The sequence below is a fragment of the Polypterus senegalus genome, chromosome 4 (assembly GCF_016835505.1).
Source record: "Polypterus senegalus isolate Bchr_013 chromosome 4, ASM1683550v1, whole genome shotgun sequence".
NCBI lineage: Eukaryota > Metazoa > Chordata > Cladistia > Polypteriformes > Polypteridae > Polypterus > Polypterus senegalus.
This window is the reverse complement of record NC_053157.1, coordinates 42,126,025-42,198,113: the sequence shown is the minus strand read 5'-3', so window position 1 is coordinate 42,198,113 and position 72,089 is coordinate 42,126,025. Positions and strand designations below refer to the sequence as shown.

The 72,089-nt window shown below is 36.3% G+C and overlaps 1 protein-coding gene across 2 annotated transcripts; it reads left to right on the top strand.

Moving 5' to 3' along the window:
- The first annotated feature begins 16,127 nt into the window (after positions 1–16,127).
- On the top strand, positions 16,128–63,971 carry LOC120527292 (ran-binding protein 3-like). 2 transcript variants are annotated; one of them, XM_039750536.1, is made up of 15 exons: positions 16,128–16,694; positions 39,193–39,251; positions 41,787–41,817; positions 42,508–42,588; positions 43,749–43,823; positions 45,172–45,243; positions 49,326–49,492; positions 49,741–49,838; positions 50,291–50,372; positions 51,122–51,230; positions 52,868–52,986; positions 56,402–56,522; positions 58,280–58,422; positions 60,417–60,642; positions 63,563–63,971. In XM_039750536.1, exons 1-15 carry the CDS (start codon positions 16,445–16,447, stop codon positions 63,616–63,618), a joined length of 1,689 nt encoding a protein of 562 aa, XP_039606470.1. In that variant the 5' UTR covers positions 16,128–16,444; the 3' UTR covers positions 63,619–63,971. The 2 variants fall into 2 exon arrangements, with proteins under 2 accessions (XP_039606470.1, XP_039606469.1); XM_039750535.1 differs by having other exon boundaries at positions 52,865–52,986.
- Positions 63,972–72,089: the final 8,118 nt, after the last annotated feature.

Here is a 72,089-nt window from a genome sequence, read left to right as displayed (position 1 = left end):
CCTTTCAGTGTAGAATGACAGCATGCATGTGTATTGCAGGGTGCTGCACTTGCTTTGGGAATGTCGTGTGCTTTAGCAAGGGTTTGAATGGTCAGGAATTGCACTCGTCAAATTGGTGCTGTAAACTGCAATGTGGTGTGCTTTGTAAAGAGCCTTGGGATGTAAGGTGCTCTATGAATGAAGATTCTAACTTTGAAATTTATTTGATTGAAAATAAAGTTCTTGCGTTATTCGTTGTTTGAATACGGCATTTTATGAAAGTCGCTGGATTGAATTAATTTTTTTGATTGATTCATGATAAAGTTTGTGTGCTAATTGTTTGAATAAAGTGAGGCTAAATATCCGCGGACATGGTTGTGAAAAGTGCAGGATATAATTAAGTTGATTGTCTGATTGATAACTAAATTTGCTTATTTGTTTGTAACATGCTACTTACTTACTGTACATAGACGCGGAGTGCATTGTATAACGGGCAATATAAAATGGAGCTCAATTAATTCAAATGTAAAGTTGCATTTATTGGCCAAATAAAGTAGTGTACATAATATTTGAATGCTTTTTGATAGATGCCAAATAAAATTAAAGTTAATTAATTGAAAATAAGCGTTGCTTCCTTCTTTGCTTGTTTGATTGATTAATTGTTCAAATAAGGAACTCTACATAGCAACTGCTTTATTATTATAGGGCGTGCAATACAATGGGTTTAAAGGTCTGAACAAGAAAATATCCCTAAATACTACCCCACACCCCCTTCAGAAAACACCAAGATACCAAAGGCATTCTGTTTTCATTCGAAGTAATTTTAATGGGGATACGTGTAATCACTGCTGCTGCCTTGCAGTAAGGAGACCTGGGTCCTCCCTGGTAGAGTTTGCATGTTCTCCCCGTGTCTGCGTGGGTTTCCTCTGGGTTCTCTGGTTTCCTCCCACAGTCCAAAGCCATGCAGGTTAGGTGCATTGACGATCCTAAATTGTATCTAGTGTGTGCTTGGTGTGTGTGTGTGCCCTGCGGTTGGCTGGCACCTTGCCCCGGATTGGTTCCTGCCTTGCGCCTTGTGTTGGCTGGGATTGGCTCCAGCTGACCCCCGTGACCCTGTGTTAGGATATAGCAGGTTGGATAATGGCTGGATGGATGGATAATGACTGACTGACATAATTAGTAGTTATTAATGAAAATGGCTTGATAAATAATCAATAAAAAAATATTGTTGCTGTGAGTTTATTAATAACGGGGTTCCAACCTGTGCAATTAAAGTGTTACTGTGACGGACTTTGATTTTGTTTGAATGTAAATATTACAGCATTTTCACTAACTACTCAGTATATATATGAGAACATCTTACTCTATTCTGCGATGAACTGGCAACTTGTCCAGGCACTTTATGCTTCTTTACTAGAGTTTGTGCTTCCACATAGAATTATTGTTTGACGAAGAACCATTTTATTCTGGGAATGGTTCTTTGCAACTGAAGTTGGTTCCTTGTGCTTTGAAAACATTTCTAATATTTAGAAAATAATGTAGAGTGCACTATTTAGCAGTACACCACCAGATTAACAAAAACCTGGGCTTATCCTGTGTTATTGTATGCACTGAGAGGTACTTTATGGAACCTTCATGCAGATGGATCTTTTTGTTCCCATATGGCACGCTCTACAGAACCATTGAGTCAAATGCTGCCAGGTAAAAGCTTCAACATCAAGCGACCATGAAGTGGGTTTGAGATTATTTTAATATTGCTTTTATGAGAAGTAATTACTTAATGAAATATCCATTATTTTGCTAAATGTCCTTTGACAAGCTCTGAGAGAACTGAGTTTATCCCAATCCTGCCAAGCACAAAGCTAGCCTTGTTTCTGACAGCATTACTTTGCAGGCCACACTCAGCCTACATACACACCTACATACTGTATAGACAGTCAAGATGAAATAAGTGTATTAGGAAGAAACACAAAATAATACAGTGAGAAAAGTTCTCAGATAGTGAATGAAGCAGTGACAGTGCAAGTCTGCAACATCCCTGGAGCTGTGAGGTAGCAGTGCTAATTACCATGGCACCAAGTGGCACAGGTCTTATAGGCCTCTTGGATTGGATTGTAAATCCATATAAGTAAAATCATAAGCTGTTTGTTTAATCGATAATCACACAAACCATCACAACCAATTTCCATTAAATTTTGCATTTGCCTTGCCATTGGTCCAATTTAAAATATAGGGTATGTTTCATATTAAGGAAAGGAGTCGTAATGGGAAGTGTACAACCTAAAAACCAGTGCCAACACGCAGACTACAATTCCCATCAGGCAGTAGGAGTGCTCTACAGCAAATGGAGGACAATGTCAGTATGCAGAAAGTTTTCTGCCAGTAAAAACTTGATCCTAAGGACCATAGATGCATAAGGCATTTTCCTCTCAACTAATCCGGATAACAGTTTCATTATTTTGCTGGATTACAGCTATTGTCTAAGAGTACATCTTTTTGTCTCATTGTGGGTTGCTTTTAGCCATTTTGAATTACCTAAAGAAGGATTTTCCACATTTATTTATACAGGCCATGCCATGTACTTCAGCTAGTAGTAAAATATACCAGTTCCCTACTGTATTAGAGTACCATAAAGAATAAAGAATTAAAATACAAGAAAATTGAAAGGCTTATTAAATTTGGGTAAAGATGTTCACTACAATTTAAGCCAAGGAACAGATAATAATGCATTATGAAAAACTGTATCACCTACTTTTAAATGAGTATCCTATGGTAAAATAGTGTGCCTTCAGTCTTGACTTGAATATTGCTGAATCATAAGACAACCCACCATACTGTATATTATTTATACAATGTAATGGCATCTCCTGAAGGATTCTGTTGAAATCTAGAATGGGCAAACACCCTCAAGCTGGAAGTCTTAGCAGTTTCTGTGCTTTCCAAGCGAATAACCAACTTCTAAGTACTAGCCCCCCAAAGTGCATCTTATAAAAGGAACCCCTAGACAGGATCTTAATAGGTAAACACATTTCCCTTAAATATATACTATACTGTATACTGTATGTGTTTGTTAGTGTATATATATACTGTGTATACTGATGTGTATATTGAAAGAAAGATTGAGGTAGACATAAAGAGGTTTGGGTCCAAGATGGAAAACCCTGTTTCATTCAGCAGCCATCTGTATGAGAATTAAAAAAAGTCAGAGATGTAGCTATCATCTGCCTCTGGTAACGTTTAAGGCTTCTTCAACCTGAGAAAAGGGCTTCATGGCTGGCAGTTCCATTGACCTCTGAAGCTGCTTCTCAAATGAATGCTGACGTCCGGTGTTTCAGTTCTTTATATATATTGGTCATCCAGAAGGAGTGGGGATTCCATCGCCTTAGGTGGAAGTGACGTCAGTGATCATCAGCAGTTTCCTCCTCCACTCTAAGGACAGTCTTTCCTTTCCTCTGGATTCTTATCTTTTTAGAGCCCATGCAGTGCCTTTTCACATAAATGATTCTCACAACCCACAGTTTTTATCAATTTGAATCAAAAGATGAAAAATGATAAACCATTAAGAAATGTATTTCTAATACCGAAGTGTCGACATTTTCATTGCATGCAAATCCCCCTCTCTCTCCAGCCAACACAGTCAGCATTTGGTTGAACCACCTCTCACGGCTATTATAACAAGCGTTTTTTACGATAAATTTTGTAACAACGTTTAACAGTGTGATCGAGCAAGATGTGTCTGTTTCTTTCAAGATGGTCAGGTTAGTAGGGGAGCGACACTGGATGGTGTTTATGGGTTTGCCACAGATGTTCGACTGAGTTAAAGTTTTGTGTTTTTCAAGTCAAAGTTATTTTTCATAAATCATAGTAATATTTGCCAAATGAAATTGAGCTCCATGGTGATGCATTTTTTAATAAATAAAAAAAAAAAATACCTAGCCTGTTTTTGCATTTTAAAATGTAAGTCATGGGGCAGGGGTTCAAACTTGAAAATAAAAAGCTTTAACACATATACAGTACAATATCTCCACTTTGAAGCAGCAAAGGCTTTGATTTAAGAATATGCGCATTCTATGTTTGTGAGGCAAGCTTGAGACGATAAAAGTAAGCTGGAAGTAATTACTTTTATCAGACTCTTGGTACTATTTATTGGAGGTAAGAATACATTTCCATTTGACATGCAGCATGACCTTCAGTGGGAAACACACACTACTAATGAAACATGTCCTACACAGCCTGACACAACAATTCATCCACTAACAGCTGATTAAAACAGCGTGTTCGAAAGAGACATAACAGAAAGCATAACTTCATCTATATTTTCACATTTAGAGTACTAGAGGCCAATAAACCCACAAGAGTTAATCCAGCTCCACTCTTATTTGTGATTGCAGATCACTTAGGAACTCTAATAACCACCAAAAATGTAAAAAAAATACCATGATTTAATGGGATCCATAGTGGTAGACAGCAATGCCAGTTGGTGTAATGGTGCATGGTGTAGTTTCATTATACAGCTTGACTCCATTAATATGAACAATTCAACCCCTTTGAATGCAGCAAAAGTTTTTAACTTCATTGTTGATCAGGTGCATCTTTTCATAGCAAGTGTGAACCCATCTGAAAATGAGCTGTTTTAACAGAAAAATTAGAAGAGTCCTGAATTCAGCAATGAAGGTGTATTCACACAATCATCAGATTCTAATGCATTTGAACATGTCTGTAGTTAGATGGAATGAACTAGCTGGCAGTGGAGATTTTATCATCTATCACTTAACTAAATCTGCCTAAACTAATTTTAGGGTCACATATAGTGATCCAATGCCTAAATGGAAGATTTGCATCGAAATGTAATAAATTGTGTTTGAATTGTTATTGTTTTCATGATTTCCAATAGAAGGACACACATTAGTTCCACCATAAATTTTGATAATAAGACAGAGTTGGATCATGATAATAGGAATAATTTATTCAGTTATACAAACAGCTGAGTGATTTTCATAGAAGCCTCCGTTTCATGAGTCCCGTTGTCATGACTCAAATCCTGGTTGCTTGGGGTTATGACTTTTGCATCATAAGAGCAACTGGTAAAATTTTGCTATTGATGTACATTCCCCATCCAAGATTGGTGATGACTCTGCTTTGCTTACGCTTCCTTTTAAAAAACAGATCCTTCTGGTTCCTTCTGGTTCCACACTGTCCAGGCATCAACCCCAGAATTAGAAGTGTCTAACCGTTATCATGTCCTGGCGGAGCTGGACGGTGACTCTGATAATTCTGAGGTGGTAGGCAGGGTTGAGGAGCCCCAACGGGCCACCTCAAAACCAGTTCCCAAAAAGAGAGAGGTAGTGATAGTTGGGGACTCAATCATTAGGGGGATTGAAGCGCAGGTGTGCTCCAGAGAGAGAGAGTCTCGTACGGTGTGTTGCCTTCCGGGAGCACAGGTGGGAGACCTCCTGGGAGGGTGGATAGGCTCTTGGCCAGAGCGGGTGGATCCAGTTGTCATTGTCCACGTTGGAACAAATGACATACATAAGGGTAGTCTGTCAGTTCTGCGATCCAAATTCAAAGAGTTAGGTACCAAGCTGAGGAGCAGAACTGACAAGGTAGTCTTCTCCGAAGTTCTGCCTGTGCCACGCCAGTCCAGGTAAGATTGAGGAGATTAGAAGGCTTAACGCGTGGCTCAAATCTTGGTGCAGGGTAGAAGGGTATAGGTTTATGGGGCATTGGGACTCCTTTTGGAACAGATGGGACCTGTTCCGCCGTGACGGGTTACATCTGAACCGGAGGGGCACCAATGTATTGGGGAGGCGTATGTGTAGGCTAGTCGAGGATTGTTTAAACTAGGGAATGGGGGGGCAGGGAGTTTAGGACAGGCCAGATTTAGATCTATACATGGAAGAACAAACAATGGTGTAGAAATAAAAATGCATAGTAATGTAAATTTTAAGCAAACACGTAAAGATAGAAGGATTAACACATTAAAAATAGCTTGCCTTAATGCTAGAAGTATCAAAAATAAGGTAAGTGAGTTGGAGTTGTATGTAGCAGAGCACAATTATGATATTATAGCAATAACGGAAACCTGGCTAAATAACAAAGATGGGGATGAGTGTAACATAGAGGGATACACATTTTTTAGGAAGGATAGACAGAACAGAAAAGGAGGTGGGGTTGCTGTTTATGCCAAACAGGAATTAAATGTAAGTCATCTTCAGTTGGATGATGAGCCCCATCTTAGTGAGGACATGTGGCTTCGCCTGGAAAATATTAGGGAAAAGGTCTCATTTTAGGAGTGTGTTATAGACCACCCAATTCAGACAGTAATTTCAACACACATCTTTTAGTAATATCAAAAGGCAAGTTTACAGGGGATATTATAGTCATGGGGACTTTAATTATCCAAATATTAACTGGGATAACCTTACAGATGGAGGAGCACAAGAGCAGGAGTTTTAGAAGTAATCAGCGACTGTTTTTTAACACAGCATGTTAAAGCACCAACAAGGGGTGAAGCCTATCTGGATTTAGTATTCTGTAATAATCAGGATAGAATTGAGGGTGTAGAGGTGATTGAACCACTAGGGTCAAGTGACCATAATGTAATACAATTCTCAGTATTTTGTAAGAGTACAGATGCAAAGACTAAAATTGTTAAGTTGAACTTTAGTAGGGCTAATTTTGAGCAGATGCGACAAAGTCTAAGTAGGATAGACTGGGATAAGCTTTTAAATGTGGAGACAGTCGAGGAGCAGTGGAACAGGTTTAAAATGTTTTACATGTAATGCAGGACAGATACATACCTAAATTTGGAAGTAATAGGAAACTAAAAAATCTCCACGATGGATTAATAAAGATTTAAAAAGAAGTTGCAAAGGAAAAACTGCTGTATAAGGCATATAAGACTAATGACTGCAAAGAGAACCGTAGCGTATGAGAACATGAGGGCAACCATTAAGAAGGATATCAGAGAGGCTAAAAGACAGTTGGAGAGGAATATAGCAGATAAGGCGAAAGAAGACCCCAAGAGATTCTTTCAGTATTTTAGTAGTAAAAGAACAGTTAAGGAGGAGGTCAAGTTCATCAGGAATAGTAAAGGGAATTAAAAGATACAGACAATGAAATAGCAGATGCCCTAAACTTACATTTTTCTGAGGTGTTTACAAGTGAGCAAGTGGATAACCTGCCAGAGGTAAACACAACTACTAAGGAGGTACTGAGGGATTTGGAAATTGTAGAGGGAGAAGTGCTGCTCAGATTAAATAAGATGAAATCAAACAAATCACCAGGCCCAGATAATATTTATCCTCGTGTTCTTAAGGAGGCTAGTGAGTACATATATAAACCCTTGACACATATTTTTAGGAAGTCACTGTGCACTGGAGAGATTCCAAAGGACTGGAAAATGGCAAATATCATCCCATTATATAAAAAGGGTGACAGGGCAGATCCAAGCAACTATAGGCCAGTAAGCTTAACAAGCATCACAGGAAAATTAATGGAAGGAATTATTAAGGATAAGATTGAGCAACACATGACAAGGACAGGAGTTATTCTGAACAGTCAGCATGGGTTCAGAAGGGGGAGGTCGTGTTTTACTAACATGTTGGAATTCTATGAGGAGGCAACAAAAGGATACGATCAAAGTGGAGCTTATGATATTATTTATCTGGACTTTCAGAAAGCATTTGATAAGGTGCCACATGAGAGGTTGGGCATCAAGTTAAAAGAAGTGGGAATTCAGGGTGATGTTTTTAGATGGGTGCAGAATTGGCTCAGACACAGGAAGCAGAGGGTGATGGTGCGAGGAACCTCATCAGAACTGGCTGATGTTAAGAGTGGTGTTCCACAGGGGTCAGTGCTAGGGCCGCTGCTATTTTTAATATATATAAATGATTTAGATAGGAATATAAGTAACAAGCTGGTTAAGTTTGCAGATGATACCAAGATAGGTGGATTAGCAGATAATTTGGAATCCGTTATATCATTACAGAAGGACTTGGATAGCATACAGGCTTGGGCAGATTTGTGGCAGATGAAATTTAATGTCAGTAAATGTAAAGTATTACACATAGGAAGTAAAAATATTAGGTTTGAATACACAATGGGCGGTCGAAAAATCGAGAGTACACCTTATGAGAAGGATTTAGGAGTCATAGTGGACTCCAAGCTATCAACTTCCAAACAGTGTTCAGAAGCCATTAAGAAGGCTAACAGAATGTTAGGTTATATAGCACGATCTGTGGAGTACAAGTCCAAGGAGGTTATGCTCAACCTTTATAATGCACTGGTGAGGCCTCATCTTGAGTACTGTGTGCAGTTTTGGTCTCCAGGCTACAAAAAGGACATAGCAGCACTAGAAAAGGTCCAGAGAAGAGCGACTAGGCTGATTCCAGGTCTACAGGGGTTGAATTATGAGGAAAGATTAAAAGAGCTGAGCCTTTACAGTTTAAGCAAAAGAAGATTAAGAGGTGACATGATTGAAGTGTTTAAAATTATGAAGGGAATTAGTACAGTGGATCGAGACTTGTATTTTAAAATGAGCTCATCAAGAACACGGGACACAGTTGGAAACTTGTTAAGGGTAAATTTCGCACAAACATTAGGAAGTTTTTCTTTACACAAAGAACGATAGACACTTGGAATAAGTTACCAAGTAGTGTGGTAGACAGTAAGACGTTAGGGACTTTCAAAACTCGACTTGATGTTTTCTTGGAGGAAGCAAGTGGATAGGACTGGCGAGCTTTGTTGGGCTGAATGGCCTGTTCTCGTCTAGATTGTTCTAATTGTTCTAATTGTTCTAATCTTTAAGCCATGTATTTTTTGACTAGGATTTCTTATCTTGTGTTTTTGTTTTGATGATGGTAATTTGACTTTCTATTAAGGCTATATTTTTGACAATGTTTCTGCTTTCAGTCCTAATCATTACAAAGTCCCTCTGTTCTTCTACAGAGAACACCGAATAACACCTTGGACCATGAGCCAACTGCTCAGGGGGTCAGACTCAGTTCTCATCACCCATTAGGAGATCTGCCATTAACGACACACAGTCACTAATGGACTGGTCTCTTGCTCAAACTGTGCTGACTAAATTAAAACCCCACATGGGGACAACACTAGCATGAAGTTGATCTGGACCACATTTTTCAGCATCACAACACTAGGAGTCAAAGTGAAAGGTGCCACTGAGTTGTCACTTTTTCTCATTCAACAAGTTTTTCAGTCTCTCTGCTCACTGGAATTGCCAATAGTGGGTGATACTTCTTAGCTGTGGAATAAACTTCTTACGACCATCTGAACTACTAATCTACTAATCTCGAGGCACATCTTGAAGACACACTTCTTTACACAACATCATGGAACTGTTCAGACTTCCCACCCCACTGCTCTCCTCCCAGACATCTGCAGCTGCACTGAGTCAATCAGTGTGAAGAAGCTGTGATACTGTTTGAATTCTAATGTACATTTAGCCTTGGGAATAAGTATTGTGCATCTTATGCTTTACTTTGAAGTTTGGTGTTCTTTGCTTATTAACTTTTTACTTTCTAGTCACTCATTATACAGTACAGTAATAATCATAATAATAATAAAAAATATCTTTAGTAACATATCACCTATACCAGGGGTGTCCAGCTCTGGTCCTGGTGGGCCTCAGTAGATGAATGTTTTCATTTTAATCCTTTTACTAATCAGCAAGCAGCTTTCACTGCTAATTAACTCTTTTCCATTCATTTTAATATCCCTTTTTTAAGGATTCAGTCCTCTGAATTGATTTGTTTCTTCATTAAATTGCAGCCAAACAGAAATGAGATGTGAAACGAGCCAACAGATGACCAGCTAAATTGGAACGTCAAACTCCAGCCAATTTCACTTCAACCAGTTTCTTAATGAGAAGCCAGTTCTTGCTGTTAATTAAAGCCGTTAATGAATATCGGGACTTGTTGCTGCTCTCATTCTGCCACAGAAGACTATTGATTTTCTTTTTTTTATAAGACCACCGTCAAGATGTTTTGGTGACCTGAACAGACCAACATGACTAAGACCTTCAGCTTTCTTTATTTTCAGGTTAGCTGGTCATGTGGTGGCTTGTTTTGTGTCTCATTATTGTTTGGCTGCTCATTAAGGAAAAAGAAAAAAACTAAGGGTCTGAGTCATGTCAATTAAAACTAAGGCAATACAAGTTAATTAGCAGCAAAAATGGCTCACTAATTAAGAAGATTGTTACAATGAAAACCTGCAGCAACTGCTGCCCACCAGGGAGCTCATGTATAAATATTGCGTACGCACAAAAATGTTGCGTACGAACGTTTCCACACTCAAATCACAATGTATAAAACCTAAACTTGGCGTAAAGCCACGCACATTTCCATGGTAGCCTGTCATACTCAAGTTCTGTGTTCGGTTTTGCAGACTGACGGCACCCAGCGTCAAAGCAGTGTTACTGTTCCTGTGTGGTTTCTCTTTCTTTTTCAGATCCACATCCCTGACGTGGCTTTATAATTACATTGAAATTAACCGCACATTGTCTATTAGTTTAATGTATCTGATTGTAATTAACCTGTAACAATATAATGGTCCACAGAATAGTCAAACTATTCTAAATACAATAGCTGCTTTAGCATTGTTACTCTCACTGCACCTTCTTCTTCTTCTTTCAGCTGCTCCCTTTAGGGGTTACCGCAGCAGATTATCTTTTTCCATATTACTTTCACTGCACCACTCAGAGTATTTATATCACTGTATCTGAGTGTGAATCACAGCTGTACAGCAGCTGATCAGAAAGAGAATTATTGGTATACAGCATCAAGCACACGCTGCCTCGGCCATGCTGTCTATTGAACTGTTCTCATATGGCAAATGCTTCAGAGCCTTTCCTCGCGGTTCAGAAACAGTTTCATCCCAAGAACTGTAAAAATGTAAATTTAGGGTTACTGTAAATATTGTTAAAAATAATATTTAACTAAAATGTACCAAATAGCAGAAAAATACTAATTTCGCTCTATAAAGATTATAGAGAAAATAGCCCCAGGGCACATGGGCAGTACATTAAAAGGGAAGATTACAATCAATCTGCACATGGCAGACTACTTATACAGTCCCTCCCTGTGCAGTATACAATATAATACATTGTGGTCAAATGTCAGTGAGTTTGGCAGAATACACCAAAGATCTGACATTGAGTCTGTCATTGGTAATGAATCATCCATTTCAGTCTCCAGTTCCAAGGTCAAAAGCAATAACTTTATAAAAATGGCAATGGCTCAAGGTCACCATAACATGCCAAGAAGATGAAAACTTAGAAAGGACTGACTTCATTGATTAAAAAGTTGTATGAACAAGAAAAATAGACCTGAAATTACAAGACTGCCAGTTGAAATCCTTCCTTGAAAACTATGTGTTTCCCTGGGCAAGTCACAAAGTCTTCCTGTCCTGCAGCTGTACTGTAAATATGTGCTTATAAAGTGCATTCACTTTAGAAAGGTGATATTTAAACAAAAGTTGCATTTTTGATAAATATAAGACCATAAGATATTTTGCATAAACAGAAGTAGATCATTCAGCTCCTCAGGCTCATATGTTTAGCTAAATTCTCATATCATTTCATCCAGATGTTTTTGTAAGAGTTACTGCTTCTACTACATGACTCAGTTTGTTATAGATTCCCATAACCCTTTGTGCAAATAAGTAGTTCCATTTTAAAATTACTTCCCTATAATTTCATGTCTTGTTCTTACATCTTTACACAATTTACAATATTCAGGACTTAACAGGTGTAATTCCTTTAGCAAAGCAGAACAGGGCCTTTACTTCAGATATACACTTGGTTATAAGCATGCCACTTCTTTTGTACCTTATAGGAAAATGTCATATTTGCCTACAGTATTACTGGTGAAGAAAAACATTATGACCACCTGCATAATATGCTGTTGCTTCTCTATGTGCTACCAAAACAACTCTGACCGACTGAGTCATGGACTCTACAATACCTCTGAAAGTGTCCTGTAGTATCTAACACCAAGAGATTAGCAGCTTCTTCTAAATCCAGTAAATTGTGAGGTGGAGCCGCTGTAGATTGAATTTGTTGCTTCAACACATCCCACAGTTGCTTAATTAGATTAAGATCTGGGGAAATTGGAGGCCAAGGCAACACATTGAGCTCTTCATCATGTTCCTCAAACCATTCATGAACATTCCTGTGTGCAGTGTGGCAGGGAGCATTATCCTGCTGAAAGATGTAACTTCCATCAATAAATACTGTTATCATGAAGGGGTGTACCTGGTCTGCAATGATATTTAGGTAGGTTGTATGTGTCAAATTAACATTCACATGATTGGCCAGACCCAGGGTCTCCCAGCAAAATGTTGCCCACTGCATCACTTCCCCACTTCCCCCCCACTGATCTGTCCTCTTCCCATAATGCATCACGGTACCGTCTCTTTGCCAGGTAAACAACACAAACATACCCAACAGAAAATGGGATTCATTGGACCAGGCGACCTTCATCCATTGATTCAAGGTCCATTCCTGATGCTCATGTGAACAGTGTAGGTGCTTTTGAAGGTGGACTGGATTTAGCATGGGCACTCTAAATTGCAGTTACATTATCCTAGACACACCTAGGTTCAGTGTGTGTCATGATTCATTACTTCTGTAATCATCATTAAAATTATCTATGATTTGTGTTATTATAGCTGTTCTGTTGGTCTGTAACAGATGATAACGCCATTGTTGACCTCTTGCATTGATAAGTCTTGGCTTTCCAACAGCCTGTTCATGTTTTTCTCTCCTCAGACTATTATTGATAGGTACTCACCATGGTTGGCCACAAGCATCCCACAACCTTGAATGTTTCGAAAATGCTCTGAACCAGTTCTCTAGCCATAACAGCTTTGCCTTTATCAAAGTCACTCAGCTATTTGCACCTACAATACAGTATCTTCTGCATTCAACACATTGACTATGAGTACCTAATCTCAGCTTACTGTCTAATATATCCCTGACCTGTGACATGTTCCATTGTTATGAGATAGTCTCATTAACTCCATATGGGAGTGGTCATAAAATTTTGGCAAGTCAATGTCTAGTCTATTCCAGCAAAATATATGGCAGAAATCTCTGTGTTTGCATATAGTATGCTACAAACCTAGCACACAGAATTCTGCATACTACTCTATGATTTTGTCACTCTTCCTTTAATTGAATGGTTATAATGATATTTCAAAATGGACCCCTTTACAAGCAGGCTTTTCTTTGACACTCATTTTCTGAGTGTCTTCTAAGGCTGCTTTCTTGTAGTTAAATTAAATCCTTATCTGTTAGTCACAACCAAAACCTCTTGCCAGATGTGTTACTTTTTAATGAGCTCATGTTCAACGGTAAAACAGTATAAAATGGCAGGCATCACAAAAAGGTGTACATACAGTAGGTCTTAACTGTTCTAATTAAACAATTACATTCTAAACTGCATAGAATGGCATAGTATAAACTGAACCCTGTAGTACTATGTTTACTTAAACACCAGTCAGTCTCACAGTACAGTCAAGCACACACAGACACTCACGCACTCTATGTCTTCCAACAGTTTATTAAATTACTGGAGTTCCCACAGGCAATAACCACTGTAATCACTATGGGCCCCAAACATCAGTCTCAACTCCATAAAAAACAGTTCCAGGTTAAAATAAACATATTTATTAGACAAAGACACCTTCAACAGGCTCTAAAGTCTGCCCAATACTATAGCATGCTATTGTAATACTTTTTCTCCATCTCCTTCTACTCCTCATTGCTGAGTGTTGTCCACCTCCTTTCAACTCTGACTCACCTGTTTTGAGGCAGGGTGGCTCCTTTTATGTGAGGCCCAGTCGTTCTTCCAGCGCCACACTATTGCACCTTGAAAGCACTTTCGGCCACATGAAAGCTGCATGAAGCAGGAAGGCCCCCTGGCAGCACTCACGGACTCCAACAGGGTCACCCCTCCACACTATAAATCCCAGGAACCCTGCAGGTGTCAAAGTTAGAAGCAAGCCAGAGGAATACTGCTTCTTCTCATGCTGTGTGAAAGAATAGTTCTTAATATCCAACCTCCCCCAGTCCATCTGTTATTCGTTTATCCTGACTGGTATAGGAAGTGAGGATCATTCTGGCTGGGTTGCGAATCCACTCCTGTGGTCCTTCCGTTACAGCCTCCCAGCCAGGTAGAGACACATCCTCAACTCTAGTTTGGATGCCAATCCATCCTTTCCACCACTTACAATGCACCTGGGAAGAACATATAATCTCCGAAAGAGAAGCCCTCGACTCACTATCGAAGTGGAGTTCAAGCAGTGTAAAGTGGTTTTAAATGTTGTGCATAACATCAACTTCAAGAAATACCCATGGTATCCACACCTTAAATGTTGTGCTTTTGAAACTCACAGAAAGTTGAGTATTTTTGTTAATTTCAAATAGATGATGCAACACAAATTAAATATTTCATGCTAGTATGTGAGGAAAAAGATGGATGATAAAATACACTCAAGGAGCAAATTATTTGGAACACCTGCTTATCCTTACAATTATTTAAATCGGCCAAAAATGAGGCAGCAGCACAATGTATGTTGGTCAAGAGCTTCAGTTAATTTTCACATTAAACACCTGAATGGGGGAAAAAAATGTGATTTCAGTGATTTCAACCACTATATAATTGTTTGTGTCAGACGTGCTGGTGTGAGTATTCCTGTAATTGCTGATCTCCATTGATTTCCACACACAACAGTGTCTAGAGTTTACTCAGAACAGTGTGAAAAACATCCAGTGAGTGTCAGTTCTGCAGATGGGAAACCCTTATTGATAACAGAGGTCAAAGGGGAATAGCCAGGCTGGTTTGAGCTGACAGAAAGGCTATTGTAACTCAGATAACCACACTGCACAACTGTGGTGAGCAACAAGGCATCAACATGTCAACCCTTGAGGTGGATGAGCTACAACAGCAGAAGACCACGACAGATTCCACTCCTGTCAGCCAAAAACAGAAAGTTGAGGCTTCAGAGGGCAAACCCTCACCAAAACTGGACAAATGAAGATAAAAAAAAGGCCTGGTCTGATCAATCTATATTTCTGTTTACACACACAGATAGTAGGGTTAGAATTAGGCGCCAACATGAACCCACTTTGCCATTCCAGGCTACTGCTGGTGTAATGGTGTGGGTGATGTTTACTTGACGAATCAGTCATCACTTGAATGCCATCAAATACTTTTTCAGTATTGTTGCTGACATTGTACATCTCCTCGTGGCCACAATTTATTAATCTTCTAATAATTACTTCCAGCATGATAACGTGCAGAGCAAAAATTGTCTCATACTGTTTTCATGAACATGACTTTTAAGTTCAGTGTTCATCAGTGGCCTCCTCAGTCACCAAATATGAATCTAATACAGCACCTTGGAGATAGAACAGGAGATAAACGTGCAGAAGACTAATATAAGAAATTGCTTGATGCAATCATGTGAACATGGACCACAATCTCAAAGGAAATTTTCAACATCTTGTGGAATCGATGTCGTGAAAAACAGCGTGTTTTAAGAGCAAAAGGATGCCTTACTCAGTATTAGCTTTGCTTTCTTAATAATTTTCTCAGGGAGTTTATTTCAAAAAATATATCACGTTTATTAAAAAAAAAAATACTTAGAATGTCCTTCTATGTGCTATCCCGTGTCTGAAGTTCATTGAAGATATATCGTATGATGGACAAATATTAAATAAAGGATTAAAGAATTACGAATAATGAAAGCTACCTGTTATGTTTATTTGCCTTTACTAAAAACACATAGCTTATTGTCATTTATTTACAATTTAACCAACAGTTAGTGCTGATTTTTTTATAAGCGGTTCAAGCCAGACAGAAATATTTAGGATTCTCGAAATCCACTTTTAACCTCCTTCATGCAGCTCGTTCAAACAAACACTAGCAGTGATAAATGAGACAACGTGAAACATCTTTTCGGATAGAACTACTTCAAGCCACAGGCACACACTATTAGCTTATCTGGCTACTGACGCCGCCCCACATAAGCAACACCTTTTCCCCGCCCCTCAGTCCCCGCTCCTCCTCCCTCACCCTCCCAACCTCCGGCTCTGCCTGGGCACAGAGTTGCCACGCCTTCTCTAAATCGTAGACTGGTCGTGCAAGCTTCCAGTCTTGCCATTCAGTGCTTTTTTGTCTTCTGTGACAAACTTCGGTTCCCTTAGAGTTTGCCAACTTTGAGTAGAAGTCGGTATTACGTATTAAGCGCAGTGAAATTCAAAAAATAACAGTATATTGCCCGCTATTCAGCTAAATACTGCCTCTAGAAGGAAAATAACGTGTGTGCGGTAGAAGGTTTAGGCTGGTGTGATTCGTGAAGTAAATGTAGTTGTGAACTGCAGCTTCGTCTTTACACTTCGCTGGACTTTGAAGATCACAAAAGTGTACACTTGAGAAGTATGAGAAGTCACCAGTTAACACCAGGAAAGGTAGCCGGTCTTTATTCAGCTATCGTCCCTCTGTCCACGGATCCTGTTTCCCCTCCCATCGCAGAGAAGCTCAGGAGTCCGTCGTACCAGGGCGAAGGCTGGGGAGCCACCGTCCAGGAGGAAATAACTGAAAACTCCATTCACAATCTGCATGGGAGCAGTCCGCACCTCAAACAGCAGCAGCAAGAGTCGTCTCTTGTGATCGCCCGCGTTCCCAAAGGTATGACTTATTAGCACAGTTATTTTGTGGTGCGACTGGAATGTGCTTGTCAGATTATAAACCACATAACCTAAAAACAGTAAATGAAAACGAAGTATGGCCCTGACTGCTTAAAGCTGACAGTACTGTATAACGAGCGACGTAGGCTGCATGTTGTCCTGAGTCCTTTATTAAATTAAAGGGCAAGTGCTGGTCTGGGATGGGTGCAGGAAAACCTTCCGATCTCACCAAACGTCTAGTGAGCGTTCTGACTTGAACTGGAATCTCGAGCTTTGGTAAAACGTCATTTCAGTCTCCTGGTGGGGTGTGCAGGATAAAAGATAATAATAATAGTTTTTTACACTTACGGAAAGAGTGAATGACAAATCAGGATAACAGCTTTCGTTACTCGTATTTTTACTCATCAGCAGTCCGCTCGGATTCCAGCTAAGATAAAATATTCGTTGATGTTATACGTGCAAAAAAATGACACGATTGATAGGAAGATCGAAACAAACAAGTCCCGTTATATGTAGCTAGTAGAATATATTAAAACAAGCTAGGTGTAATACTATAGAAAGAGGGACAACTCGGCATAAAAATGAAATTCTCTCTCCAGGAAAATGGAGAAACGTTTAATTTCAGTATCGGACCTGCAGACATTTAGAAAATCCATTCGAGCAGCGTGGCTGTGTTTCCATTGCCAATGCCCGCCTTCTTTGAGTTGTGATTGGAGAATCCCGGCCGTCATTCTAATGTTTTGAATTTTGATTGGTTGCAAAGGGCTCCACCGGATATAAACGCTTTTTAAACTGGAGATGAGATACTGATTTATAAAGTCCTGTACGTTGCAGTGTGATAGCGATTTGGTAATGCTTTTGCTTAAAAGACTTAACTCAAAAAACACATTTTATACAGCACAGGTTGTGCATAATTAACTGTAACTTAATTGTATACCATTAAATTTGTTTTGCGTCACTGTGTTAGAGAGTGTCCCGAGATGGATTTGTGACCCATCCAGTGATGTTACTGCTTTGCAACTGATAGCAGCATAGCCTCCGCGCCTGGATTAAGTCGATTGGATAATGTATGGACATAATTTTTTATATATAGGAAGAACACTCTTCACAGTTTTCAAAATTCTCATGTAGTATGAAAATAATGATGGATTTAGAGTATTTTGTTGTTTAAGATTTGTAAAACTGTCTTTGGATCTGTATACATTGAGGTGATTTAATTTGCACAAATTATGTTTACATGATTGCATTTGTATTAAATTTTGCTACATTATATGTATTAGAGGTTGTGCAGTTGTTTGTCCTTTGCTTTTGGGTTGGTTCCTGCCTTGTGCCCAATGTTGCTGGGATTAATTTCACATATGCTCACTTTAAGATTTTTCACTGTTTCAATAAACTATATCAAGTTGGCCTATAGTAGTCCAAGGGGAGATGGGTATAAACGGTAAAGGTAACTGCACGCAGCAAACAGCGCTTTGAGATAAGAAAGGCCACTAGCACTGCAGTCATAAACTTAGAGTTGGGAGCTAAACTATGCATCTATTACATTTTCAAAGTTTAAGAGGAAGAAGAAAAATAAAATGTATTCACGTTACGCAACACCCCTCTTTCCAAAGCACTGACAGCCATGCATGAGAAATGAAGGAATACAGTAATCCAAATGTAAATAGCAAAAAGTATTTACGTAGTGGAAAAAAGTGTGCTGTTTTGCCACAATGAAACACATTTGCCTTTCTTTTGTCTGATAAATGGAGCTGTTTTCCCTCCATGTTCCAAGCATACCTTTTATGTGCTGGTTTTCACTGTAGATGTTCTTTTAATCTCTAAATAATATATTGCACTGAATTAAATTACACGCTTACATTGTTCACAATCCCATCAGGAAGAACTTAAAAGACTGCTGTCATTGTAGTTCAATATGATGTGTCAGCCCAAAAGTGAAATGGCCTTTTATTAATGGTAGCAGTGTGAATAATGTGCGCAGAACTGTAGGAGACATACAGTGACAACAGAAATGGTCATTCTATATACATAAACATTTCCTTTTATTTTTTATAGTTGAACAATTTGCTGCACCCACATTCACCCTAGCTGTCCCCTATAGTGACGTCTCACCTGTAAATTGGCAGTAGGCATCACACAAAGCTACAGGTTATTTAATTAAAATCACAGTCATTTCCTTGGATGGTAGATTGTCAAAAGATATTGTAAAACTCCACGAGTACAATCTTCAATGACAAGTAAACAACTGTGAATAACACAGAGTTTTGAAAAGAATTAGATAAAGAGGTATGTAAGAACTAGAATGATGATAGCGGTGGAATTTTTTTTAACATTTAAAAAGTCATCAGTTAATGCCTGCATTTTCAATTGTGAAACCACCCAGATATGACAAGTACTGTATATTTTTAATTGACATTATTTGCTAGAAGTATATTTAACCCAAGTGTTGGGTAGATTGATGGTTTGTAGGGTTGTGCTCTGTGGTTGTTTGGCTGTTGTTTAACATAGTGATTTGGTTTTATTAACATTCAAATAAATGTAAAAATAACAAGGAAAAAAAGAGTTACTGGTTTACCTTAGCTGTGGTTAACTAAAAAAAAGAATGAACAGATTTCCTCCCTAAAGTGTTAGATGCATGGCATTCCTTTTTTAAACAATTTATTACAATGGAAAAAAATAATTTGAATACATCAGACTATATGGTGAATCTGAATTGCATTGTACTACATCTGTCAGTTAATCAAGACTGAATTTTTGGAAGAATACTAGAATTTGGCGTTGATCTGTGCAACCTGCTCCTCTATGTTAACTGCCTGTTTGTCTGAACAAATTACAGTAAATGAAGCAACATAGCTGTAATTTTGTATTTAAAAAAGTGGCTACTTCAAAAGGATTTAAACTCTGCCCATGTACAAGTTCGGACTGTTCAAACTATCCCTGATTGTTCATTTTCAGGTCAGAAATCATTCAGCGGTTTCCAAAAAAGGCCCCTCTATCACAGTTACTTAACACTAGTGACTGCATAGTTTAGCTAATCCCACATATAAATTTCTTTTAGAGGCCTTCAGACCCTCGTTACAAGGCAGTGTGGCTTTGGGGCTAAAGTGTTTCATTCTCCAATTTAATCACAATTATTCTGTTAACTCTGAGCAGATCACTTAAACCTGTCTCGTCACTAATTATAAAAAAATAAATCTTTAAATAGTTTTACTATATTGATGTTTCATATAAACAGTCAATATGAAAACTAAATTGGTTAAATTTTCAAAAAAGTTGAAAAAATTTCCAAAAATGTATTTGTTACTTTGGCAGCATTAAATTGGCCGCATATGAGTGAATGTGATGTTAAGTGGATCAACGTGCCATCTTGGGTTGGTTCCTGTCCTGTGCCCGATGCAGCTGGGATAAGTTTGGTTTGGTTTTTTTTCTGGAAATTGGAAGAAAATATATTGGAATGTAAGTCAGTCACTTATTGTGTAGTAACCTAATGTGATTTTAATAAAATAAAAACTTTGCAAATAGACTAATCATGCGTGTTTTATCCAGTTTAGTTGTACATTTTAGGGAAATAATACACTCAGTTTTAGAAGAATCATCTTCCACTTTGTATTTTTTTTTAAATATCTAAAAAAGTAATAATCATAGAAAAAGAGTGAAAATCATGTTTAGTTTACTCCCAAATTCAAAGTATATCCTGGATTTTGTAATCTGTCAAATTTTAGTGTATATGTCCCCTGGGCCACGAGGGGCAACCACCCTGGATAATGAGGGGACCACAGGGATGGAGCAGGGAGGCCCAAGCCCAATGGGGCCCGTGACCACCGTTAGGGGGCACCCCTGAGCATCGTGGAGCCCGGGAGATCGGCACTTCCGCCACACCTGGGAAGGTGGAGGAAGAACCTTCCAGGGAAGTGCCACTGGAAGAACATCAGCGAGCACCTGGAGCATGTCCTGGTGGCTATAAAGGGGGCTGCCTTCCTACAGTCGGAGAGCTAGCTTCTGGAGCTGGAGGTGGATGAAGCTCCAGCGACAGAAGGAAGAAAGGCGGCCCATGGGCATTGGAGAAGCCCGTGTGTAAGGGTGTTTGGTGCGGGAGCACTGTGTGCTGTCTGGGACTTTTGACATTATTAAACGTGTGCTTTATGAGGTACTGGTGTTTGTCTGATGGTGTTCGGGCGACTTCTCACAATATATATTGGCGGGCAGCCGGGTCCCATACCCAGCCGGGACACCCCTTTGACACTGGATCCGGTGGAACACCCATGGGCTACACCCTACGTTCCCCAGAACCCTTGGTGGCAGCCCCCCTGGGTTGCATTGGGGCCACAATGGTGGAACACTGGTGCTCATCCCTGCTGGGGGAGCTGCATGGCTTAACGAACCTGAAGTAGGTCAATGAGCACCTGGAGCACTTCCGGGGCTGCTATAAAAGGAGCCTGCAGCCACTGGAGTCGGGAGGAGGACGACGAAGCTGCCTGGGAGGAAGAGTAGTGGAGGAAGAAGAGTGTGGTTTGGGGTGATTTATTTTGTGTGTTGTTTTGGGACTGTGTTGGGCCTGTGGGACACAGGGAAGACGTGCCCCACAGCTGAAGAAAAATAAAAGTTCTTTTTGCTTTGTTTTATAGCACCTTTGCCACAATATGTATATTTGTACAACAAAATAATTCATTTGGTAACATTTCTGCTGTTAAACCAATATTAATTGTAAAAGCTACACACTTCAATTATGAAAAATAAGAGCATTAACCTCTAAATTTGACGTGACTTGGTAAACCACATAGAATGGATTGCACATACCTATCCTAGAAAGTAATAGGGGCTGCACGTATTGAATCCAGAAATTCTCAGCATTAGTGACTTTTATTTCTTTTTTTACCTGTAAATGAGTCCTACTACTATATTACACTAGATTCTTACAGTAGGTTAACTTGAAATATGAATTATAATATTCTGAAATGTACTCCATTTTCCTTCCATTGTCCAAAGACCAGCAGGTAGGGTGAATTGCCAACACTAAATTGGCCCTTGTGTGTGTTTGGAGTGTGGGCGGGCGTGCGTGTGTTCGTCCTGGACTAGCACCTTGTCCAGGTTTGTTCCTGCCTCAATTCCTATGCTAGCCGGGGTAGACTCCAGCACCCCCTACGGCCCTGGTCTGGAATGAGAGTGTTAGAAAATGACATTACATATTCTGAAATAATTTAGGGTGTATCGGTATTGTTACTGAAATCACAACAGTGTTTAGTCTCATATCTTTCTCAGATAAGTTACTCCTTAAGATGCAACATCTGTTTTCCAATGACAATGGCACAGTGGTTAGTTGTCTCATACAGCAAGAGACTGGGTTCAGGTTCCAGCCTGATCACTTTCTGTGTGGAGTTTACATGTTTTTCTTGTTTCTAGACGTATTTTTCTCCCATTTCCCAAATGCAAGTGTGCTAGGTTGTTTTGCTGCTTTAATTTGTTCTGGTATGAGTGGGTGTGTGTGCAATGGTCCGGTGCCATGATCATTATTAGTTCTTGCCTGTGGCAGTTGAGATAAACTTCAGTCCAACACAGTCATGAAGTGGACCAAAGTAGGTTTGAAAATTGATTGACATACATTTTTTAGTGAGCTTAAAAAAACCTTGTAATTCATCCCAGTGCTTATAGGAACCTTTTAGAATGAAGTGTTCTAAAGTACAATTAAACCAGTTTTGTGATCTTATTAGCTAGACAAAAACATTCTTAAAAAGACGTAAGTCATAATCCTGGATTCTTTTAAGTGCAGAAAAATAATTTGTCTGATCTAAAAGACTATAGGAATTGCTCATCTAATTTTATATATGGAAACTTTAAGTTCTGGTCTTGGAATGCTGTTAATGATATAATAAAAAGGCACACATATGATTAATTTAGGGTCACTATACAAATAAACATGTTTTTGGGATGTGTGAGGAAACTGTAGTACCTAGAGAACACCCACCCAAATCTATAGAGGAATCAAAATTTCAGACAGCAGTGTTGCTGGACTGGGATCTAAATGCAGGTCCTTGCAGACGACGGGCAATAGCACTAACTACTGATAAGTCATGCCATCCATCCAGCTTTTAACAGCTATTTAAAGAAATGAGATCTCAGTAATCAAGGTTTCTGTAGATTAATACTGAGATCTAGTACTTAAAAGGTTATCATAAGTATAAGTCTCTTACACTGAAAAACTATTTAGATCATTTCATGCTTCCATGTCAGATATACAGAAAATAGTAGCCTAAGTTGATAACATAAACTTTGACCACTAATATATCCCACTTACAAAACAAGGCAACTAATGGTCCCATATAGACAACAAGCTGTCAATTTATGACATATAAAACAACATTATTGACTGTTTAGCTTAACTAACCCTGTATGCGTAAGCACTTCATTAGTTTTATTATGTTAGTCATATGCTGAGATAAATTAGCATGTCTTGTACTGTATGTTTGTATGTTACATACAAACAAAATCACTCAAGCAGGATTCATTTTGGAGTTTTGTTGTTAGTGAAAAGGAATGGGTAAAAAATGGGTTAAAAAAGAAACATGGTGAATTTTTGAGTGATTCCAAACTGTTTCCCCATTTTAACCCTTTATTTTTATGTGACAGTTTTATATATGGGTATTTCTTTGAACCCCTGTCTCAAAGTCTAGCATATCGAAGTCATTGCTTTAGTGTTGCACATACACTGGTAATTGATGTATACTATTTAAGGAAGTAGCCAAATGAGGACCTGTAAGGCATCTGAAGGCATCTGTTTCTCAAACTACAAACTCTGATGCAATTGTGCATCTGAGCCTTTTCTGTGCTTCTTCTTCTTCAAACCTGGTTAGATCCAGATTGCCCTCTTTTAGTAAGACAGCAGTGAATGACTTAGTTTGAAATCCTCAGTTTCAAGACATTCTGTCACCTGGAATAACCTTCACTTCACAACATAACATTTGACTAATGTGTATCTTGACAAAGCTGTTTCATTTTAGCCATTTTAAACCCAGAATTGAACTTTAAAGAATGCTAATACACTGCAACTCAAGGGAAGACAATTTACTTGCTTTATAGAATAATAGCTGTGCTCAATTAAAAAAGGTTTCTCTAATAATCAGTTACCATTTAAAATGATTAAGAATGAGATAAGAGTTTGCTGTAAGGACATTGGAGCAATGCCAGCCAAATAGGGGGCTTTGCATTCATACGTGAATAATAAATTATAAATCAGTCATTTCAAACAATGGTAGCCTTTTGAAAAATAAGTAATGCCTTGGCTGTATTTTAGATTATTTTAAGGGTACCTCGATTAACAAAAAGTAGTCATTTCTATCAAAAGCATGACATTTTGTAGGTGATTCCAAACTTTAGAAAGCTAGTGCAAATAAAGGGGCACTCTAAAAAGTATAATTACATAGGCAAACTATGACTGTTTCAACAGGGCAGAAGATGCTGGAAAATAGATCTAATCCTGTGTGGTTTTTTTTGCAGAAAGATTCTAGTAAAGGCTCATCAGACGGTAAAAATAAAGGAACATTTTGCAAGATTCAGATGGCAAAAATCAGTGGTGCTTTGTTAAATAGCAGGTTGCAGCTACCTGTTTCACAAATGTTAGTCAGTGTACTGTTATTTCTGGATTTCACGTAATTGGGTGTTTCAGTGTATTTTTACATTGGCATTTAGTCCTGAATTTCTTTTATATGGCTGCAAGTAAAAGATAGTATAAATGTGGTCTGGCCTGGGGCTTTTGAAACAAAAAGGTGACCAGAAGCCAGACTAACCTTTGTAGGTGTGAAAGGGTCAAAGATTATGAAGGGTAGTATGGTGTCTTAGTGGCACTTGAGGTCTTGTTTAATTCCAACATTTTGGTGTTCTCTATTTAAAGTATGTTGTTATTATATGCTGTAAATCTAATTTTTTATATATATTGCAATTTATATCAACTCTGGTTCCTACCAAAAACACTTAGAAGAAGTATTAAAACTCAAAACTGACATACTAGTATGATGCACAAATGCAGCAAAAACAAACCTGCGTGGAGGAAAATGTGGTTTCTAATTTGTAGCCTCTCCAAAATTTTGGCTTCAAAATAAGTGACCTGCCACGTAAAAGAACACCACTGGTTTCTGACTTGCATATTTAACACGTTCTTATTGTTTGAATGTATTGTTAGCCAAGACTGGATCTAGGACTAAACCCCGCACCCATATTGCCTGCAGTCAGAGTCACTGACGTTTGAAAGCAATGTATGTATATCAGCACACGTGAAACTCCAAAGGGGTCCCAGGGTATACCTCTCTAACCCTCATCTGCACCCCGACAACTACCCTATTTGATCGAATATATTTTATCAGCACATTTGAAATTCCAAGGGATACTCTTTGACATTTCTGGCTGTACCACTAAGCAAAGCAAGCTAAAACTGGTTCTCCCATTAGTCACCACGCATTGTGGTGTTGTGGTTAAGCCTTTGGACTTCAAACCCTAAGGATGTGGTTTCAAATTTTGCAAATGATACTATAACCATAAGCTAGTCACATCACCTGTCTTTACTTAAATTGGAAAAATAATAAAAATAAGAAAGTAATCAATTGTAGCTTAAATGTTGTAAGTTGCCTAGAATAAAGGCATCAGCCAAATAAGTAAGAATAAAAGATGATGATGCCCAAATGCAGTTATCCATCAACTTGTGACATTTGGCTTATCCTCTGAGCCAGCTAAAGTGACGTTCGCCCTGACCCAGCTCATCCCAGTTTATAAGTGGCTAATGTTTTGTGATATTTTTTTTTGCGAGGCTAACCTCCAGTCATGCTCTAGATGACCAAGATGCACAATGACATGTCCCGACATATATGGTCAATTACAAAAAACACAAAATGAGCAGAAAAATCCTATGTATGCGTTGTGTATAGTAGATTAGAGATCTTTGTTGTCACTTACACTGCAAAGGCATAGCAAAATTCTTGTGCCACATGTGCGCAAGGGGGTAAGGGTTGGGTAGCATATACAGGCAAAAATATACATTAAGACCATATTATTATAAATACAGTAAGTAACTAAGAGTACATGTAGAAGATAAATAAGCACAGTAAATAAGAGTAGAAAAAACTGCAGGAAGACTAGGTAGATGTAAAGGTTAAAATGTACTACACCATAGTTTAAACTGTACTATGTTAGTATCTATTCCTGATTTATATCGTTTATTTAGAGTTGAACATTTTGGGATTAAAGAGACTCGGATTTTTACAAATCGTTCTTATTCAGATCAGCCAGAAGGCATCTGGTAAAACACAGAAACCAAAAAGTTAAGTGAATGAAATACCAGAAGGAAAGTCGAATATATTTTTTAAATGTTGGTTCACTTTTTAGTATTCAAGATCAGTTATATATTTTACGGCGCATATGTATTTTAAATTACCTACAAACGGTGTTGGTAATCACGAAAAAAAAGCAAAATAGCCACTAGCCGTAAGCAACATAATGAAGCTATTGTCAACACCTTTGTCGGATGGACACGCTCACCTTTCCAGTTTAAGCCTGTGGCGACCGACCAGCTTTTATTTCTTAAGATGTGTCTCGATCAGCTGGGTTGGAACTGGCATGCAGTGTTTTGTCAGCTGACGACGGTAATGTTCATTTTATTTCTCAATGACTGCTTTGCATAATATCTTAAGTCAGGTGCATGAAACCGCAACCAAAAAAGCTATCACCTTCCTGAAAGCCGTGCATTCCGGAGTTTTATCACTTTAAAAATAATACAGAACTATGTATGTATGCAGCATTTTGGTATTCCAAGTATATGTCGCACCACACCTAGCTAAATTATAACTGGCATAAAAAATGTCTTGGCTTAGAAAGGCAACATGTTTGAAGAAGTGTACAAGCTATTGTGGAAGTGAACTTTCGAGTAACGCACTGCCAGCCAGCAAGCCACGTAACTCCTCTGCTTCAATAACGTGGGTAGATGTTGCGAGCAGAAGCCAAGAATCCAGACGAACGAGGCGCTCATTGTATTAAAAGAGGAAAAAAAAAGGTTTTAACGATCTGATGAATCCACGTGTTTTTGTTTTGCGCACGTAGTGTCAAGCACAGCCTAAGGGCAGTTGTTTTCATGCCGCTCCCCGACAAGTGCCAGGACTGGCCTCATCCGGCTCAGCCCGGTCTCAGGCGGCACAGCGCAGCTCACGGAACTCAACTTCGCAGTGCTGGGCGGAGCCTGATTTTCAAGTCTGACAAACGGACTGGCCACTTCCCTCAATGGCACGGGACTTCACTTTGACACAGTCTGGCAAGAAACATCTCCTCTGAAAGCGAAAGTCGCACCATGTACTTCAGACACAAGCTAACATATTAATTGTTAAGCGGAAACAAAATTAATCATCAGGGGGTAACACGTGTTTATTTTTAGTTAAGAGCGGAAGCACGGTTGCCCAGTGGTTATCCCCGGTACATCACAGCTCCAAATCCCAGCGTGAGGTTTGCACCTTTTTGTATGCGTGGGCACCTGCTTCTTCTCTGATGGGCTACTCAAAACACTGCAGGTTGGTATTTATTACCCCCGTCACTTGAGGCTTGATTTTTGAAATGGAGCGGTTGATGTTGATATAGTTAAGGGATCCTTGTTCTACTTAAACTGGATTAAAATGCGTCAGTAAAGAGTTGGATGGAAATAGAAAAAGAAAAAAGTTAATACACAAACACGCAATAATAACATTCCATGGTAAAACACAGTAAACATAGTGTACTGTATAATCCTACCTTTTAAATCGTTTCCTAAATAGAATTTTCAGTAAGCATGGCTTTTAGTTCAGGGCTGATCCTGGAAGACCTAATTGGCTATTGGTTTTCCTTCCTGACATTTTCTTAATTAGTGACTAAATTGTATTGTTAATTGACTTTTCTCCATTCATTTTAAATTTTCTTATTTTTAAGACTCAGACCTCTGAATTGTTTCATTTTTCCTTAAATGACAACCAAACAAAAATTAGATGTGAAGTAAACCAAGAGACGAAAAGCTAAATTGGGCCTCAAACTCTAACCAGTTTCTTAAATACAAGTCAATTCTTGTTATTAATTAAACACGTTAATTAATTCCATTGTCTGTTACTGCTCATATTCTACCACACCAGACACTTCCAAAACTGTTTTTCTTCAATCATGTCCAGATGTTTTAGTGACCTGAGCAGATCGATATTACTGAAAAGTTCACACTATTTTCAAATATTGTATGATGGACACAGGTTAGCTGTTATTTACTCATTTTGCATCTTATTTTTGTTTGACTGCTAATTAACAAAAAATAAAGTTTTCTGAGTCCTAAAATGCAAATTGATCAAAATTATAGAAGAGAAGTTAATTACCAGCAAAAACTGGTCACTAATTAAGAAAAGGGTTAGAAATAAAACCTGCAGACACTGCGGCATTCCAGGATCTCAGTTGGAAATCCCAGGTTTACTTAAATAGGTTTTACTTTTATTGACTCCAAGATAGAAATTCACTTACTTCAGCTACTGGCAACTAGTAAGAAAAATCACAGACTACTTAAGTAAAGAACCAGACCTATATACATAATATAGTAATACATATCTAAAATTTATAAAAAATATCAGGCCAATGCCAGTGTGTCTGTTATAACTGGCAAGAGTGAAGATTGGCAATAAGTGAGGAAGCCTTATAAAGTCCAGTGGCTGACAGAAAAAAAAGAGCCCCAGTAGTGCTTCCTAGCACACCATGATATAACAAGCTGGTGACTAAAAGTGCTCGAGGACATTATATCACTGATAGGATGGGCAGAATAAGACCACATTGGCATCTTAATTTTGCCATCCTTCTATCTTCTGAGGCAAGATTCATTAATTTTATTCAATTGTTTGGATTCCTCTGAATTGTTGACTCCCTAGCTGGATACAACTTACCAAAATGGAGTTGTAAAACATCCCAAGCAGCTTATTATACACATTAAAGAATATCTAAAAATAAATTTGATTGACAAAACAATTTTCTAGAATTTATATATAGTTTGTATGTTGAAAAATAATTCTGTTTTTGCTTATTTGTAAAGAGTAGTCCCAGTTTTGAAAGATGATATTTTAAAATGATGAAGCCTTCATTTTCCAAAACATGCTGACAGCTCCTGGCCGCAGTTGGAACTGCACCTCTGATGTTACTCTGAGTAAAGCTATAGGTATGCAAAACCCAATCATGGCCTGTTCACCCCATCAAGCCCATCCATCCAATCTAACTTACTTATTCAGATCAGAAAGTGGGAAGGGCAAACATTAATATTCCATGGTTTGTATATTTTTCCTAGTTGTTTCCCCAGTAATATTCAAAGGGAAGAGGGCACAAACTGCCAACAGAGTTCCTTTACACAACTTTTTTTGGCTGTTTGATGAACTTGTCCAAACTAATACATGTGGAATTTCTCATCTTATATAACTGGGAAAAACATATATCTATTACACTTTCTGACAGCTATGTTTACATTACTTACTCTCAAAAGTGACTCTATTTCTCTTCATTCAGTATTTTTTACACCTACTGTATGTGTATACTTTGTTAAATGCCACTATATTCATTTGTTCATTCACGGGGCAACAGTCTTAGCAACAATGCCCATATGTCCCTTTTCCCAGCTACATTTCCCAATTCATACTGTGGGGTTCTACGGCGTTCCCAGGCCATCTGGGAGATATAATCGTTTCAGCAAGCCCTGGGTATTCCCTATGGTGTTCTCTCACCTGGTCATGCCCATAAAAACTCCACAGGGTTGTGTCCAGGAGGCATCCATATAAGATGACTGAAACACCTCAATGGGCTCTACTCTGAGCCTCTGCCAAATGTCTGTGTACCGCAGCTTATCTTGAAGGGAGAGCCCAGTTACCCAGTGGATAAAGCTCATTTCTGTTACTAGTACCACTAAACCTTCCTGTGAATTTCTTTCACAAAAACGTGCTGTTTAACTGAAATAGGATTTCAGTTAAAATCAAGAAATACCAGGAATTAAAACCTGTACTCACTGCAGCTCTCCAGAGCCAGGATTGTACATCCTTTTTTTATACGGTTCTATTTGCATTATGCTATGTTGTGGTGCTAAGCATTTTGTGGAGAATAATATAATAGCACAGTATTAAACTAATTAACTTTTGAATAAAGCAAACAAAAAATGGTTTATTTAAAATAAGAGCACAGTATGTCTGACACTGAGAAGGTCTTAAAAAAGATAAGAAGTTGGGAATACAGAATATTGTACTGTGAAAACATGAAGAATAATAACACTTACAGAGGCTTAGGTGATATTTTTGTCAGTCAGTGCTGGAGTAATATTTGTAAAATACGAAAATGAAAAAATGAGATGTTTGCCATCACTTTAGTGTTGATAATTTCTTCTGACTCTTTATTTGAATTTATCTTGAAGATCTAAATTTAAGATTCAGATCTTCAGGATAAAGATTTGCAACTTAGCGAAAACAACAGTATTCCAAAAAACGTTTTATAATGCTATTAAAGAACTTAATTGTTCATTGTTTTTTACATTCAGGACTGTAATCATTTTAGCATCATATGGCATTTCTCTTAATTATTTAGAAGTCTGCCATTTCAAAGATTCTCTTAATTATACACATAAACCTAGACACAGAGCATTGCATCTATTTATCCATTTTCATAAGTTTTGTAAATAGTACCAGAACAAGAATCAGTCTACAATGAACACCAGACACTCAGTGGGACAGTTTTGGTTTCCCAGTCGGCCCTCTCCACACCTTTAGTATACAGAAGGAATCTCAGAGAGATTGTGGGAGAAAATGTATATTGCATAAATATTAACACACTGCATTATACAGTGTATCATTTCATTCTCTGTGTATTATTTGTATGTGGTGAAATTGGAGATATTTTACAATCCTAAGCTTTGTTTTGTACACCACATTTGGAATTGATTTTTGATTTTTAAGAAAAAGTTGAAGTATCCAGCTTTGTGTGCATTTTTCAGGATTGCTCTTTACAGTTTAAGACTGACAGCTGGTATTTTATCTCTCAAAAATCATGAGTCATTTTTGTAACAAAAATAGTTTAGAGGCCATCTTCCTTTACATTTAGAGTAGTGGTGTCCAGATGAAATGTAGTTACTGTGTTGTTTGGGGCAAGTCGTAACCTTTAAGCAGACATTCTTTGATTTTTCTAGTTTTTAGGTTTATTTTTATTGTAGCTTTATAGATGGTATGTGGAAACTAATATTGACTTTGGATGGCTACTTTCTGTTTCATTTTTTGTCTTGTTACATCAGGTTTTATCTCCCTGAAACTGGTTTTGAGCTTCCTACAATGATCCTTTTCTCAGGGTTTAGTGTGTACATTGCTGATTGTAAAGTGATTGAAAACCATCATACTTAGGTGAAGGCATCTTTTTATTTTCCTGCATAAAGAGACTTACTAAAGTTAGCTACTGAACTCCATTTTACTGGTACAAAAGCACAATAAAGCATGCTATTGTATCTTATAATGTGTATACTAATTGTACAGTATAGATACATGTTGCTCTGTCATGATACTTGTTAGTAAATGGAAACAGCCAAAGCTGTGTGGATATTGTTAAACTATTAAATCGTTCTTGGTGAAGACATACTTCAACATCTATCTTTTTGACTGCCAATATATCAGGTGCACATAATACAAAAGGTACCAACTAACTTCTTAGGTTTTTTTCTTAATAGAAGAAAAGGAAAAAAAGAAAAAACAGTTATATAACTGTTAGCTGTAACCTCTCACTGTCCTCTAATGGTGGGCTGCTTGGTCACTTACAAACTTTTATTTCAGTGCAGTTTTATCGCTAACATAGAGCTTCACAACAGCATCCTTGAGTGCCTTTTAGGACCGCAGCTAGACATGGAATGGGCATTCTAGTTTTTTGGCTCATTAATAGCTATCTGACAAAGTCACTGATTTCAGCTTTCATTTAAAAATTATTACTATTTGTATCAAAACCAACAGTAGCAAATATAAAAATCATAAAACCTAGGTCCAAAGTCTTCATATCAGCAAGATGCTGAAGATGGTCCTTAGTTACAAATACTATATCTTTAATCAAAATTGAAAACTTTTTTTTTTTTGCCAGAGAAATAACTTCTTTCCAAGTGTTCAGCAGACAGAAAGCTTCATGAAAAGATATTTTTTTCCAGGATAGCAGCTGATCTGAGCCTTTTACAACAGCGTCAGAAAAGCAAAACTGAACTAAATGTTCAATTTCTGCAGCAAGGTAGCAACTGAACTGAGAGAAAACTCTTTTTTTTTAAAGTCTAATATACAGACACATAAAACACCTGCCGTCTCTGTTAGAACAGAGCTTACTATTTCTTAAAGCACACAAAATGTTACTAAATCTTTGTCACAAGCTCAAGCTTATTTTCCCATGGGAATCATACTCTGCTTGAGGATGCAGACAGACTGGCTGTACAAAACATTCAGAGGCCCTGCTTCACTTTCTAACTATTTAAAATACTGTGAATGCTTCTTTTCCTTTCAGTTTTTTTAGAATACATAGCAGTTCTATTTAGTTTAACAAGATTTTTACCCTTTCCAACCTGAAATCTGTCATCTGAAAAGGTTAACGTATATCTCAAACAGTAAGTTTTCTCTGCATGCTCTAGTTTTCTTCCTCATCTCAGAAGCAAATGGGTTAGATGGATTCCCAACTCTAAATTCCCAGTGTGACCTGGTTATCCTTACTGTGAGGCAGCAATGCTACCACTGCACCACCATACCGGCCAATTGCTAACATGTAATAATTGTTGTTTCGAAGTAGATAGTTCAAGGTTCTTGACACACTAAATTAAGAGACCTTTATTCTGCACAAAGTACATCGTCCATGTCTGTGTGAATCACAGAGGTAATGAATTTCAAGCAAGAGATACAAATTTTAAGAAAAATCTGTAAAAACATTTTGACAGACTGCAGGAACAATGTAAAAATAGAATTATTTCTTAGATTAAAATGTATATGTGCAGTCTCTGCATTTGCATTTTTCTTTTAAAAATCAGTGAGTCACGTAACTTTGAGCATTGGTTGTTTAAATTTAAAAAAGGTATTTTCTCTTATGAGCTTTTATTGAACTGGGATATTTTTTTGAGTCAAAAAAGACAATGGATAATTTTAATGAGGAAGTGCTAAGAGAAAAGAAGTGGTCAGGAAACATGCTGAGTTTGTACTGGGTGATCAAATGATTGATTGTGAAATCCCAAATCGCTAGTCAAAAAAGAGTTCAAATTCATACTGTAAAATGTAAAATGTTTTTCAGTTACTCAAAAAACCTATCGCAGAGTAAAATAAATGTTTGCACACTATTCCTCAGGGTCAAAAACCCCAAAATAAATGTAAACCCTATCCAAATCCTATACCAAACTTTCACAGACAATTACCTATTATAACGGACATAACTTAATTTTTCAAGTGATACTGTATGAGCTAAAAGAAAGCATTGTAAGTGTCAGCAAAAACACTTGCTTATTTAAAACACTTTTTAATCTTTTTAATTAGGATTCTTTGTTTGATGCAATTAATACATGATCTCTACAGTGTAGTCCACTGAATGCAGTTTGCCCAGGGATAGGGAAATTCTAAATATGAATTAATTGATCAACAGTATGGTGGTGCAGTGGTTAGGAACTAAAATCTGGAGTTTGAATCCTGTGCCCAGTGGGTTGAATGTTTTCATAATTTACATGTGGGTTTTTTCGCCAGGTGTGCCATTTTTCCTTTACCATTCCAAAGATATGCATGTTTGGTAAATTGACGGCTTTAATCAGTCTCTGTAATGTGGATTGTAAGTTTGTTTGCGTGCATGTTTGGAAACCCTCCCTTGGGTTGCTTCCTGCCTTGCTAACAATGCTCCAGGGATAGGCTTTATCCTCCTGGTGCCCTTAACTCAATAACACAGATCTGAGAATATTATGATATGGTCAGTAGCATTCACTTTGAATATTAAAACCTTATTTGAAAAGTAAGTTGAATGTACTGTCTTTTAAAACATGCTCAGGTGGTTATGTTATTAAGAATAACATGGGCTGTGCTCATCATGCATCAAATTCTTCTTTAATAGAAAGTAATAAAGTGGAGTGTTAGCCTGTTTTTGTGTTTCAGTTTAACAACTTACTAGCTATGCACTCTTTCAACAAAATGAATAAATTTATTTCATTTATTTGTTGAGGTGTGTCAACACATTTATTTGTGCAAAATAAAAAGCCACATTAAATTCATGTTCAGCTGGGAACCTTTCATGTTTCTCTAAATGATAATGTGCACCATATCTGTGACAGATATGCTATTCCAACAGGTTTGATAACAATTCTAAGCCCACATACAGAAACACAGTACAATCAGTTGCAGAGTCTCACAAGCCGTCCTTGAGGTATGGTTTTCAAAGGTTAGTTTAGTTTTAACTGCAGCAAATACATTTTGTGCAAAACAGTGTTCACCACTTTGGTTGCAGAAATAGACCAATTTTGTTATATTTCTATACCCAGCTTCTTCCATTACAAGTGGAAGTTAGTTTTGAGCTTTCTGTCACACAAAAATAAAATCTTATTAATCATAATTATACCACTCTGGTAAAACTTCCTAAAACAATTTTGCCCTAAAAATATATTTTAAACAATAGAGAAAATCCAACATATCCAGGCAACAATCTTGAAACACTGGGCACATATGTGCACCCCCTTCTCTACACTGTGGTGTGGATCTAATGGGACCATACATAGGTTTTATCTGACTTGATTGGTGGTTGAATTTTTGTACATTTTGGTCTACAAAATTATATAAACCTATTCATTGTGGTAACAAGTCAGTCTGGATAAACCATTAAAGGTTCAGATTTTCTCTGCATATTCTGCTTTTCTTCCACATTTCAGAGGCAAACAGGTTAGACAGATTCACATCTCTAAATTACCAGAGTGAACAAGCATAGATGTGCCCTTTGATTGATTGGCATTCTTTCTGTAGTTTTTTTTTCCTGCATTGTCCCAATTGCTATAGGAGAAAGGAAAACTTTGGTTCTTTGCAACCCCATAATGGCTAGAGCCAGTTTGGATAAACATGGGTTGATAACAATAAAAGAAAATTGGAGCATGAAGAGTCCAGTAGAAAAAAAAATCTAGGAAGAAAATGTATGGGTCTGACCTGAAGAGCAGAAAGATCCAAGGTTTTTGTGCAACACTGGAGGTAAGATCGTAATTAACAATATGGTGGAAATCTGGAGTAGACAGAGTAAATTTATGCAATTGAAAAGCGAACATGAAACACTTTGTAAATGGTGGCCAATACACTAATTGAATCCAGGTCTCTGGAGGCGTATGGAAGCAATGACAGGCACTGCATCACTGTGCTACATGGATATGTTGTACAAGCAATATGATTAAATTCTTCATGAAGTACAGTGTTTTTCCTGATTAAGTAGTCACCATAATGAATAGGTTTATATAATTTCATTTGATCTGCACTGTTTGTGTTTTGCAGAATACTTATTTTGTATTATGAACAAAATCTTGTGATTTCCAGTTATAACACTACTACAGTAACATCAACCTTGCTTCAGTGTTCACAGTGATTTTCATTACCATCACTTGCTTCCCAAGCTGATATTTTGAAAAGGTACTAAACACAGTCATTATTTTCAGAGAAGTGGTGTTGACTGGATTGATCTGGTATACAATTGGCAATCAAGCTGGTTGTAGATTTAGTAGTCTTATGAATACAGAGCTCCATTAGGGTTTTTTTTATTGTTAATTTGTTGTTTAATGAATGTAAGCCAAGTCAGATCGCATTCAGGCTCTGCTTAAGCAAGTACTGTCTTGATATTCCTTAACTAATTCATGGGATATTATATCATTTGTTGCATTTCATAAAGTTAAAATAGTAAATGTCTGCATCAATACATTTTTTAAATACTACTTTTTAAAATATTATTACTTTATCAATAGCTTTATTTTGCTTGTTAAGAAAGTGTCATAATCTTCCAAAAGATTAGAATAAAAGCTATTAGCTCTCCAAAGTGCAAACTGCAATTAAAAACGGAACAAATCTTTTGCTTTAACTGCTGCATTGTTCTCTGCATGCAGCACATATGATTACTCTTTAATGACATACAGTTGTGATTGAAAGTTTGTGAACCCTTTAGAATTTTCTATATTTCTGCATAAATATGACCTAAAACATCATCAGATTTTCACTCAAGTCCTAAAAGTATATAAAGAGAAACCAGTTAAACAAATGAGACAAAAATATTACACCTGGTATTTACAGTAATCTTTATTTGTATTAAGTGATATTGCTTATAATGTCTTTTATCATGCCAAATATACAATTTTCAATATTTTTGCCTGTTACAGTGTCTCAAAATCTGTACTTTGTGAACTTTTTTACAATAACATTATTTAAGTGCAAACATGCATAACATTCAAAATCCAAGAACTATGTGTTTTTTAAACTAGAGCAACATAGACCTTTCTGTTCAACTTAACTTAGCTTAAGGAAATCAGGCATATTTAAGTTTGACTTTATTAGTGATGTATCATTGCAGAAAAGTGGTTAGTCATGATGGATGTCTGACACAAATGCTGCATGAAATCATTCTGCATTATATTTGATACACTATAATTTCAAGGCTTGCATTTGAAACACATAGTCAAACATGCCTAATATTCTTTAGCAGCATCATTATGTTCTGCAGGCAGAAGGAATATTCCAGCATGCAGTACACACACAAGTGTAGTTTCTATCAGGTGCAAAGATTTCTAACTGGAGGCCTTTGTTAGGCAATTTATTAGTTCTTCTCAGTTATCTCTGGCATGTATATTCATTTGATAAAACAGTACACAAAATGTGTACGAAGTATTTTTATTATATTAACAACTCTTTTTTATTTGTGAGTTGTTTGCAGTCACAGAATATGTTGGTAAAACACACCAAGTAAATTCTCCAGGTCTATTTTAAAATGATAATTTTTCTTTGAATATGTATTCCTCTGGACAGGGCTTAATGATAAATGACCAGTCTTATTAAATTTTCTAAAGCCATTGAGGCAGCTAACAAAATATATCTCAGTTCTTTGGGTCTATTGTTTTGATCCTCTAATAACCTTTCCACCAGATAGAGAGTTACACATACGTTTTCATCTATACTGTACTTAAAACTCATTTAAAGAAATTGTAAGACATTTCTTCATTCTCTCTTTAGATAGATAGATAGATAGATAGATAGATAGATAGATAGATAGATAGATAGATAGATACTTTATTAATCCCAAGGGGAAATTCACATAATCCACTTTATAAGTATTCTCTGCACAATTTTCAACTTGGCAATTAATTTATAGTTGAGAGACGTTTTTAAACTCTTTTAACAGGTGATATTGGGTGCTTCACACAGTTGCCTTTTTGGAGACTTTGCATTACTGTGATCCTCCTTTACATTATCCCATTTGTAACATAACTTAGAAATTTAATGTGCACATAGAGTAGTGTTCTGAATGGGATGATGAGTAGTAGCACAGAAAATTAGATGCTGAATTTTCTTTTTTTAATATTTAAATTGTATAAAGAATGTTATCAGCTTTAGCCTTCATTTAACATCATAATATTAATCAGTACTAGATAGATAGATAGATACTTTAATCCCCAAGGGGAAATTCACATACTCCAGCAGCAGCATACTGATAAAAACAATATTAATTACAGAGCAATAAAAAAAGCCGTGCAAGATAAAAAATGCAAGGTGTAGAGTGTGAAGCAGGTATAACTATACTAGCCTATGGATATTGAATTTCCTTATGAAGTGTGCCAGCACTAAATGCTAAAGGTTATGCAGACCTGACTTAAGAGATGCACATTGAATAAACAATGACACATAGTTTACTTACCTTTAAATTAATACAAGATTTATGTACAAATTGAAACAGAAACACCAGAATGCTACAGTATTCATTGTTATGTTTAGATTCTGCTTGGGATAGCAGCATTTTGATTAGCACTACTGCTTCATAGCTTCTGATTCTGTGGCTCAGACATGGTCTCTGTGGACTTTGCACAGTATACCTGTGGTAGCATAGGTTTACTGTGGGTACTCAATTTTCCTGCCACATCACCGAGAAATGCAGATTAGGCTGGATAGCGAGTGGGTCTAAATTAGCACTGTGGGTGTGCTCTCCATTGCATTAGTGTGTCATTAAGAGTAGGTCCCTGCCTTGTTCCCTATGTTACCATTTAACCAAGTGTTGGAAAAAGTGGATCTCAAAAATAAATTAATGAATGTCTAGACTCATGACTCACTGTGTGTATCATAGACCCAATAGCACTTGGGAGCGTATCTAAACTTGGTTTCTTAAGCATTCATGTAAGAAAAGCACTATATAAGAATGCACTGAACCAAACTGAGCTGAATGTGTCTAATTAAGTGCATATGACAATAATGAGCCTATAAACCTATACGTACAGTATGTAAACAAGTAGATGTATTCTGACCTAATAAAGAATTAGCATCACATACTCAGAATCAGAAATATAATAAAATGGAGGCAGATTAATGACATATCACTTGCAATGTCCCTACTTTTTCTAGTAATGCATCTGCTGAGACATAAGGCTGTTAACACCTTGAAAAGTGCATTTGAATGTGCCCCAGTTGTCACATCTGTGTCACAACAGCCAGTGTTGATCTACTGATAAAATGTATGTAATGCTGTTGGAATTTTTAATATCAGAATCACTTATTTTGCAAATAAACACTAGTGATGTGCTTGTGTTATAATCAATGCATAGAAAAGTAAATGAAAATCGTGTATATCTATAGTTATATAATGCATATTAGAATTACAAGTTGATATGCATTCCAGCTGGTATGTTCATGATGTTTTACCGTGCTTTGTCCTAGAGATTCTCCAAGCAGATTATAATTGTTAGAACTAATGGCTGAACACACTTTCCAATATACTGCAATAACGTATTGCAATGGCACATATCCCTAAACTAGATAATCTGACTCACACATCTCTAGACAGTGAATTAAAACTGGATTACCCAGTGAAAATGCATACAGACTTGGAGTCAGTATGTGAAATCTGCTTAGGCAGTGACCAGACTGGGAATTGAACTCGGGTCTTTAGAGATACTGTGTTAAGCAGCAGTACAGGCCATTCTCACACCAATAATTTGGAATAGCCAAGCCTTCTGAGTAATTTTTTGATTTCCATTATTATTTTGACTATTATTATGTGTACTACATAAAGGGAAATCAAGTTAAATGTTCTTGCATAAAGCTTCTCTGTCCACCTTTGTCAGGAATGTTCTGCAATGATGAACAACAGCTTGTCACTGTAGGGCATGTGACTAGATCTAGTGGGTTCATATTTATGGGTGAACCTAGAATGGAGTGGCAGCAGCTAACTCTGATGGTATTCTTGTCTATATATACACAAAGATGGTGCACTTACATCTGCACTACTTTGTTTTACAGAGAAACCAACGATTGCTCCTCCAGTGTTTATTTTCCAGAAGGCAGAACGACCTCTGAAGGTAACTAACAATTCTTTTTCTTTTTAGCTTGTTTTTCACAGTAATAAATCAAATAAACATAAACTGGATTTATAATTGAGGTGCATATTATTTCTGTATTGCAAAATCTTAATTTTATTTGGCCTCTGTATGTTGAATGCTGATTCACAATGCTTCATATATATCATATAAATTAATTGTTCACACATTTTTTAAGTTAAATCACACTTTGAATTAATGACACAGGGGATATTAAACAACCAGTCATTAGTTCAAGCCTTTGGTCAGTAAGCCACGTGACAAACAGATATTCCTTCTTGAGTTAGGATTCACTATATCAAAGCCCCTTAATGCTGCTATGAAAACAAATAGCCAAAACTAAAATAATGTTGTCCTGATTACTGCAGTTGTCATGCAGAGCTTTGGAGAGTTTCCATGTTTCGGAAAAATATTATCTTGATTGATTTTTAAACTTTCCTTTTTGTTTGTTTATTTACATTTTAGTTGAGAATCACAGTTGTACAGTATGTGAATTAAACTAGTTTACCGATTTTTATAGGCCAGTCACAACAGCATGAGGGGAAATAGGTTTTATAGCCTGTATTCTGCATTGCTTTTTAAAAACAAAGACACTTTATAGTTTTGGATGGGAGATATGCATCCAATCAGCCTAAAAACAATTAAAGCATTTTTTTTATTCAGTTTCTTTTCGATGTTAAATAAATATTAGCAGTGAATTCAGATGGCCTCTTTTGGGAGAACAGAAACAAAGGAGTCTGGGGCCTTAGAAGACAAGAAGATAAATACCAACCAACTAATAAAGTGTATTCTTTTAAAACTTTTACTAACCTGCAATATGCCATATATACAGTATATTAAATATGGTAAAAACAGCCAAAAAATGCCTCCCAAAAAAGTTCCAAATATGAAGAAAGCCAGCACAGGTCTGATATCACTGATGTTATTTGTAGAGTAAGAGCAACAGCAGAGCAATAAAGTGGATATCATCAGGTAACAAAGCACATACACTCTTGACAGAAGCTAATATTGAAGACATAAAGTACGCACAAAACAGTTACCAACTGGGATGTGTTATAGCTTAAATGAGACATAACTAATAGAAGCAAAAATTGATACAAATAGTAATGATTTAAAAGAAAGCAATCAATAAAATAGTATGACAGTAGTGAAACGAGTCTAACAAAATGAGTTTTTAATGAGTGGGTTTAAAGAAGATTCTGTTGTGGAGAAATGTCTAATAAACAAGGAATTATAAGCGGAAGTGGCAGCACTAGATTAGCACACGACAGGGAAAGAGAAAGGGTTCGTTAGTGGCAAGAAAGAGTTTTTGGTCCTAAGTGACCCTTATTCAGCGTTAGATTTTTTCGGCTAGACATACCATAGTTTTTGGTGATGATAAAATCTGCATAGTGCAATGAGATAAAGAAAGTTTTTTCTTTTAACAATACAGACTATAGTTGGAATCTACATAAGATGGCATTAGGTAGCTTAGGTCAAAACACTACTTAGAATTTTTTTTTTTTTTGTTGAAATATCATGATGAATTTTGATTAATCATTTGCAACATTAGGGACCATCTTTCATTTGTACCAAAATTAATTTAAACCAAAAGCAAATACTGAGCACTGTCCTTCCTAGGTACATCAGAAGGAAGTTCAAATTTGATTTTGGACCAGAAGATGAAACTTGTTCAAAAAGCAGCTGAAATTAACAGTGGAAAGTAAAATTAAACCAAATAATGAAGTCAAAACACTATGCCCAAATTGTAGTAGAAAAAAACAACGCAAAATGAACTAAAGTGGAAATTCTTAAAGAAGCAAACACAAAAAGTATACATGGAATGTATAACATGATGGAATCCATTAAAAAATAAAATGGAATTAGAAAAACTGTTAATGCTTTCTTACTAAATTTAACGCAACTTCAAAGCAGTATATAAATATTATAATTGGAATCGACTGGAAAAATAAAAAAAAATTAGAAAAAATCCAGAATAATGAGAAAACCATCTATAATGAATCCAAATCATAACAAGCATACTGTTAATGTCCCTCTTACTTATATTCACATTATAATAGAGTGGCAATCGCACTATAACTTGTTTATTACAGGTGCATAATGTTCCATTCTGTTCTTTTTTGTCATTTAAATTTTTCTTGTTATTTCAGTTAGTTAAAAAATAATTGTCTTGCATGGAAAACTATTATAGTCATTATAAATCTTGTACATAAAAATCAATACTGTCAGAACATGGTAAAGGATCACTATGAACTACATACTGTACGCTGTTAAGGAGGAAATTGTCATTTTTTAGAAGAGAATCAAACAAAGCATGAAACATAATGAAAAATAAGTCATCACACATGTGCCTAACCCTTCAATTTCTTCATAATCGATATTTATTTATTAGAAGACATAAGAGACATCAAGTTTATCTTCCTGCTCTAGCTTATGCGGGAAAATAAGAGCTGAGATGTAGACCTTTTTGACAACTGACAAGAACATTTCATTTTTTTTTTTTCATTTGCTTTGCAGAGATCGGCTGAAAATTCAAGGCTGGAAAATGGTAGGTACATTCCTGGCAAATAGAATTTGTTTTAGTCTACTTCTTCATTGTAAAGGGCATAGTTGCTTATTAAAACTTAAGTGTGTTCTGCTGTAGTTCTGTTGTTTGAATATTAGCTCTGATCATTTATGGTATGAATAAAAAAATAATGCAATCCTTATTTTATCAGCAAGGAAACAGTGATATTGCAGCATTCATTTCTATGGAAAAATTAGCACTCTTCAGAGGCAATGTTTTAACTTAGCCTTGCCATTTGGTCGCTGTTTAGCCCTTTATTTTCAATCTTCTTATTTTTACATGATGTAGTTTGTGCTTAGTGTTGCTGAAAGAGTATATCCGTGTGCCGGATTAATTGGTTGAGTAAATGATATTTGTTAATACAGTTACTCAAATACTGTTAATGAATCAGTGAATTGTCACTCCTAAACATTTTATTAAATATTAAATTGTAGAAAGAGATGCTTGTTTTCAAACCTAAACTTAAAAAACATATTTAATAGCAGTTGTTTACAAAAACACTCTTGTGAAAAGTCTGTCATTCCATCAATTGAAGACGAGTAGTGCCAACATCCTAATAATATTCATTGGTAGAGTTAAATTAACCTGGTGTACTTATGTTGTAAACTCTGTATGAATCTGTGTATAATGCAGTCATTTTCAAAATCATTGTCTTCTTTTTTTCATCCTCAGCTGGGTTAGGAGCAATTTTGGAAAAACGTGGACGGTCATCTTCATTTACATTCTCTGGTTCAGGATGTCAGTCCCAAGCAGGTAATGTTTTGATTAGTTTTAAATGAAATTTCACAGTACAGTACCATACAAATATGTCAATGAAGTTTTACAAATAAACTAACAGTGTCATCTGCAGGGTTTTTTCAGTTTTTCTGAGCACATAATAAAATAATAGCATTTTTGCTTCAGTTCTCTCATTTTTCTAGAGTATTGCTAATTCATTAAATGTATTTATAGTTATATTATCATTTTGATTATTATTTATTTTTTGTTTTCAAATTAATTTTCTCATCACTAATCATCCACACAAACACCTATTTTCTGGTCATACTTTAGAGGATCACCAGAAGCTATAGCTAATTAAGGCTACATTAGTCACAAAAAAGAAGCAACCAACCTAGGACAGAACATCAGATGGTCTCAGGGCACACACATCCATATCATTCACACCAGTGAAGTTTATAATCATTCATTTATGTAACACAAACGCCTAGTATACATGTATCCACTTACTGATCCTGGTTAATCCAATTTTACTTTGACAGAGAGTCAGAAACTACTATATTGGCAGCAATGACACTAACTCTGAAAGAGTCTCGCCTGTCCTCTCAAGATATCCTCATTTATGCACCTACATTCATTCACATTTGGACAATATATACTCCATTCTTAAGCTAAATAAATGTCTCAAGGATGTTAAAGGAGAACCAAGAATATGCAGAGTAATAATGTGGAAATAATAATAAAGAAATAATGTTTAGACTCCACACTATCAATGAACAGGCTGACACTTGAAACTAATACTCTTGAACTGTGGGGTAACGATGCTATGCTGCACAATGCTACCCATTGGTTATTCAGTCATTCCTTCAGTACTGTTTTCAAAAGACCTTCTTTTAAAAAAAAACATAATTTAAAATGGTAATTGAAGCATAAAATTAACACTTGCAAGCGGTATGCAAAAGGCATCTGGAAAAAAACATCAAAAAAGGTCTATAAAACTGTTATAGTAATAAAATGGTCCTTGAAAGTAAAAATGTCGCCCAGAAATAAAAATCATGTAGAGCAATGTTCAGCAGCTCTAGGTAGTGTCAACTAGACCCCGTCAGGAGGAACATTAGGAACATGAAATGCTCTGTAAATATGATGAAAATGTAGTTTTTGAAGAATTGTTCAATGTGTCTCTTTATCCACATTAGATTCTTCCAGCAGAGATAAACGAGTGAGATCATCATCATTTAACTGCACTGCAACCAGCTTCCCTCCTCAACCAGGTAAGTCTATTTAATTTTTCCAACCAGTACCATAGTAGTATGCAAAATAAAACAATAACAAATAAATTCTAAACAACTTTTAGACAAATAAAAATAAAGCTATCTTTATTTTTTCTATCCTTCATCCCTAATCTGTAAACCACAATCTGTGTACAATCTCATTGCAGTTTTTTTTCTCAAACCACAGACTTGAAATTTGATGCACAGCTACTTCACAATATGTTAGGTTTTTAACATATATCTTTAGGCTGTCTACCCACCACCCCTCCATACACACTCCCATACCCACCGTGGCTTGTGGTCAGTGTGAATGGCAAGAAATACTATAGTATGTTCTCTCAACAGACACACTGCCACACAGACTGTGATGGTAGTATGATGGATGGAAGACTTGCACATAATCCAAAGAAAAAAAAACTGGGTCCAAATTCCACCCATTATATTTAGATTTTTTTTAAATCAAACATTTCCATCACTTGTTGTAAAATCCTCAAGCATCACTAAGTTGGGATTTAATCTCTGCATTTATTGATTGCAATTTTGCGTTTTCACTAAAAGGAAAAACTAAGACTATTGTATGTAAAGAAGCTTTCCAGTACTTTCAAAAAGCTAAATTTCCCTCATGGACAGATAAAATTGTATCTATCTACTAACCATAGTAATGTAATAAATGCACTAGTAACAGACCCTCTACATCTAACACCTAACAATAGCATTTGCATCTTTAGATGTGCCTGGTTTGAGTGAGGCTTGTGTGTGATTATGACATGACATAGACTGGTTCTACTTCTGGGCCTGATTTTTGTTTTATGCCTAGTATTGCCTGATTGGTCTCTGGGCCTCAGAAAATTAATATATAATCTTAGACTATAATGGAGCATAATATGTGACCAAGACATTTTTGAAAAGCAAAGCTTAATTCATTTGAACAATATGGCACAGTATAGATTTTGCAAATAAGACTTGCTCTGATGTTTAAAAACTGACTGGTGTGTGAGCTATCCAAAATCAAAGATGAGAATATTGTTTTGTTTGGGATTTACAACTAATGAATTGGTGTAACACTTAAAAGTCTGCAAATCTGTTAACTTTTTAACCTAAGATTCCAACAAGTATTGTTTTAATTTATTTGTCTTTTGTCTTTATTGTATCAGATTCTTTCTCCATAAATGTACAGTACATTATTCATTACACTGAACTAAACTATGCTGCAGTTAACATTACATGCATTCTTTTTAGGTCATACAGAAAAAACACACCCATGAAAGGTTATAGCAATATAATAATATTATGATTGTGTAGTATCATTAGGATTGCATTTTATTGTTGTTTTTATTTTATTTTGCAGCACCCCGAAACAATGTATTCATGCCATCAAGTCTTTCTATGATAAATACAGAAAGAGGGAATTTTACACCAGGTACGTCCACCACAGTTACTCTGGTCTTATAATTAATATATAATTTTACAAGCCTTGAAAGGAAACAAATGCTACGTACCATCTGCCATCTAGTGGACAATTAGTGGCAATGTGCTGCATGTCAACATGCAATGCTTGAATTTCACTGTACATGTGCTTTTGTGATTTGCATTTATTTTATCTACAATTTCAGAGTAACAGTTGCCTTTTATATACGGGCTGTTCCTGGAATTTACTGGCTTGTCATCTGTTAATAACAAGTATGTTCGGAGATTTTTCAGATGAGGACGACAAAGTTCTAAACTTATAAACTGATGTTTTATTTAAGCGTGATTTCTGCCCTCCTCATGATACTAGCAGGACAGACTATAGCTCCAGGCAGCCCTCAAATTAGAGATATATTGGTAGAATGATAAAGAAAGCTAAATCAACACATTTTGAATTTATGTTTGTGTCTGCATGTGTGTGGCTCAGCATTCTGTTACAGGCTGGCCCTAGTCTTGCCTTACATTTGCATTTATAACCTCTTGTCTTTCAGACATTAAAAAACTATTAAATTGTTCTTGCAGCGATAGCTTACTTTGTTGTAGTTCATCCAGTTTTTTTTCCCACAGTTGAGTATTTGTTATGTTTGATATCAGGGTGTTTCCAAGCATTTCCTATTGTCTGTTAGTCCTGAATACTTGTTCCTTTTTTAGTTTGATGTATTGTTTCAGTTAAATTTTTTTTAGGTGCACTTGCACAACTTTACAGCTGTAATGGAGCAGCAGATGCATCATTTGCACAGACAAATATACAAATTAGGTCAAATATTAAGTAAAACACAATTAAAAAGAGTAATTTCAATCTGCATTTACATGTGATTTAATGGCCTAGTTATTCACAGAAACCTAATTTCTAAAATGCCATGTAAACCCTTATTCCGGTTAGAGAAACTGAGTTATTGGTCTCAGAGGAAAAACTGCTTTACATAGGACTGCAACTAATGATTATTTTGGTAGTCGACTAATCGTTCAATTTATTTTTCGATTAATCACGATGATTTCATGCCTACGACCTGTGATTGTACATCCTGTTCTGGGCTCCAGTGCATGTCCTACCTCATCTGCTCTCACGTCTGTCAACCTGTGAATGTCATCCTGATGTCTCTGCATTAACACGATTAAAATGAATAACAATCAAATTAAAATAACCAGTGAAACATATGAATTTGAAAATAATCAGCTGTTTTAATATTAGTGTGACCATCACAATAAAAAAGAAATAGAATAAACAATACAAACTAAAGTGCACATAGTCTTTAAACAAAAAAAGTGCATTTAACTTAACCAAAAAATACATTGTTAAAACTGAATTGTTTTTCATATTTTAGTAATAAATGACAGAATGTAGACATAAACTATATAAAATGTAAAGCCTGAAGTGCAAAGATCAAATAAACACTTTCACAAAAGGTTCAAGGATGATACAATAGCTTCCGTGGTACAGCGGTAGAAATTGCTGACTTATAATCAAGAGTCTCCCGGTTTGATCCTGACTGCCTTGTATATTTACCCTTTTGAGTAGTGAGTTGCTCTTATTGTTAATATTATACAATAAACACATACATTTGATTTGCATCTGTAACAGCCACTGTATTAAATGTACAGTACTTGTAAAAGTTACCGTTGTTTTTTTGTTTTTTTTTTCACTTTTATTCTCTCAGTCACGATCACAATACATACTACCGTCCCCCCAGGGATCTGACGCTGTTACTTTTAATCTGAAACTGGGAATAACTGTAGATGTGAGTGGTGTTTTGAGACAATCGAACTGGAAATTCTCTGATCTTGATGGATAAAAGCTGACACACAAACACTGGCGAATCTGCCTTATTTGTATCTCATTGTCACTTGATTTTTTTTATTCAATTTTATTGAGTGTTCCCACTTACGCTGAATTAGTATATGCCTTAAGGCCCGTGATGTCAAAGCCGCACTGACAAAAAAACAGAGACAAAGGTATATATGATATTTGTAATTATTCATTTTATGACCTTATAGTACATTTCGGGAAAACATTCCGGCACGGATGCAACATTATTCATATTCATTTGCGTACCTTCTTGCTGTTGTAATCAATGACCGCATTTTTTTTTTTCCCGATCTTGCCCAGTCTTCACAGGACTCCAGGACATGCAGAGAAAAAAATGTTCCTCTGCAAGTTGAGCCATGAACACTCTTTTTTTCTCAGTGGACCGCGTACATGCCTTGCACAGTACATGTGATTTGATCGCTGCCAGGTCAACTTGTTATAGCACAAGCAACTGGCCACCTGCATGCTGCTGCTAGCACTGAGAAAGTTCACGCCTTCTGGTGTCAGCGCGCAGCACCGGGGAAAAAACAAGAAAGAGACAAATATATGTGACATTTTGAAGAAATCATTGTATGACCTGAATAGTACCAGAAAACATCATCGCACTAATGCAATATTATATGAAAACGCACAGATTGGGTGTAAATGTGTTACTTGTAAAAGTTAGCTTTTTTTACTTTTATTTTCTCAGTCTCGTTCATGCTCTCCCTCCCCTCCTGATCTGACCCTAGCTAACTAACTAACTAACAGTGCTAGCATAAATTCTCAAGAGACGGCGGCATCACATCTCCAGGATGCTTTCGTTTCAGATGCTAATGCATCGCGATGGTGCTGCCATGAAACGAAAGCTCCTCTTTACATAATCTGCATTCAGCTTTTTTTTCGTTATCTGTAAAGTGCTCCCACACTTTAGAAAGTTTCTGTCTCAATTTTATTCCATCTCCTTCCCCCTACTCTATCCAACTCGCCATTGCAACCACATTTATTTACCTCTACATTCTTCTTCTCCTCAGTCATTCTTCTTCGTTGGTAGGACTGTGTGCAGTCTTGGCAAACAATAACAAACGATACTGCCCCAAGACGTTTGTGTAGTGCATTGCAGTTACAAAAACCATTGTGGTTCTTTGTGACTGGAGCCTCTATTGAAGGTTCTGTTGCGTCGACAATAAAAAAATCCACGTCAACGATTTTTTGTAGTCAACGTCGTCGATTACGTCGACTAATTGTTGCAGCCCTACTTTACAGAGGTAGATTTCTCCATAAGTAACCCCATTATTTGGACATATAAATCCTTAATTGGGTTATAGCTAAGATTTTTGTAGCTTGTCAGTGTCTATTGCACTGCTCAGTTCCGCATACTGAGATGTAGCCTCAGGTAGAAGTGTCTACAAGATAAATTTACAAATGCTCAGGCGAATACATTATTCCCTCATATTTCAGAAAATAGTAAATTTATGTTAATGAGCTTAACTTAGCTCAGCAGCACAATCTCAGGAGAAGTAAGGCAACATATTAAAAGTAATGTACGTTAAGCAGTCTGATTACTTTTTAATGTAACGAATAACCAAATGTAATGCTTATTTTATTGAAATAAAAATATACCTGTGTTGTTCATATCCCATAAACACTGTGAGTAAGGCAAGAAGCAAACGTACCAGTGCACTGCTGCATTACAGGGCTCAGTTGCACAGCCAATCAGAAGAGTGTGCTGCTTACAATCCAGTAACAGAAAAATATTAATAAGGCATCAGTTTAGTTTTCATCCAGCTATTTGCTGTAGATATGTTAAAACATTGTGAACGAGTGTTGCAGCAACCAGCATTAATAATACAAATCATTGGCAGCTCAGGTTGGGGATGTAAAAAGGAGATGGATGTAAGTTATCTACTACAGCACACGAAGTACAAGAATATTATCAAAGGCTTCATGCTTGTTTGGGATTAACAGTTTATTTAGTTTGGAGTGTTTGCAAAAGGCGGTTTTTAAGAAACGAGTCTTCTGCCATACCTGGATTACTCACCTTATCCTGTTTTGTGTATGCATGCAAATGCACTGATTGCATGGTATATGAGGATATCATGATGGAGCATGTCGGTGACATATTATGAATTAAAGACGGATTAGTTAATTACCTAGGTGATAGCATGCATTTTGTATGGTAGTTTTCTAATATGGTTAAAGAAGAGACTTCTTCAATGAAATAGCCTAACACCTCTTTGGTGTTTTAGAATCAGTACCTGCTCCATCAAATGGTAAGAAGAATGTGATCAGACCTGCCACCCTTCCTGCTCCCCAACCACAAAGTATCACATTTCCTGCTGCCAATGAAGCAGCCCCTGGAAGCAGCATTGGTGCTAGCTGTCTACCCCAGAGAGATGAAAAAGGACACCAGAAGGTAACACTTTTGAACTTTGAAACCTTTTGTTGTGTCAGATTAACTGTTGTATGGTACTATTGCTCCTCTTTCATTTTAAATGGCTTTCTAGTCATTGTATGGTGGACTGATTCTATGTAAGAGTTATTGAGGCTGAAACTGACTGATAAATTATTTTGTCATGATATTGTCTCATTATGCAGCTCAGGTACTTGTGTAGTTGTTTTATGTTTAATATTTACTTCATAATTTGTGTTTCCTGCCAACAGGTGACACTGGAGACTGTGTGCTTACAAGCAAACTATGATGCAAATAGAGAATCAGCCTGCAGCCCCTTTCTCCACTTGTCCACAAAGGAAATATCAAGGTAAATAAGGACTAAACTCATTAGTTGGCTCTGATATATTTACCATCACTTAAGCAGATGGGTGATATCATGGTACAATGGGCTAGCACTGCTGCTGTACAGGTTCAGTGGCCCGTTCATTTGAGGCACAATCATTTGTGTAGGTAAGCTTAACATGAAGTTATTTGGACTCTTGCTCTGTTTAGGAATATGTTCTACCTAGCAATCTTTTCCTCCCATGTTGGCGTCAATCTGCTGATGACCCTCTACTGAGCATTTGAGTATGAGTATACCATGTGTTGGACTTGCACTGGAACTGCCTCCTGCCTCAGTACCTAGAATTTGGAATAGCTTATGTGCCACCCAATGAACCTGCTTTAGTATTAACGGGTTAAGACAATTAATACATTTGTAGTAGACATCTTTAGGTTTATTTTCTAAGCTAATATTTAAAATATGGAAACATTTTGCAGGAAGTGCTTGGATCAGGAAATGTCTGGAAGAGAAGCCAACCTTGAATTTGTATTTGGAGAAAATATGAGTGAAAGAGTTTTGGTAAGTGTGTTTTGGACTTGTATCATTTTATACTGTATATGTTTGGCATACATTGTTTGGAGTTCATATTGGCCCCGCTCTATAGGTTACCGGGAAAATAGTGTAGTTTTCACATATCTACTGTTTGTTCTTTGATGAATATAACATATTTTTACCTTTTCTTAACCACAATCCACACACATTATATTATAAAGAACTCTGAGTGCCATCATGGTTGATGTCTAATTTGAATTGATGCTGCCAACTTAGTATTGAAATAAGTGGGTTCACATAATTAATAAATTAATTATATTTTAAATTGTAATTGTGTATGTTTCATCAAGCTCATTCTTTTTCAATTTCTGTAAACTTCACAAATAAATAAAAACTGTAAAATACTTCAGGAACTTGTAAAGATAAATTCTGGCCATAAGGAGTTAAGTAAGAGCTTGCACTGCAGCATATTTGTCGCTCTGTCTCCACTGTCTGATGTAGCTCTGCCTAACCCCAACGTGGAATCCGGTTACACCCTCCTTTGGGAAGTAATACTGTGAAAATACCCCTTTAGCTAAAGTTCATCCTAAGGAATGCAAGCAATGCCTGATATTTCCTATTTTAAGGTACAGTGTAATAAAACATTGTTTAAATTAAAGAGATGACACAGTGATACTTTTCCCACTTTTTCCCTTTTTTGATAAACCAAATCTACCAAAAGAATAATTCAAAGTCCATAATAACAGTTGGGAAAATATTCTTTCTTCATTTTTCAGAGTCCAGTCAAACCATCATTCTCTGAAGACAGCGAAAGTGATGACTCATCTGATGAAGAGACAACATCCTCCGGAACAGAATCCTCATGTTCTGAAACTTATTGCAAAAGTAATTATTATTTTAATTCTGGTTTTTATTAGAACCACACGCCATATAATCATTATTTAGTTATCTTTACTGTTTAAGAAGACAGATTTTATATTACCAGGTCATCAAAAAACATGGTTAGGATATGAACCATTGTGAATTTCCTCCAGGATCTTGCAGTATGTAAAAGGCAAAGTAAGCTTCATCAAAAGTGAAGAGTGGACAGGGAAGAAAAGTAATAATCAAACACAAAGAGGTTCTTTAATCAGCAATGACCTGACACTTGAATGATTATTCCAGTCATATGTCAGATGATCCCAGCAGCTTTGACTTTCTGTTCCTTTTATAATAATAGTCTAGCCTCAGCTAATCACGTAGGTTGTAAATTCAGACAATTCATAATATCTGTTTCCTCTGCTTACACTATTTTTACCCTTCAAACATGCAAGGTTTTCTGAAGTTGGTTATCTTCTTCTTCACCTCAGTGCTCATCTCTCAGGAAAGGCTTATTTCTATTTTTGATGTCTGGTAGGGACCATTTGGTATTTCAATAAACACTGCAGCCATCACCAGAAAATGTGAGTTGGGAAGATGAGATCAATAAATTAAATGAATATATTTTTAATATTAATAAAATATATTAATTGGTGGTGTCAATTTCAAGCTGTAACTAGTAAATTGAGAAATCAGCTACACATAATTTTTTTTGTAATGAGTTGTCTTTCCACACTAGTCTAGTTCGAAAGTTGTAAACCATGTGCATGTCCAATGCTATGCCTTTTTTCCCTAAAATGTAGATAGAAAGCAAAAAAATTCCCCAATCACCCTTTTACATATTTTAAATGAATATTTTAAATTTCAAGATTTATTGGCAGTGGGCGATTTGAGAAATTGCTACATAGATATAGGCAATGGGTATGTGAACGGACAGTGTGTAACACATCACTAGCAGCTGCCTTCTTGGCTTATAGCCATTTGCTTTTCTTTGCATCTACCATTTTTTAACAAACAAATCTAGGATGTTGACCCACTTTTACTGTATTGCCATTTTCTGTATTACCTTTTATTATAGTTCACCTTTGTCAGGCTACCTTGATATACTTTTTGGTGTACCTGACATAATACTGATGTAATGATTTTTAATGTACATTTGAAGGCAGCACAGGTTTGTGGTGGTTAGTGCTGCTAACCTCACAACTCTGGAGACCTGGTAATATGGAGTTTAGATTTCCTTTAGATATTGCTGTGTCTTTTCACATTGCATATTCAGTTCAGAACCTGAATAGGGGTGTATTACTTTAAATGTATCGTTTGATTTCTCTTAAACTATAAGATTTTACATTTATGTCATTGCTGATTAAAATTATTTTTATAGAGGAATAAAAAACACTATATAAAGTAGAAATTAATAGATTTTTTTTCATTCATTCATTCAAGTAAGAAAAGGTGAAGTGGGTCTTTTGATTTTGATTTCAAATTTGACAAAAAAAAAAAAGAAGCAGTACAAAATTGGACACTTTAGGACAAGAATCCAAGTGCTATATAACTTTGTCTATCAGAATGCTTCAGCATGACACCTAATAAGTCACAATATATGTAAGAGATTGATATTATGCAAGACAGTGGACTAACAGTGCTGTCTTTTTCTTTATTAGCAGTAAAACATCGGACATTAAGAGAGTCTGCTGCTGCATACACCGCTGCTTCAAGTCAGAGGTGTCTTCTAGAGGAAGTAGATGTATTCACTGGAGAGGAAGATGAAAGTAATGTCCTGCAGGTACTGCAATGCACATTAATCCATTTCCTTTGTATTATAAAACAATGAATTCTGTGTGATACTTATAATTGACCCTATAGCATAGATTAACCAAACAGTAAGAAGGTATTTTTAGTTTCCAGTACAGGCCTGAACAAGCTATGGCATACATTGTGTCTATAATGGTGGTAATAACTAAACAAATACTTGCACACATATGGTCTGTTGTCAAAAACAAACAAACTCGGGCCCCTTAACAGTAATACAATAGTTTTTTGCCCGAGAAACTTATTTTTTTAACAAAAAGTATGGTTTGTGTCTCACTGAAAAAACAGGATAGTGTTCATTTCTGACTGATATTACTTCAGAAGTTCACACTTGCAGTTCTTAGATGCCCTTATTTCTGAGTCAACAGTTATGTTTGTTAAAGTGTTGGATGCTAACATATTTGCCACCATTTTGTCTGTCACCTGTATGGGAATAAAAGCACATAGACATAAATACATCAGAAGTGAAAAAAGTACTAAAAATCTACTGAAATAGAAGAATACCTACATGGACAAAAATTTACTTCAGTAAAAGTAAGTTACGTGGAAACTATCCAAAGGAGGCTTGAAAAAAATTACTGAAGTAAAAGTACAATAGGGTTAATTCAGAAAAAAAAGCAAATATTCTCAAATATCCATATTGTACAATACATTGGAAAGTACAAGAAAAAATATATAGCAATAAAATAGATTTTATTAATCAAAAGACACGTGTACAATTATGTTTGTATGTGCATGTCCATGCGGTATATACACAGTACTCTGTGTGTGTGTGTGTGTGTGTGTGTGTGTATTATATAATGATAAATTTTATTATGTGTGTGTATGTATACACTTAGAAACAGAAAGACTATGCTGTATTTTATATGGCAATTAAATTTTAAACAAATTTAGTCTGCACATGAAATACAAAAAATTATTACTAGACATGCACTATCCATCCATCCATTATCCAACCCGCTATATCCTAACTACAGGGTCACGGGGGTCTGCTAGAGCCAATCCCAGCCAACACAGGGCGTAGACATGCACTATACCAATTACAATTTGAAATCAATAAAAATGCTGCTATATTATTTAGGTTGACATTCAGAAGTCATTGACCACACTTATCTCAGTCAATTACACTATAAGTGCCCTTGCTGAAGCAAACTGTATGTTTCAAATCTAAAACATGCAAAATCTTACATAATTACAACAAATGCATAGTAAGCAAGTAGGGTGATCCAGATCTAATTATGCAGATCCAGATCTTCTGGATGACTTTGATTTATGCGGGGACGATTCCAGTTCAGCGCAAAGACAATTCTTCATGTCATCAGTTCACACACTTCTCGATGGTCCAGGATTTTTTGGGTGATTTTCTATGTAATAAACTAAATAAGTTATAGCGTAATAAAAATTGCATAATTAGATCTGGACAACCCTATACAGTCTGCCTAGAAACAGCATATAGAAGCAAATTTACAAAAATTCAAACCATATTAAATATGTTATCTTTAAATATTATAGTAGAACAGTGGTGAACAAATTGCAGTAAAATTCTTGTAATTGTACTCCTTAATTACATGAGTGTTGAAAAAGCACAAAAATGGAGGCAGAAGTTATTAGGAGATGAGCAGAACAACTTGTTTTCTCATTTTTTACTCAGTTAAAATATGTGCTTAGATCAATGGCATTTATGTCCTCAATATAATGTCGAAGTTTGTTTCTTTCCTACAAACTTTGTGTGATCAATTCTTAGGTGTCATATGCACCATTAAAGACAGCCGCTTGCATTTGTCAGTTTAATCCTCAGTATGGAGCATTTTATGTAGCCTTATTCAATTGGTAAAAGCAAACATTTTGTAAGATCTAATATTCATATACAGAAAATTACTGTTAAATATTACAAACTTACAAAGTTGCTCTTGTATGAAGATAAAACTACAGTTGTTTGGATAGTTTACATTACATAATGAAGCAGTATTGCCTTATGTCCCTGAGACTGACCAGCTCTTCTAAATTTGACCAGTGATATACTGTCTCCTTCTTTATACAGTACAGTATATAGTGTTGCTGCTAACACTACTCTGAGAACGTTCCACTGCATCTTACATTTTACAGGTATATTTATGTCCAGCAGAAACATTAAGTCACTGCAGACAAGAGTTCTTGGCCAGTGTACTAGACATTTAAGCGTGATATGCTGAGATGCAGTGGCTTACTGAGGCAGAGAAAACTGCACACCCATTATTTACTAAAGTACTTTACATCTGCAGTTCATGACTTACAACCCCTGAAAATTTTGCGCGCAGTTTTTAATTTTAATTGGCTACTGTGAACTCCATGTTTTCAACACAACTAATTAATGGCACTTTGTAACAACCATCCTTGAAAATGTATGTATGATTACTATTAAATAAATATACCTTTTAAAGAGTAAGTATTTGTATTTTAAAAATAACTTTTAAAAAGTACAATTCCCTACACAATCTACTCAAGTGCAGTAACAAAAGTAAATATAATTTTTTTAGTTTCCACCACTGAAATGCATTACACATGAATAAAAAATAAAAACAACTTTTTAAATGTTTTGTTTGAGATAAATAAAAAATATCATTTCATACATAATATTGAAGAGAAGCTTTAAGATTTTCACCTGACCAAAGACATTTTAACCTAATGGTGTAAATGTTACAACACAAGTGATTAGTTACATCAGGAGCTGGAAGCAGAACATAACAAGAGCACTTGTACCCACTTGTTCGTGTCCAGGCTGCCTAAAGATGGTATTTATTATGTGAGCCAAAGCAGGCACAGCTTGTTGTAGGTGGGACACCAATATATACCAAAGAGGAATATATAAAAACACATTAGCACACTCCATGGCACTGGTGAAATTTTTACACTCACCATTTCACCTGAGGGGCCAACATGTTTATGATACTTCCATGTTACTTTTATTGTACCTCATTCTATGTTTTATCCTCCAGTTTACACCATATTATTTTACAATGCAATCCCACCTTGATACAGGATGTAAATTGACCCTACACAGGGTGAATGTACATCCTGTAACTAATACAGCTACCAAAACACGTCATCATGCTTAAACCAGTTACATGTCATGTCCCTGCCCTGTTTGAGAAAACCAGTATTTTTGAGGTAATTCATGAAGACAAAGATTACATCTGTTAACTAATCTTGGGACCAGCTCAAAATGTGTGAAAAGTACTTTGAATAATGAAATATTCATGTTAAAAAACATGATAGTGTGCCCATCAGTAGTTTAAAATATAAATTGTTTCCTTTGGGGATTTGCAGTGTTCTGTAGATTTAAAAAAGTACAAACAACAAAAAAAAAGTCCAGCACAGCTTCTGTAATGTATTATTTTTCTGTTGTATAGATGACCTGCAAGCTCTTTGTGTTTGAAAAAGCCACCCAGACTTGGTCAGAGAGAGGAAGGGGAGTCCTGAGGCTTAATGACAAAGTGGCGGAAGGTCCTGGCTGTCTTCAGTCTCGTTTGGGTAAGAAACTGAACTTTTTGAACTAACTGAGCTTAATCATGTGTGCTTCCTACAAGCAAAACATATTGCCTCTTTTAAGTGATCTCAATATATTATATTTTCTGTGTCTAAAATATTATACAGTATAATGCTTGTTGAAGAAGAAGTATTTAATTACAGTATCAGCCCTTAATATTTATCTCTATTATAGGTGCTAGTGAAGTTTCAAGCAGTTCATTTTTCATTTTATAAAGTGACATTGATACCATGCACTATCAGAAAGAGTTTTACAGGCCAACCTAATTACAATACATCATCAAAAAAACATGATAAACAGTACAAAAAAAACAACAAATGCAGAAACATTTAGTTCTGATAGATACCAGGAGGAACTATGAGATACTGTATACGGTATACCTGACTGATATTATATTTAAATAGATCAATATTTTAAATAAATAAAAATAATCTATTCAGAATAAATACCACTGCTGTGCCAAGCGGAACAGGATAAGTTAAATTATGGGTAGGAGAACAAGTAAGTATTGTGTAGCATGGTAATAACAGTATAATCTCATTTAATATATGGAACTGTGGAAACATGTAAATGAAGGAAAAGACAGACAGCAGCATCATCAGTACAGCAAAGTTAAATAAGTTCTACAAGTTATCAAACGGTATCTCGTTTCATGCAATGTAATCAGTACTCTGAGGCTATGGACTGAACAGGCTTGAGACTATTTGATTTATGATAGGAAGCCAGTGTGAATAAGCCAGCTGAGAGGTTTCATTGTCACAGCATTTTATTTTGTACAACACCCTTTCTGCATAATTCTGAATCTGTCAATACCTTATAATTCTTAATGCAGGAGGAAAAATTATAAAGAACTGTATTAGTCCAATTAAGAATTGACAAAAATAATACAAAGCACTTCATAGTTTGATCTAAAGACGTAGACAATGGCAATGATTTTCAGATGAATTGGTATTTCCCAGTGTTTAATATAGGCTTTGATTAATTCTGTGGGCAAAAGATGTTGGTCTTTGATTGATTCAGCTAACCACAGTTGTCGGCACGAAGTCCTGAGTAAATTTAACTTTACACTATATAGTAACAGTATATGAATATACTGCATCACAGCTTTTAAATGTTAGGGTTTTTTTCTTTTTTTTCCTTTCTATGCATAACATTATTAATATTAGAAAAATAAAACAATTCAAGTACTTTTTTGCTTTTTTGAGAGTTAGCTGTGTATTAGATATTTGTCACTCTTCTAGAGGTTAAGATTTTTGTTAATTTTGAGATAATCTATAAAATATTCTATTGCAGAAAATGACATTTTATCCAGTAGCTGCAGCCAAAGAGATGTGAATGCCTAAAAGCAAAGGCAAGAAGCTGTGCCACATTACTTTAGACAGTTCTTCATTCAACAAATGCAAAACTATAGCCTGATATACTGAAGTTGTATGATGATAATTAATTATTTGATTTGGCTTAATTACCTTATTATTGCCTTATTGGTGTTAGTTCTGTTAAGCAGCATTTATAAGGAAATAGCACTAATTTGAAATATCTTAAGACAAACCCTGCAATTACTAAGGAATTTATGGGATGTCCAGCTTGTGAAAATTAGAGCTAACAAACAACTTTCAGGATAACTGAAAATTTGTTAGGGAGTATCAAGTTGAATAGTGTAATGTTATAAGTGCAGTACTGTGAAAAGCCATTATAGTGAAATGCCTCAAGTCATTCATTTTATGCTTACGTTGCCTTCCAGTCATGAGAAACCAAGGAAATCTGAAGTTGATCCTCAACTCTAGGCTATGGGCTCAGATGCATTTACACAGAGCTTCAAGGAAAATGTTGCGCTTCACAGCTGTTGACCTTGAAGACCAAACTGTAAGAGTGTTCCTGGTGCAGGTAAGGTTCAAATGTAATTAACATTTGTTAAAAATTGTTATTTTTTCATTCAAAAGACACCTTTATGCAAGGCAATTTGTGAACAGCATCATCCATAATACAGAGAATGTGTGATTAGAAATTATACCATCAAAAGGAAACAAATTTCAAGGTAAAGCACAAAAAGGCTAGTATTATAGTTAGTGAGCCCATTGGCTACATGAAAAACTAGAATTCAGACAATTTCAAATGATGTTTGATTAGGTCAGCGCAAATTTTGATATCTTGAAGGAAAGCCAATGAGTAAAAAATGTATGCAGTACCAAGATACTTTGTAAAGTGGCATGTCTTCAAGAGGTGCCAGGTCATGGGAAGATTATTCCATAGTAGGAGTAAGAAATGCGTTGTCTAGTTTATCTTATCTGGCAAGTCCCTCCCAGACAGGCCAAACCAGAATGAAAGCATCTTGATGGGACCAGACCAGAGACTGAAGGTATTGAGCAACAGAGCCAGGCAGGAATCTGTAGGTCAAGATACAAGTTTTGAATTTGATCCTTTCAGCAAATTGCAGAGAGTGAAGCAGAGGTGTAGTATGGGTGAAACAAGAAACAGAATACACCAATTAGGCTGATGCATTCTGAAGGAGCTACAGTTGCCTGATAGCAATTGATGAGAGCCCTTTCAAGACAGAATTACAATAATCCACCTGAGAGAGAGAGAGATCAAGAACCTGAAAAGTAACATGAGTGGCATAGGTGAAGGGAAAGGTCAAATCTTTTTAACATTGTGAAGCAAGAGTGGGTAATTAAAGAAGTTTGTTGATGGAATGAGAGGGGATTTTAAACAGGGTTCAGCCAAGATTCCTGCTTTATCTGGTGGCAAGAGAGTGGCATTATCAAGGACTGTTTTTACTGAAAGATCTCAGAAAGGAAAAACAGAAGGAAAGTTCAGGTACAAGTAGAGGTTAACTTTAGGAAGCTATTTGTTTATCCATGATAAGATGACAGGGAGGAAGTTGAAGGATCTATGCTTCATCACTGAAGAGATGGTAGGAGAAACCAAGAGTGGAATAAGAGTGCCAGGGAAACAAATGTAGATAGAGAAGAGGGCACGTTACTGATACTGGAGACTCACCACTGGAGAGTTTACAAGGAGACCTTGGAAAGCTACATCATCACACATAGAACAACTTTTCAAAAATTCACACCCATCCAGTAGCACTTGTCAGAAAAGGATACTTAACATTATCTCAATACAAAAATGTTTATGATGTGTTTGTGGAAGAGCCTGTAAGCTGCCATCTGCCACAAGGTTAAGTAGCAGTGTCTGGATATTTTTAATACAAATAATCTGACTTCAAATCGGTATCTTCCAATTCAGCGTGAAAGTATCTTAAAATATACAGTGGTTATTTTGTTCATATATTGTTCTACACTAGTCACTGTTTTTGGATATGCTTGTTTTGCTCAATCTTTGCACACCATTACCCACAATTTTTCTAGGTACTGTATACTCATAAACTTTTGGATCATATTAATTAAGAGATTACAAGTTGTATCTACTACAGATACACAGATGACTTCTTTTAACACTGTGGTACAGTAACAACGGTAACCCTATCCAGTAAAACATTTTCAGAAATACTAGAAAAATTACATTGCACAGCCAGCTTAAAATGGCTAAGATTAATTTTTAAAAGACAGGTCATTCAAAATTATACATTTGCTTGCATAAGGGTGGCATATTGGCATAGCAGTAATCTAGAGTCTTCATTTTATTGTGATGGACTGGCATCTAGTGCCATGTCCTGCCTTGTAGCCAGTGCCGGTTGTGTGGGTAGATGAATTCATTTAATCATGATCTATATTTTCCTTGAACATTCAGATTTCCTAGGCCTAGTTTTAGCCTCCTGAATATTAAATGTATTTTAGAAATCTGTTGTATTTCCAGTTGAGCTGTAAATATGTACATTGCCTTGTTGCACCTGTCTTGACATGCCAACCATTTTACTGCAGGCAACCTTAAAGGAAGTTTCACGCTTGTATGTGGCAATACATCACCGTTTAGTACTGCTACAGAACTGTGCTAAAAAAAATCAGGAGAACCAGTTGAGTCCCAGGAAATTACAACCACAGTCTGGAGTTCCTGTCCTCAACTATGATAGCGAGAAGGAAGATGAAGATGACGATGATGAGGAGGAAGAAGAGGAGAAGCTTGTCCGCATTGCCTGCCCCAGATCTGGTAAAGAGATCTTAACATATATGATATTTACTTGTACAAGATACTACAACAAGCATGGTCAGATCTGGACAGCAAGCAAATGCATGTTATTTTCTTGCTTACAATAGAGTGTATTTACATTTCTTTTGTAACTGCTTATTTTTTTCTTGATTTGTTTTCCTGCATGCTTTTCATTCCTTCACTAGCAAGATTATTATATTTCTGGCATTGACCTAAATTAGCACACAGTTACATTCAATGCATTATTAATAAAATATGTTAGTGCAAAATGCAGCATCAACTTAAATGTCCACATAATTGTATAAAATATTTTCTCGAGTATGTGTTGATTTAAAAGAAAATCATTCAATTTACAATTTTTTTCTTTTTTCTTTTTCACAACTTGGCTTTGTGGAATGCTTTGTAAATATATAAATAGTTTTAATGTGGAGAAAAATAGGAGACATTTCCAGCATGTTTAAGAATTATCATTAGAGATGAGGCACTTTAATATCTGTAATTGAGCCTGAGTTATAAGATACCTTTTTCTAACCTGAATTATAACTCCACATCAGATTGTTTTCCTTAAAAAGTAATAAAAATCAGTCTCTCGATTTATACACTGTGCCAAAGTACCAATTTCCAAGTCAGGATTTGCAGTGCACAGGAAGTTCCTCAATGGGGAAAAAGGGTGTCTCTATGCAAACACCGTCCTCTTAATGTTCTTTATGTTTTAATTTTATTCTGCAACAAGGTTTGTCAGTTTCCAATATGGAGGTGACAAGCTTGTCAGTTTCGAGAGAAGTATTTTCCCATTTACTGTGAAATTATGAGACAAAGACAGACATCCTGTTTAGTTCATCTATTTGATACCTTTGCACCAGTAATTGTACATCAGTAGTCCTGTACATGTATGTTTCATGCAGGGTCATCATGAGGAATCAAATGAGTACATGGTCATGAGAAAGTCTAAGCTCTAACACATATACATTCAAAAAAGATACTATAAACTCTGTCAGTACCAAGTCCCCTGTGCTCTCTCAGTTCTGTTTTAATCATTAGCCACACACTGAATTGCTTTTTCCCTTTGTCTTTGTGAGTCTTTATGATATTACTTCATGTCCATAACATGTCCTTGATTTGTATCATCTGAGGTGCTAGAAACATATACTGTATATCAGAGTGCTTAAACTATGGATCATAACACAAATTGGGTCACAGACATGTATGTGATGAGCCACCATATGATTTGTATTAAAATGAGCTGAGTTATTCCATTTGTGAATTCTGAGGCAAGTGATATACACTAAATGGCCATTTTATTAGGTACACCTTACTAGTACCATGTTGGACCCCATTTGCCTTCAGAACTGCCATAATTCTTTGTGGCATAGATTCAACAAGGTGTTGGAAACATTTCTCAAGGATTTTGGTCCATATAGACATCTCGCAGTTGTTGCAGATTTGTTGGCTGCACATCCATGATATGAATCTCCCATTCCACCATATCCCAATGGTGGTCTATTGGATTGAGATCTGGTGACTGTGGAGGCTATTTGAGTACAGTGAGCTCATTGTTGTTTTCAAGAAACCAGTTTGAAATGATTTGAGCTCTGTGACATAGTTTGTTATCCTGCTGGAAGCAGCCATCAGAAGATGGGTGCACTGTGGTCATAAAGGGATAGAACATGGTCTGCAACAATTCTAACCCTACCATCCGAATGTTGCAGCAGAAATCAAGACTCATCAGACCAAGCAACATTTTCCCAATCTTCTATTGTCCAATTTTGATGAGTCTTTGCAATTGTAGCTTTAGTTGCCTGTCCACACCTGGCAAGAGTGGCACCTGGTGTGGTCTCCTGCTACTGTAGCCCATTTGCTTCAAGGTTTGATGTGTTGGGCATTCAGAGATGCTCTTCTACATACCTCAGTTGTAACAGGTGGTTATTTGAGTTACTGCTGCTTTCTGTCAGCTTGAACCAATCTAGCCATTCTCCTTTGATCTCTGGCATCAACAAGGCATTTTCACCCAGAGAACCGCATGCTCACTGGACATTTCACTTTTTTTGGACCATTCACTGTAAACCCTAGCAATGGTTGAGCATGAAAATCCTTTGCTCAAGGGCCCAACAGAGTAGAGTCACTTCTGGGGTTTACGGGATTCGAATTGACAACCTTCCGGTATGCTGGTTCAGATCCCTGGCCTCAGAGCCGTATCCTTATGCTGCCCCATTATAAAGAAAAATCTGTTTCTCTCAGCATAACTAAACCATATTCTAAGTATTTAAACTGTCAGTGATATATATCACCTCAGAAATCTGTTCTCTGTTTTGAATGATAATTATGCATTGTTTTACTACCAATATGTTTGCTTTCCACATTTTTCTTTTAGTAATATTCATGTGAGAAATTTGGTATTCTTGAATGAAACAAAAAAAGTACTTTTTTATTATATGGCTATTACTATTTGTGTATGGCTCTACTGCTATTATGGAAATAATCCCCTTTTGTGTCCTAGTTTGTTGTCATGTTTCTCATCTTCCTCAGATTAAAAAGTTTAAAAACTCCTGCTGTATTTAAATATGTAAATTTACAGAAATCAAAAAGTATACCGAATGTACCTTGTAAAACAACAACTTATAAAAGTATTGTGCAGAATGCATGTTTTGTGTTACACTTTAATTTCTGGTTATAAGATTGAACTCCCTTAAAGCTAAAAAAGGCAGTTACATTTTATTTAAATTTGGTATATAAAAACTTTTTACACATTCTAATGCAGATTTTATGTATCACTGTTAGTGGTTAAGACATGTTCTTTATAAAATCGAACAGTTTCTTTGTGAAATTCATACTTTTACTTCAAAAATCCTCTGAGTGAGGGAAGAAAAACTGTATTCAAATTAAGTATTTTTGTTGACATTTTTTAAATTTTATTTTACAGGTCAGTCAAAATGGAGTCGAAGTGGGACACGCAGCCAGGCTGGCATCTGCACATAACAGGACTCCCTTGTGGAGACAGAGGAGCATTGTTCTTACATGGACAAACCTTTACTAAGTAATGGAAGGCAACATATCTTCTTTTTTATTGAAGACAATCACTTGTCCTTCATAAAAGATTTTCTGTCATTATGGAAGATTCCACACCACTTTACATATCCAGCAAAAAAACACACAAAAACCTAAAGATTGAAAATATTCACTGTATGGAGATTGCAAAATTATGTTTTTTTTAAACACCAACGTGACTGGACGTCTGAAAAGACCCCCTAGCCTTACCATCCACTGCTAAAAACTGACTGCAGAACAAAGCTCTATATATGTTTTCTGTTTATATATTAATATATGTACAGTATATATTGTATATTATATGAATTGTCCGTTGTCTTCTGTAGACACATGTTCTAAATAATTTATTTTGGGGTGCAATTATATTTATATGTATAAACATGACTACTTAAATTCTTGAAGCTTATTCTATGGGTTTACACTCATCATATTGATAAGTGTGGTTTACTTTTATCTGTGCATGTCGAGAGGTAAGTTCAAATTAAAGGTTTATATGCTGCCAACTGATTTTCTAACTTCAAAAATACATACAAATACAGAAATACACAAGGCTTTGACTTTTTTATTAATTGAAGATATATTGAAAATATAAACTAATATGCCATTCTACGACTAATTTTACATTTTTCTCTGTAAAATGTTTAACATGTTTTATGCAAAGCCATTTAATTCAAATCCCTTTTTTGTTTTTTTGTTATTTTTGTTAATTTTCATTCTAAAAATGTGATTTCATTGTTTGTCTTCACTGATAAATCAGATAACTGCAGTTGCGTCAAGCTATTTTGTTCACCACTTAAAAGTCATTTTGTCTTTAGCTTTTGAATAACTGCATAATGACATTATTGCAAAATAGATTTTTTAAATTGAAATGAATATAAATAAGAAAGGAATGATTCCTTTGATATTAAACTAACATATTGATCATATTGACCATAAAACACCATCAAGATATAATTCAACGTATACATTCACAATAATACGTTTGAATGTGCATTGAATTCCATTTGTATATTTTGTGTAGCCAGAGCAGTTTAAAGGTTTGTAACATATTGTGACACTTGCTTAGGTTTTCACTTTACTGTCTACCAAATTAAAAACAGCAGCACTTTCTATAGATTTCTTCCTGACATGTCTGGTCTGTTTTGTAAGGCAGCATCTCACAAAACATACGTTGGTACTGTGATCATTTCTTGGCAGAACATCTGTTGCATTTTTGTATGATAGCAAATACATAACATAACATTTTATGAAGTGATATATTTATAGAAAATGGGTATATATTTTATATTTATAAATAAATGTTGAAAACACAGGTTTTTAACACGATTAAAAAGCACATTATTTCAGAAACCCTGCACAATGAATCAAAGTTGTGTGTTAAACTTATGATATACTTTAAGTTTTATTCTCAGCCCTTTAACTTTCCTTAAATGTTTGCAATACTTTGAGCTTGCCTGTAAAAATTAAAGCAACATAATATCCATGTAAGCAAAGTACATATGTTGCTAATATTGTAGAGTAATCTGAAGGTGCATATCAGAACAAAATGTCTGCAGCCTTGTATTATGTAGGTACAGTATTTTGAGAAAACAAGAAATAGTCTATTTAATTTAAAATATATCTGCACTATTCTGTTAGAGTTTACCTGTTTGTTTAAGTAGTAGAAAGTAATGGCAGTTTGGACTTGATTGTAAACAAATCTTATCAGTAGAATGTCTGCTATATTAATTTGCGTTAGATGTATTAGTTACTTCTAAAATAAATCTGGTCATTACTGCTGTTCTGCAGTCAATAGAGCCAGTGTTATTGCCCAAATAAAAAAAAAAGTTAAAGTATGTAAATTCTATTTTAAGACTAAAATATTATTTCCTCAGAATTAGGTGGCAAGTTTTCATTTTGTTAAACAGGACTCTGCAAAACACTAAATAAATTTCTCAACAACAGTTTTCAGTTTGAAAGCACATTTCTGAATTTCATCTGAACATGTGATTTGTACTGAATCGTAGGTTCCTTTTCACATATGACTTATTTGCCAGCATAATCGAATGTCGGGTCATAAGGAGACACAGCCTATCCCTAAAGCATTAGGCACAAGGTAGGAATTAACCCTGCAGACAACTCTAGTCCATCACAGGACACCCTCACTCACACACCCACACCCACAGACATAATTAAGAATGGTTAAGCTAACAAGTCCTATAAATCTTTGAGATAAGGCGGATTAGAGCATCGAGAGGAAAAGAAGAGGAAGAGAATGTGAAAGATCCACAGAAAAAGTGGCCTGTTATGCAGTTATACTCACTCTGTGGGGGTGTGGGCAGCAGCACTAAGAACTGCGTTGGTATGCCATGATCATGTCAATGTTTCAGTTAGAAACTCAACTGTAATAAGTCAGTTTTGCTACCAGCATTTTCTTCCCACCCAAACTGCTGACAGATAGCCAGCATCATAGCACAGATGTACAAGATATTTTTTAAAGGGTTATGTGGTCTGACGTAACTAAAAGTGTATTTGGATTTAATGCAAGCGTTTTCATGCAGAAAATTTCCTTAAGTGTGTTTCTAACAAGCTAATAAAGGTCTGAAGGAACTAGAAAATGGGCAAAAGCACTAGGTCTTGTGGTTTTACCCAGTCTACCCTCATCTTCTGCAGTCTGTGCAAGACCACCAACAGTAGTTTGATAGTAATTCTGATGATGTTCTTTGTTTCTTGTTCTGAGCCGGAACATTTCCATTTTGAATTGCAAAAAATTGTTAATTTTGATCTGTCTAGGCATTGTGCTGATTCACCTTCATTACAGGAATATGTATTTCCTTCAGGACAGATTTGATAGAGAAACACTAGATTATGGATGAGGCAGCCTTTAATTTTTTTAAAAACTTGCATGCAAGATCCATGGTATAACCCCATTAGATACGTATGTTTCAGCACACACCTATCCTGTTGAAGAAGTACACTTGCGGCATTCCTCTTCACGATTGTATCCAGAAGAGACCACAACCTTACTAAGAATATTCTTTTTTAAATTGCAGCAATGACTCACCCTGATTTCATTTTTGTTATATTTTGAATCTTCCATATTCCTTTAATGTTGGCCCATTTTATATATATACATTTGTTTTTTGTTTCTTTCTTTTGTAACTTCACGTCAATTCTTTGTTTTGTTTATTACTGTAATTTTGCAGAGAGGATGCCATCTTTGAAATAAGTCATTTCCAATACATGTATCCCCTTAGAGTACAACAAAAGACACAGCCGTGTTATGATGATAATGTTGAATCCACAATTCAATCCCCTGGTTAAGAATTTGGTTAAATTAAATATTCTCATTAAGTAATAATGAACAGAGTTCGACTAAGGCTACGTCCACACTACTTTTTTGTTAAAAAAGAAGTAGACATTTGTTTCTATTTTTGCCTTTCGTGCACAATACCCTGCCATTTTTAACTCCCAAAAAAGTGACCTTTTGAAAATGCCAACTCACCGTTGCAGCGTGGATGGGTGAAATTGTAGACATTTGAAGACGCAGACCCTAATCGTTGTCTGATTTGTTCCTGCTTATTACAGAGTCCTTCCAGGACTGGATCCTGCTCATTACAATATTTCATTTCCTGACTGGTCACCCTTCATGGAAGGAAAACACATACTTCCAATGTAGCAGATATAGAAGAGTTGCTCTCCATGGAGCCATGTTGTGTTGCTTACCTCTGTGCATCTAAATTATGTTGTGTGCAGTTTAAATTCTGCACACATGCACAAAAGACAAATAAATTACTGATTGCTACAGTTTTACATTAAATCCTGTGGCCAAAGGCGTTGCCTTCCCCTCAAAGAGTTTTCCACTGATGTGTGCATGACCAGTTTAGGAAGACATACATCATATAAGTTTTCAGTCATTTTAGTGTGGATGGAGATACTTTCATAAGTGATGTCAAAACGCTGGTGTGGACAAAGGTTTTCATTTAAAAACGCTGTTGATAGGGCTGGCATAACCCAAGACATTTTTTGACTGAATCAACATTTACATTATAAAGACCGATAATAATGGGATGTGTCAAAACCATGGAGAAAAAAATGTAACTTTAGAACATTTTGTCGTGCATTGTGAAAGGTATACAAAAGATAAATTTACTCAAAAAAACCTGGGAGTAAGCAAGGAGCACTGAAATGATCAGCAGCAATGGAAAAACTGACCAGGAGATGGAAAGACAAACAGAATGGTAGTTAGGGAAAATAATCAAAAGTCAAAAACCAGAAGAACCATCAGAACAAATTGTCAAAAGAGAAGTCATTGTCTGAAGATACGTAGCAAAGTATCTAACTTGGGCAGTTACCCCTAATTCAACGGTTGTTATTTGTTTCTTTTGTTTTCAAACCAATACTTCAAGAAAAGTTGTGTGCCACTATCTTAAATAGGTGAAGCATGACATAATGCTACATGACCTCAGTGTTGTGTGACTGGCAACAGGTAAACATGGCCACATAAAAGTTGTAGCAATCATACAAAAAACAAAATCCAAAATGGCAAAATAATGATAAATATAATAAGTCAGTTAAATTAAACATACAGACATTCCACACATAAAACAAATTACATTAAGTATGTTAAAACATGGATTCACCTCACCCTTTAGAAGTTCTAGTACAATTAATAATCTTAATCTTAATATCTAAATGTTATACTGTATAGTGATTTTCTAGCCACTCAAGGTGCCTTACATAGACCATGATAAGCTATTTCGACCTCCCCTAATGTGCAGCATCCACCTGGATGACATGATGGCCTCTGTTTTGTGCTAGTGCAGTCAGGGCTGTGGACTCGGAGTCAGAGGTAATTTTGGGTACCTGGAATCAGGGTCGGAATTGGCAAAAATGTACCGATTCGAACTCCTAATAAATTTAAATTGTAATGAAAAAAAATACAGCAAGTTCAAATGTCCCATTTCACAAACAACAGTCATAATTAAGTACTTATCTGATGTAAGAATAAAGCTCAGTGCATAGTTGTGTTGCTACTAGTGTGAAGTTCAGCTGAGCTATTATACAACCTGACATTCGCATATTGTAATCTGGATTATGGTACATTACAAAAAGTGTTTTTATTTTATTTCAGATATAATGTGTTTAACAAGTTAATTTGCGTGTAAACAAGTGTAATGATGTAGGTGTAGGTGTGAGCTATGGCCTGATATGTGTTCAGGGGTTCTTGTCTTTTGTTTAAACTGGCCAATACGGTAGAGAGTCAGCTTCCTATCCAGTAGTTCTGTGGTTAAATGGCGTGTATGTTGCCTTCCTTTATCAACATGGAAAATACATTAGCATATTAAATACAGAGGAGTTGGGGAGTCGGAGTCAGAAGTACCAGAAACTAAGGAGTCGGAGTCAAAAGAATTATCTACCGACTCCACTGCCCTGAGTGCAGTCATCACACATTAGCTATTAGGTGGTGAAGGAGTAAGAGAGATAGATAACCAGTTATGGCTAGGGGGCCAGGACAGATGAGGCTATCATGCACAATTTAGCTAGGCCAGTCGGGAGCCTGGACTTTGCAAAAGATGCCCAGGGACCTTTTGTGACCGCAGAAAGGCAAGACCTCGGTTTTACATCTCATCTGAAGGACAGTGGCAATTTGTAAATCACAACATCCCCATCACTACATTGGAACACTGGGACCCATAGAGTAGGCACCCACTGATGGCCTCACCAACCCCTCTTCCAAAAGCAACCCAAGTTTTCCTGGCTGGCCTGCCATCCAAGTACTGGCCGGGCCCAAATAAATTTAGCTCCAGGTGGATTACCCATTGTGAAGTGCAGGTGGAATGGCTGCTTGCTTATTAAGAAGATTATAGGAAACATTGGTTAAGGTCCTTTATAATGCATATAAAAAGTATCGAGGGGTATAATGGGTTCAGAAAAGGGCAAAATTCAAGAAAAAATAGAAGATCTAATGTAGTGGGAATAACATCATAAAGTGTATTAAGTCTTCTGTCCAGCAGGTGGCAATAACATATCACTAGAAACAACTGATTGAAATGAAGTGATTTCAGCCTGCCCTGAAAGTGAAAGAAGAAAATGATGATGAAGAAGAAAAGGAGCCTTGGTGCTGGGCATTACCAAACATGATCTGCTGTGTTTTGTGTGATATTCTCAGCCCTTAAGAGACTTTTTCAACTAGGCTTTTGTGTTTCTTAGATTTAGAGCTTCTGGCTTGGTATGAAGGCTTCAAATTTATAGATGTTTTGCTTTTTTGGATCATCTTTTTGGCTATAAGTTTAGCTTGCTGTCTCAGGTTCTGGTTTTTGCCCATAGTTATTTTTCTAATTTCTTACATCCTTTTGGAAATGTATTTATCATTGTTTCCTCTTTCCCCTTTCACATTGTGAGTATTTATTGATTACTACTTTATTTTATTTAATTAATAATAAATAAATTAAGTGATTTATATTGTCATTTTTTAAGTTTGGAGGATAATCTCAGTTTAGGGATATAATCATAATGTACAGTTGTATTATTTTAATGCTGCTTACTGTATGAAAAAGCTTCCAGTTTTCAAACAGAATGAAATAGGGTTTATTTTCTTTACTTTCTTGTATTTCCCGCCATCCATTTTTCCTTCTTTCATAACCAGATCCCCATCCACTTTGAAACGCAGTTCCATGACCCTGTATGTGTTGTGGTCACTAGAGGGTGCTGCAAAACTACAAACCTCAGTCACAATTGCCCAACAACAGGGGTGCCCACACTTTTTCGGCTTAGCTACTTTTAAAATGACCAGGTCGAAATGATCTACCTTCATTAAAAATTATATATATATATATATATATATATATATATATATATATATATATATATATATATATATATATATATACTGAGTATACTTTATACATAAAATGTATGTTGTCCTACATTGCATAACTGAATAACCTTTATGGCACAATAACAATTCAATACATTTATGGTCACTACAGTATTTGGATTTAATAATCATCATGTGGGAAAAAGGCTGACTCGCATAAATAAGTAGAGCCGAATAATGCAGTCAAGGAACTTTTGAATTCACCCAAGTGAAAAATGACGGCTGTCCCATTAACTGCGATTTTAGTTCCCTCTTCTGTCTCTTACTCAGATCGCTTTTTGGAAGGACATCAGTTTCGTAGTTTTTATGAACAGTTCGAAAGTGCCTTTCCACATGTTCCTTCTTTGGAATAGCAATGATAGATTGCCAGATCAGACAAACGCACTTCGATTGTGACATTGTGAGAAAAAAATCCTATTCCAATTCCACATCCAGCCCATACCCTCCCCAAACAATTTTTTTAAAATTCCCTTCTTTATTCGATATAAATTGGAAGGCTAACTAGATCACAGCCGGAGTTTTGCAGTAGCTCGCACGTTTGATCGTGCGTGCGGGATGACTAGTGTGTTAGAAGACAAGAGATCTCAGACTGGCCGTCCTGTATGTCAATCAAGTGGCACATGCCATAGGGACGATATATGATATTACTAACGTTTAAAAAAAATTTTTTTTGAATGCAACGCGATCTGCCTGCACTACCTTTGCGATCTACCGGTCGATCGCGATCGACGCATTGGGCACCCCTGCCCAACAACATTGCCACGTTCAAACAACTTTATTTATAGAATGTACCGTATACAGGCATCTTCATCTTCTTCTTATAATACTCTCCTCCACTGCACTCCACTCCTTCATTCCTGACTCTGACTCCCCGAGGGAGATGAGGAAGCCCCAATTATGCAGGATTCTGGAATACTTCTGGTGCCAAGATGCTGAATGGAGGAAGCCCCTCCAAGTAGGGAAGAGGGTGTGTATATGGGTGTGATGGCCCAGGAATTCTGCCACCTAACATATTGGGATGGCATACTGTCTTGGATGGTTGTCTCCCCACATTCTATCCATCATACTGTCTTCTGTCCACACTCACCAGAATGCCAGTCCATCCATTTTTCCAACTGTGCAGGCATCTTATGCCAGCCTCCTTGTTGAGTTAAGGAACACCCTGGCTCTCTTTTGGACTATCCATTTACATAGACCTCCTGGAAAGGTAAGGGAATATGGGTCATCCTGGCCTGCATGCCATTCCATCCCTGCTGTCCATCACAGTGTATAAAGCATCTACACTGATAGTTCAAAACGACATACTGATTATTCTCATATATGGCTACCAGAACATAGTACATATTGTTTTCTGCACTGCATATGAAACAAAGGATTCAAAACATTCTCTGAAAACTGCTATGCTATATTAAATAAAAATAATAATATAAAATCACAGGATCAAATGTCTAAGCTGGCAGCAAAGGGTTCAAGGTGAGAATTAATCCTGGAAGGGAAGTCAGTCCACCATAGGATTATGTGTACATTGTGCCTAATTTGTATC

Excerpts from the sequence above, each read along its gene's own strand:
- LOC120527292 (XM_039750535.1), top strand. The coding sequence starts at position 16,445 with ATGAGAAGTCACCAGTTAACACCAGGAAAGGTAGCCGGTCTTTATTCA. Across the intron at positions 16,695-39,192 it reads GATCGCCCGCGTTCCCAAAG|AGAAACCAACGATTGCTCCT; the intron begins GTATGACTTATT and ends TTTGTTTTACAG. Across the intron at positions 45,244-49,325 it reads AAGAGGGAATTTTACACCAG|AATCAGTACCTGCTCCATCA; the intron begins GTACGTCCACCA and ends TTGGTGTTTTAG.